Here is a 68,240-nt window from a genome sequence, read left to right on the forward strand (position 1 = left end):
AATGGGCAAAAATCCCAGTGGCTAGATGTGCCAAGCTCATAGTGACATATCAAGAGACTTGTAGCTGTAATTGCTGCAAAAGGTGGCTCTACAAAGTATTGGCTTTGGGGGGGGGGGGGGGGTGAATAGTTATGCACGCTCAGGTTTTCAGTTTTTTTGTCTTGTTTCTTATTTGTTTCACAATGAAACATATTTTTAATCTTCACAGTGGTAGGCTTGCTGTGTAAATCAAATGATACAAACAAATGACCCCCCCCAAAATCAATGTTAATTCCAGGTTGTAAGGCAACAACATAGGAAAAATGCCAAGGGAGGTGAATACTTTCGCAAGCCACTGCACCAAACAGAGAATATTGGAAAAAACGTTGTAACGCCAACGCTTATCGCAATGGCCATGGGAAGTTCCCACATGTATTTATTTACAATATATCCTCAATATAGTTGTCATGTACTTGATTTATCAGTATGTTGGTATGTGAAATGCCACTGTAACACCAGTATTATTCATATTAAAGTATTAGTATATTGCTGCACTGTTGGAGCTAGAAACACAAGCATTTTGTTGCACCTGCGATAACATATGCAAATCTGTGTACGCGACCAATAAACGATGACTTGATTGTCCTTTTTATTAGGTCACATGACATGCATCGCCAGGGAGATAAGGAATTTGTGTGAGTTGACATTTCCCTCTTATGATTTGTTCTAGGCTAAGACATTTGTTTAGTACAGTGAGAATGCCTGTTTGATTTTCCAACTGAATGCACACATTCATACATGCCCTCTTCAAATCAAATCAAATGTTATTGGTCACATACACATATTTAGCAGATGTTATTGTCGTTGTAGAGAAATGCTTGTGTTCCTAGCTCGAACAGAGCAGTAATATCTAACAATTCACAACAATACACACAAATATAAAGTCAAATAACAGAGTTAGAAAATATATAAATATTAGGACAAGCAATGTCGAAGTGGCATTGACTATAATATAGTAGAAAATAATACAGTATTTACATATGAAATTACTAAAGCAGTATATAAACATTATTAAAGTGACTAGTATTCCCTTTTTAAAGTGACCAGTGATTCCATGTCTATGTATATAGGGAAGCAGCCTCTAAGGTGCAGGGTTGGGCTAATTGGGCCAAACGAACCTGGGCCAATTGTGCGCCTCCCTATGGGACTCCCAATCACGGCCGGATGTGATACAGTCTGGATGGTAGCGTAGTGAATGTCCGTGATGATCTTTTTGGCCTTCCTGGTGTCCTGGAGGGCAGCAGTGTGCCCCCGGTGACGCATTGGGCAGACCCCACCACCCTCTGGAGAGCCTTGCTGTTGCGGGCAGTGCATTTGCCGTACCAGGCGGTGATACAGCCCAAGAGGATGCTCTCAATTGTGCATCTGTAAAAATTTGTGAGGGTCTTAGGGGCCAAAACAAATTTCTTCCGCCTCCTGAGGTTGAAGTGACAGTGTTGCGCTTTCTTCACAACACTGTCTGTGTGGGTGGAACATTTCAGATCATCTGTGATTTGGTTAGGGGCGTGCTCTCTCTGCTGTTTCCTGAAGTCCACAATCAGCTCCTTAATTTTGTTATTTTCCTGGCACCCCTCCCCCAGGGTCCTCACCTCCTCTCTGTATCTCATCATTGTTGGTAATCAGGCTTACAACTGTTGTGTCGTCTTCAACTTGATGATTGAGTTGGAGGCATGCGTTGCCACGCAGTCCTGTGTGAACAGGGAGTACAGGAGGAGGCTGAGCACGCAACCTTGTGGGGCACCTGTGTAAAGGATCAGCGAAGTGGATGTGTTGTTTCCTACCTTCACCACCTGGGGGCGGCCCATCAGGAAGTACAGGACCCAGTTGCAAAGGGCGGGGTTCAGATCCGAGCTTAATGATGAGCTTGGAGGGTACTATTGTGTTGAAGGCTGAGCTATAGTCAATGAACAGCATTCTTACATAGGTATTCCTGTTGTCCAGATGGGATAGGGCAGCGTGCAGCGCGATGGCAATTGCATCGTCTGTGGATCTATTGGGGAGGTATGCAAATTGAAGTGGGTCTAGGGTGTCAGGTAAGATAGAGGTGATATGATCCTTGACTAGTCTCTCAAAGCACTTCAGGATGACTATGGGCGATAGTCACTCAGTTCAGTTACCTTTGCTTTCTTAGGTACAGGAACAATGGTTGACATCCTGAAGCAAATGGGGACCAAAGACTGGGATAGGGAGAGATTGAATATGTCCTTAACCACTCCAGCAAGCTGGTCTGCGCCGGCAGCCTTGCGAGGCTTAACACGTATAAATGTCTTACTCACGTCAGCCACGGAGAACGAGAGCCCACAGTCCTTGGGAGCGGGCCGCATCGGTGGCATCCTCAAAGAGGGCGAAGAAGGTGTTTAGCTTGTCCGGGTGCAAGTCGTTGGTGTCTGCAATGTGGCTGGTTTTCCCTTTGTAATCATGATTGTCTGTAGACCCTGCCACCCACGTCTCGTGTCTGAGCCATTGAATTGTGATTGAACTGACATTTTTCCTGTTTGATTGCCTTACGGAGGGAATAACTACACTGTTTGTATTCAACCATATTCCCAGTCACCTTGCCATAGTTAAGTCACCTGCCATCTATCCATGGTTTCTAATTTGGCTAGGTTTTAATAGTCACAGTGGGAACAACATCCTGTCACGCCCTGGCCATATTCCAGGGTGTGACTAGGGTAGGCATTCTATGTTCAGTTTCTATGTTTTGGATTTCTTTGTTGTTTGGCCGGGTGTGATTCTCAATCAAAGGCAGCTGTCTATTGTTGTCTCTGATTGAGAACCATACTTAGGTACCCTTTCCCCCCCTGGGTTTTGTGGGAAGTTGTTTTCTGTTTTTGTGTCTGCACCAAACAGAACTGTTTCGATTTCGTTCATTCTCTTTGTTGTTTTGTTATTCAGTGTTCAGTTCAAATAAAAAAGGATGAACACGTACCACGCTGCACCTTGGTCCTCACCTCCTTCCACCAACAGCCGTTACACATCTGCTATACACATCCAGTCACTGTGTCAGTGTATATGTCGATGTTATTCTCAGAAGCTACCCGGAACATATCCTAGTCAGCGTGATAAAAATAATCTTGAAGGTTGGATTCCGATTGGTCAGACCAGCGTTGAATATACCATAGAACGGGTACTTCCTGTTTGAGTTTCTGCCTATAGGAAGGAATGAGCAAAATAGAGTCATGATCTGATTTGCCTATGGAAGGGCAGGGGAAGGCCATCCCGGAAGTTGGAGTAGCAGTGGTTGAGTGTTTTAGTGAGTACAATGAGTTGATATAACTTCAATAGTGTTTTCCTCCAATTTGATTTGTTAAAATCCCCAGCTACAATGCATATGGCAGGATATGTGGTTTCCTCTGGGAAAAGTTCAATTGCCCTGGGGGGTACGAACAAAGGATCCAATTCGGGAAAGTCTTATTCCTGGTCGTAATGCTTATTATTGCTCTGATTCCAACTGTATTCCAACTGATTCCAACTGTATGTAATAAACACAAAAACTTTGTGGGCTAATAATGTTAGAAGTAACATACAAAGAAACAAAATACTGCAAAGTAGTTTAGGAGGTAGAAGCAGAGCTTTCATGTGTATCGGCACCATCTTGAAGTGTGGTAAGAGCACTCCTTTGACCAGACCTAACCATAACCAGAGATTTACAGTACCTCAATACACATCTCCCTCCCTTCCGAACACACCCAGTTACCAGTTCTGACGGTGTGTCTCTCTAAGTTAATTTGCCACCTTGTCCAAAGGCCCTCATGTGTGTCTATCATGTGTGTCTATTTACTGCTCTTCCTCCTGACTGTTCTCAGATGCCTTGAGCTTCTTATCTTGTTATGAAAGCTGCTATGAATGAACATCTCACAGGGGTCAGGTCACGTCACCGTTGATAATGGTTACCCCTGCCGTGACCCCACTCTCCAAGGGTGTCTCAGGGGGAGTTGGTATATGGACAAAAAAAAACATATATATTTCCAATTCACACGTTTGTATAATACACACTTGTACATGTGTGAAATAGGACAAATGCAGTGCTTTTGGAAAATATTCAGACCCCTTGACTTTCTTCACATTTTGTTACATTACAGCCTTATTCTAAAATTAATTTTAAAAAAATGTTCCTCATCAGTCTACGCACAATAACCCATAATGACAAGGCAAAAAACAGGTCTTTAGAAATGTTTGCAAATAGATTTTTTTTTTAAACGGAAATATCAGATTTACATATCAGACCATTTACTCAGTAGTTTGTGGAAGCACCTTTGACAGCGATCACAGCCTTGTGACTTCTTGGGTATGACGCTACAAGCTTGGCACACATGTATTTGGGGAGTTTCTCCCAATCATCTCTGCAGATCCCCTCAAGCTCTGTCAGGTTGATTGGAGAGTGTCGCTGCACAGATATTTTCAGGTCTCTCCTGAGATGTTCGATCAAGTTCAAGTATGGGATCTGGCTGGGCCACTCATGTACATTCAGAGACTTGTCCCAAAGCCAGTCCTGCATTGTCTTGGCTGTGTGCTAAGGGTTTTAGTCCTGTTGGAAGGTGAACCTAAGCCCCAGTCTGAGAGTTCTGGAGCAGAATCTCTCTGTACTTTGCTCCAATCATCTTTCCCTCGATCCTGACTAGTCTCCCAGTTCCTGCCACTGAAAAACATCCCCACAGCATGATGCTGCCACCCGCATCACCGTAGGGATGGTGCCAGGTTTCCTCCAGACGTGATGCTTGGCATTCAGGTCAAAGAGTTCAATCTTGGTTTCATCAGACCAGAGAATCTTGTTTCTCATGGTCTGAGAGTCATTCATATGCCTTATGGCAAACTCCAAATGGGCTGTCATGTGCCTTTTACTGAGGAGTGGCTTCCATCGGCCACTCTGCCATAAGGCCTGATTGGTGGAGTGCTGCAGAGATGGTTGCCCTTCTGGAAGGTTATCCCATTCCCAAAGAGGAACTCTGGAGTAGATTGACCATCGGATTGACCAAGGCCCTTCCACCCCGATTGTTCTGTTTGGCAAGGCGGCCAGCTCTAGGAAGAGTCTTGGTGGTTTATTAATAACTTTTCATGTTCAAAGCTGTGCACTCTCCTCGAACAATAGCATGGTATTCTTTCACTGTAATAGCTACTGTAGATTAAGGCTGTAATGTAACAAAATGTTGAAAATACTATCTCAATACTTTCCCGAATGCACGGTATAACACTCACCAAATTGTTTATTTTTTTCCTTGACATGGTAAAATAACTCAAGCATAGATTGATAACTTTTTTCACATTTAAACAGTTACTAGAGACCATGAGTGACTTAAACAAACAATGCCACTGATTGGCCAATAGGAGGCACTGTTATTAGCATTCTCTGTCACGTTCTGACCTTTATTTCCTTTGTTTTGTCATTATTTAGTATGGTCAGGGCGTGAGTTGGGGTGGGCAGTCTGTGTTTGTTTTTCTATGATTTTGGGATTTCTATGTTTCGGCCTAGTATGGTTCTCAATCAGAGACAGGTGTCATTAGTTGTCTCTGATTGAGAATCATACTTAGGTATCCTGGGTTGCACTGTTTGTTTGTGGGTGATTTTCTATGTTAGTTGCTTGTGTCAGCACAGGTCTCATTTATAGCTTCACGGTCGTTATTGGTTTATTGTTTTTATATTCAGTGTTCAGTACTGTCTTTAATTAAATATTCATCATGAACACAAACCACGCCGCATTTTGGTCCTCCGATCCTTCCTTCGCCTCCCCTCTTCAGATGAAGAGGAGGAAGACCGTGACATTCTCACTTAAAAGCCTCTTTAGGATAGGACCCTTTTTTTCAATTTTCACCTAAAATTATATACCCAAATCTAACTGCCTGTAGCTCAGGCCCTGAAGCAAGGGATATGCATATTCTTGGTATCATTTGAAAGGAAACATTATGAAGTCTGTGGAAATGTGAAATGAATGTAGGAGAATATAACACAATAGATCTGGTAAAAGATGATACAAAGAAAAAAACCAACCGTTCTTTTGCATTTTTGAAATGCAAGAGAAAGGCCATCATGTATTTTTCCAGCCCAGCTGAAATTTTCAAAATGTTGTATCAAGACTGCCCAAATGTGCCTAATTTGTTTATTAATAACTTTTCATGTTCAAAACTGTGCACTCTCCTCAAACAATAGCATGGTATTATTTCACTGTAATAGCTACTGTAAATTGGACAGTGCAGTTAGATTAACAAGAATTTAAGCTTTCTGCCAATATCAAATATGTCTATGTCCTGGGAAATGTTTGTGTAACTTACAACCTCATGCTAATCGCATTAGCCTACATTAGCGAAACGTCCCGCATGGGACCCACCAATCCTAAAGATCCATCACCTCTTTTGACCAAGAGACCTGTCTTTCCTCATGCTGAACACATTTGCCTCAAGGCCACCAGGATAGATCTTGGACATTTTTTAAAACCTTTGAAAAGCTTCTTCTCATGAACCGTAAGTCCAAAAGGGATTGGTTAAGAGATGGCTGAGTTATTGATACATCAGGAAATCAGATTGGAATGTGTCCATTTAAAATCTTTCGTAGATCCACTCCACAACTATTTAGGCTCAAAGAGATTACCATGATGAACCATTTTAAGTTTGGCAAAGATATCTTAAAAAAATAAGGAAACTATATTAAAAATGAACTTTTTGGAGTATGTAACGCTAATGCTTACAATAATCCGAAAATATCTTCTTCTGATGGACTAAAAGTCACACTCTCTAAATGCAGTATTTAGACTCATCACAATAGTCCCTAAAGAGTTCGAGGTAATACATTTGATGCATTCAAAGATGGTCAAACATACCAAAAGATGCATATTAGAATATACACTAATGTGCAAAAATATGCTACAAATACTTCTAAAATCTTCTTCTCATGAACAATAGGAACAAATTACACCAGTTTGGAATGTAAGGCCCATGGTACAGGTCTTAACTTAGTTTGAGAAAAACGAAGGGATTGGTCAAAAGATGGCTGAGTTATTGACAAATCAAATCTGATTTTATGTGTACAATTAAACCATTATAAGTCCACTCCACAGTGGTGTGAAACTTGCCATCGCTATCATAAGTCCCTAACATATACCACACTGAATTTGGTTTTGATATCTCAAAAAACAAGGAAGCTATTAACAACTAATTATTTGCATATGTAACGCTAATGCTCAAAATCATCTGCAATCATCTTTTCCCCCTGAACCATACTTGAAATTCACTCCAGATTTGGTATTTAGACTCATTACATCAGTCTTTAATGGTTTAGAGAATAAATAGTTGTTGCGTTAAAATATGACCACACTGTACCCATAGATGCACTGCACCTATAGATGCACAAATCTTCTACTCATGGACCAAAAGTCAGATTGACTCCAGATTTGGTATATCGACTCAATGAATTAGCCTTTAATGAATTTCAGGATAATGAGTTGCTGTATTCAAAGTCGGCCACGCTATGCCACTAGATGCCACCCTGTGACACCAGGGCTCTAAGACCTGAACCGATGGACAACCTTACGTGTAATACATTAGAAGCGGTGGAAATATAAAGTCACCGCAACCTTAGATGGCTGCACCAGACCAGTTGGTGGCACTTTAGATGTCATTGGCACCATAGGCTACTATGGTGCAATATCTATTGATCCTGTGGACTTTGTTTCATGCAAATTATTAGTATGCAGATGAACAATGTCAAATATCATATATACTGTATGATAGAGTGCTTGCTTTGTTATCCTTCTAATCTTGTCCTTTTTATCATCTTGTGCACCCTGTTCATTGCTGCTCGGTGCTATATTTATTAATATTATTATTACTACTACCTGGCGATACATAAGTACTGGCTATGCTTTCCACACAGGACACAGGGCAGGCCACCTCACATGCCCTGTATGTTCTATCTGACTGGAACAGTTGGAACAGTTTCCTAATGTGGGCTAGTCCTCAAACAGCCAATGGTTTATCCTATGGGAGGCCGTATGTGCACAGCCCAATGTTTGTTTTAAACTTTATAGAAGAAATGCTGCATCGTGATTTTGTTTTTCCAACAAATTCCCAAATAAAACGTTCAACATATGTCTCAAACACTGTCCTCATGTCAATAACATATACTGTGTACAAGTAGACAGGTGGCACACACACACAATGGTTCTGTTTCAAGTTCAAGTCCGTGATTATGTTCAAGAACACGTTAGATTTTATTACAGCATCATCACCATTTCCCCTACAACAATTATGCAATGATGTCAATGGGAAATGTGCAGGAAAGTGTACAGTTCTGCGTGTTTTTCTCATGTGAGCCCTCAGAACTGTTGTGCAAATGCTTTGGAGGAGAGAGGCCACAGACCCTTTTTTCCTCTGTAAAATTTGACCTTATAAGCCAATCTGTTTCAACAGTGATATGTTTTACAGTCAGCTTTTACAATTGTCCCCCAGAGGCGAGGTGGATAAAAGAAACTCCATCGTCGAGGGAGGAACAAAGTTATTCTTCAAAATATTTGACCAACAGAAAATAAGACACTATCATGTCTTCTGAAGTACTAGTAGATCTTTCAATGCTCTCTGAAGATGTGAACACTTTTTTCCCCCCCAGAGCACATCGATGAGTGACAGTGCATCATGTTTGAAGCCATAAACTCTAACCCTATAACATTCAACCCCATAAGACCTTTGAGAAAAAAATGTAAACGCTATGTTCCAATGTTACAATTTGCTCCAAATCCTCTGGTAATATGGACATGAAATTGTGCAAGGTGGAGCAGGGACAGTTGTTTCTCTTCAGTGCCTGTTAGAGTGTTGAGCCCAGGCAGCAGTTTGGAAAGGATACAAAAACACCTAGATGCAGCTACGACCGGAAATTACTTTTTTTAGTAGCAGGTTTGGAGAACTTAAGAGGCATTTTAGGAGAATTAACATAGCAAGTTATGATAATTAGGTTAGGTTAGGAAAAGGGTTAGGGTTAGCAAAAATGCTCTCCTAACCTACTATGGAAAAGTCACTTCCAGTCATAGATGTTTCTAAGTGCTGTGTTTTTAGGACGTCCCATTTGGAAAGACAATTTTTCCTGGTCAGGTCACATGGAAACAGGTTATTTTCCCGCTGGGTTCACCCATACGGAAATGTATGTACGTACTACTGAAAGTCACTTTGGATAAAAGCATGTGCTAAATGGGATAATCATGATTAATTTATCACTTTAACTGTACCATTGAGGAAGTTTGATACAGAGCAGAGATGCTGTGCTGCAGGCATGTGTATGCAGGTTCATATGGGTCCAGAAGGGGGGTTAATACACCCTTGACGTCCTCTCCTCTCCCAAGTGCTGTCCTCGTTTGTCCCCTGCGTTGGAACAGTTGGAACAGCACCACGTGGAGTAGAGAGCAGAGCGGGTAGCGAGCTGTAGTTGTGGGAAAGGAACATGCACACACAAACCCAACCTCAACCCTGACCTTTCACAGAGGGGGGAGTGGGTTACTTACCAGGTTTTTTTTTTCTCCTCTCAGGCAATGCAAGGTGAACAACCTCTGCTACTTAAACACATGCACCACACACACACCAACTCTGCCCCACAGATCTTGTATTTATTTACCTTCTTGTGAATGATTGACAGGTGTCATCCTCACATCATCAAAGCTGCTAGAGGTCAGGGAGTCACTACATGTCATACTACTGTAGAAATGTATAGAGAAGCAATGGTTTACAGGACAACCCCCCCCCCCCCCCACCCCCCCATCCAGCTGTATGGTGAGTCAGTCATCATGTCCTCTTAATGATATAGCTGATTATCCAATATGGCGGTGGCCAAGAAATGTGCAACCCAGCTATGACAGCCTCCTAGAGTCTTCTGTGGGAGACGAAACAGGGACAGAATGTGATGAACAACAGAGATATCTAGAATAACAGAGGAAAGTATTAAACACATAATAAAATATATGTTTAAAGGGTGCAGGGTTAAGCAACTTTTGGCTTGGCTCAATAGGGTGTGTATAAATCTATTTAACATATGGTTTATATATATTACACTTACTCTACCTCTCCCCTCCTGTATGTGTGCAGATCCAGATTCATGCTCTTTGATCTGTGAGTACCTCTCCCCTCCTGTATATACACTGCTCAAAAAATAAAGGGAACACTTAAACAACACAATGTAACTCCAAGTCAATCACACTTCTGTGAAATCAAACTGTCCACTTAGGAAGCAACACTGATTGACAATACATTTCACATGCTGTTGTGCAAATGGAATAGACAACAGGTGGAAATTATAGGCAATTAGCAAGACACCCCCAATAAAGGAGTGGTTCTGCAGGTGGGGACCACAGATCACTTCTCAGTTCCTATGCTTCCTGGCTGATGTTTTGGTCACTTTTGAATGCTGGCGGTGCTTTCACTCTAGTGGTAGCATGAGACGGAGTCTAAAACCCACACAAGTGGCTCAGGTAGTGCAGCTCATCCAGGATGGAACATCAATGCGAGCTGTGGCAAGAAGGTTTGCTGTGTCTGTCAGCGTAGTGTCCAGAGCATGGAGGCGAACCACTCCTTTATTGGGGGTGTCTTGCTAATTGCCTATAATTTCCACCTGTTGTCTATTCCATTTGCACAACAGCATGTGAAATTTGTCAATCAGTGTTGCTTCCTAAGTGGACAGTTTGATTTCACAGAAGTGTGATTGACTTGGAGTTACATTGTGTTGTTTAAGTGTTCCCTTTATTTTTTGAGCAGTGTATATATGTATGTGTGGAGATCCAGATTCATGCTCTCTGATCTGTGAGTAGCTGACCTAAGCTGAACCCTCGACCATAGTGCATCTCTCTCTCTCTCTCTCTCTCTCTCTCTCTCTCTCTCTCTCTCTCTCTCTCTCTCTCGACCATAGTGCATCTCTCACTCACTCACTCTCTCTCTCTCGAGTGGGAAGGACTAACATCATCAAGTCTGCCGAGGCATGAGACCCACTTGGCTCATGATCCACTCGGTCTTTGCTCAGCTCCCTCTCTTTTTGTCCACTATTCTCTTTCTCTGAAACTCTTCAAACAGACACCAGATACATGATATGAAGCCCTACTGATTTACTTGCCTTGATATGGGTTGGATAAGGTTGTCTGTACATCTAGCTCTCTTTTCATTGGCCCCATACGCTCAGCCCAGACTAGCATCTGTTAAACATTTATCATGTCTGTCATGTGGAACCCTGCTAGCTGAGTGAACATACAGCTATATAAACTATGGGAAACTAAAAACAACATCTTGTCCTCTGCAGAGCCATGGTCTCCCAATCAAGCAGACAACTGTTTCTTCTCCTCCCCATCCCTCTCTCCTGACTGTCATTCTCTCAGTGCCATCTGAGGTAACAGGCCGGGGCTGTCGGAGCTGCAGATTTACTCAGCAGCACACGTCACCACCGGGGAAGCGCAGAACGCTCAAAATAGCCCAAATAGCACTGGGTGAATGGGGACCTAAGTGCTGCTTACCAAGGACTGATTCTGACAACAAAACTGAGCTTTTCAAACCGGATGTGAACAAGTGTCTGTCTCTCCACCCAGCCCCCTCAAATGATCTCATATTTTCTATGGTGATGTTAGACAGCCTGCTACTGCACTGCAGAGGGTGGAGATGAGAGCTGGTGTTTGGAAGCAACTCTGAGCATATTTATTTCTCAGTTTACAGAAATGGCACACGTTGATTAAGAATGTTGGCAAAGTCATGCCAGTTGGGGTTGATATAAAGCCTCACTCTGGGGGGGGGGGGGGGGGGGGAGTATACAATATTGGCTTAGTGAAAGAGATCTCAACCTAGGGCCAGTATGCTGACTAGGCCGAGCTGCTTCATGTGATCAGCTTGTCCGTCAAAGATCTCAGTGGCATTTTCTTATCTCTTTCTTCTTTTGGCCTAACGTGATCTGAGAGGAGGCATTCATAATGACCTATCTTACCATCTAAATGACATTCACGGATCTTGGATGAGTTTGTGTATCTGTATATAAGCAAAGTGAGCTGACAGTTTTGAGGCACACAGGCGACCAGTGTTCAAAGCCAGCCTATTCAAGCAGCCACACAACACATAGACAGGCTGTGGCTGGAATGTTGTGGAGGGCATAATATTGAGCATGGTTACATGCACATAATAATGTGATTATTGTGGATAGTCAAGTTAATATTATTGTTTGATATAAATGTTTACATGCTCTGCAAGAAGAGTGATTTCCCTAATAATCCTGTTTACATGGACACATCTGAAATCAAGCTACTGATGGAACTTTTTATAAATGCAGAAAATCACCAATCAAAATAAACCTTCTACAAGTGACTGCTTTTTTTGAGTATTGACATAAAAGTGTGTATTTGAAAATTATTTGCAAGGTGCACACATTCAGTTTTTCTGAACTCACTTCTCTCATGGTTAAGAGGGAATCTTGCGCTACCCGGTGCTGGTACATGTGCAGATCAAATACACCACTGGAACGCTGATTAAGCTGTTTACACGTCATAATATTTAGAAAGATTGCTCAGAAAAGCAGCTGTTTTAATCGGTGTATGCTTACTTCGATTCTGACCTGACGCCGATTAAGATAAACAGAGTCAGGTGTTTCCATGACTAATGCCAATACTCGGCCTACTGCCATTGTCAGTTTAATATTGAATCATTAGTGTGCATGTAAACATACTCACTGACTGTCCACATGCAGACCAGACATGTAATCTCCAGTATTCATTTTTCAACCCTCTTCAATCAGTCCAATCCACAATGAGCAGGTGACGTAGTGGTAAGAAAGGTCTGTATAGCTGCACCAAGCACCACAATGGTCTCTGATTAGGACACTCTTCTATTCTGATGTGGCTTCATGCCTTTGGCCTTAGCAACAGGGAATGCAAGTGGAGACTTCAACATGAACACATTTTCAATAGGTTACAAATGAATAAATCTATCCCTGTCCAAAAGTAGTGTGGTGCGTTGTTAGCCAGCTTGTAACTTAGCTCAGTGAGATCTGTAGAAGCCTGCGTAATTGCACGCCGTTTTCGTTGCATAAGGGGAAAAGACATGCAGGGTTTAATTATGAGCAGAGAACAAAGGAAACATTGAGGGTTTTTCGTGTTTCACAATACACAGTCTGTAATACCTAGAATTTCATCAACTATGTCTTTGTTAGAGAGCCCAGTTTCCAGGAGAAGCCCTTATACCCAAATGTGCACAGATCTTTATGGTGATTGGCGTCTAGTTGGTTGTTAGTACAAATTAGCAACGCCCCCCCTGTGGTTTAATGTATAGCCCATTACACTGGCGGTACAGGCCTCTCTGGGGCTGTCCTCAGATGACCTCCATTCACCCATTCTGTTTGTTTATTCATCCCATCAGCCTTCCATCCCTCTTCTTTCATATTACTGACAGTTCAGGTCAGGACTGGATAGAGGCTTCTCATGCTTTGACCCGAAGCCACATTACTACGATTATTCTAGGACTGTCCTTCAAGTTCAAAGCGCTCAGTGATGTGTGAGTTGTTTGTGTGTTTGCACGCGTGCATACATGTCTTTGTGTGTGCATGTGATCATGTTTACTCAGCATGTTTGTGGGAAATAAACAAGTCGAGAACATTGATTTCAAAGGTTATCCCTCTCCACATCAGTTCTGGATAATGTGATTTTAAATGTGATTATTTTACTAAACAATAGATCTATCATCTCCCTGAAAGTTGCTAGAATTAAATGCTGCAGGATTTGAGGCATTGTTTGTGAATATTAAGCAACAGTGTTGGTGGTTGGTGTTTGGATCAGTTCCATATGTGGCCAGTAGAGAGAGGTAGTGCACCACAGCAGAATATGCCCAGGAATCTGAGGTACTCAGTAGTAATCACCAACTGAGACTTCTATTGTAATCTAACGTTAGCCAACCTAAATATCAGCCTCCTGCCCCGAGCCTCTACACTCTCCTATAGACCTCAGACAAACATGTGTTCAACCCTGGTTCATCTTTGCCACCTGGTTAAATGTCTTGTTGGAGTTTCACAAAGTCAAATGGCCCTTGGAAATATTTGGTTCATGACTGATATGGGACGAATCACTCATGGGGGGGTAGTGTGAGGAGGGTGATGGTGTGTGAGAGAGAGAGTGACGTGTGTGCTATGGTAAAGGACCAGATCAGTCAAATGTAATGGGAAGACGTCTGTTCTGCATCAGCTCAGAACTGCCCCACTGGAGTGATGAACCTCAGAACTGCCCCACTGGAGTGATGAACCTCAGAACTGCCCCACTGGAGTGATGAACCTCAGAACTGCCCCACTACCCACTGGAGTGATGCACCTCAGAACTGCCCCACTACCCACTGGAGTGATGCACCTCAGAACTGCCCCACTACCCCACTGGAGTGATGAACCTCAGAACTGCCCCACTGGAGTGATGAACCTCAGAACTGCCCCACTGGAGTGATGAACCTCAGACCTGCCCCACTGGAGTGATGAACCTCAGAACTGCCCCACTGGAGTGATGAACCTCAGAACTGCCCCACTGGAGTGATGAACCTCAGAACTGCCCCACTGGAGTGATGAACCTCAGAACTGCCCCACTAGAGTGATGAACCTCAGAACTGCCCCACTACCCACTGGAGTGATGCACCTCAGAACTGCCCCACTACCCACTGGAGTGATGCACCTCAGAACTGCCCCACTACCCCACTGGAGTGATGAACCTCAGAACTGCCCCACTGGAGTGATGAACCTCAGAACTGCCCCACTGGAGTGATGAACCTCAGAACTGCCCCACTGGAGTGATGAACCTCAGAACTGCCCCACTGGAGTGATGAACCTCAGAACTGCCCCACTGGAGTGATGAACCTCAGAACTGCCCCACTGGAGTGATGAACCTCAGAACTGCCCCACTACCCACTGGAGTGATGCACCTCAGAACTGCCCCACTACCCACTGGAGTGATGCACCTCAGAACTGCCCCACTACCCCACTGGAGTGATGAACCTCAGAACTGCCCCACTGGAGTGATGAACCTCAGAACTGCCCCACTGGAGTGATGAACCTCAGAACTGCCCCACTGGAGTGATGAACCTCAGAACTGCCCCACTGGAGTGATGAACCTCAGAACTGCCCCACTGGAGTGATGAACCTCAGAACTGCCCCACTGGAGTGATGAACCTCAGAACTGCCCCACTGGAGTGATGAACCTCAGAACTGCCCCACTACCCACTGGAGTGATGCACCTCAGAACTGCCCCACTACCCACTGGAGTGATGCACCTCAGAACTGCCCCACTACCCCACTGGAGTGATGAACCTCAGAACTGCCCCACTGGAGTGATGAACCTCAGAACTGCCCCACTGGAGTGATGAACCTCAGAACTGCCCCACTGGAGTGATGAACCTCAGAACTGCCCCACTACCCACTGGAGTGATGCACCTCAGAACTGCCCCACTACCCACTGGAGTGATGCACCTCAGAACTGCCCCACTACCCCACTGGAGTGATGAACCTCAGAACTGCCCCACTGGAGTGATGAACCTCAGAACTGCCCCACTGGAGTGATGAACCTCAGAACTGCCCCACTGGAGTGATGAACCTCAGAACTGCCCCACTGGAGTGATGAACCTCAGAACTGCCCCACTAGAGTGATGAACCTCAGAACTGCCCCACTACCCACTGGAGTGATGCACCTCAGAACTGCCCCACTACCCACTGGAGTGATGCACCTCAGAACTGCCCCACTACCCCACTGGAGTGATGAACCTCAGAACTGCCCCACTGGAGTGATGAACCTCAGAACTGCCCCACTGGAGTGATGAACCTCAGAACTGCCCCACTGGAGTGATGAACCTCAGAACTGCCCCACTGGAGTGATGAACCTCAGAACTGCCCCACTGGAGTGATGAACCTCAGAACTGCCCCACTGGAGTGATGAACCTCAGAACTGCCCCACTGGAGTGATGAACCTCAGAACTGCCCCACTGGAGTGATGAACCTCAGAACTGCCCCACTGGAGTGATGAACCTCAGAACTGCCCCACTACCCACTGGAGTGATGCACCTCAGAACTGCCCCACTACCCACTGGAGTGATGCACCTCAGAACTGCCCCACTACCCCACTGGAGTGATGAACCTCAGAACTGCCCCACTGGAGTGATGAACCTCAGAACTGCCCCACTGGAGTGATGAACCTCAGAACTGCCCCACTGGAGTGATGAACCTCAGAACTGCCCCACTGGAGTGATGAACCTCAGAACTGCCCCAGTCGAGGGATGAACCTCAGAACTGCCCCACTGGAGTGATGAACCTCAGAACTGCCCCAGTGGAGTGATGAACCTCAGAACTGCCCCACTGGAGTGATGAACCTCAGAACTGCCCCACTGGAGTGATGAACCTCAGAACTGCCCCAGTGGAGTGATGAACCTCAGAACTGCCCCACTGGAGTGATGAACCTCAGAACTGCCCCACTGGAGTGATGAACCTCAGAACTGCCCCACTGGAGTGATGAACCTCAGAACTGCCCCACTGGAGTGATGAACCTCAGAACTGCCCCACTGGAGTGATGAACCTCAGAACTGCCCCACTGGAGTGATGAACCTCAGAACTGCCCCAGTGGAGTGATGAACCTCAGAACTGCCCCACTGGAGTGATGAACCTCAGAACTGCCCCAGTGGAGTGATGAACCTCAGAACTGCCCCACTGGAGTGATGAACCTCAGAACTGCCCCAGTCGAGGGATGAACCTCAGAACTGCCCCACTGGAGTGATGAACCTCAGAACTGCCCCACTGGAGTGATGAACCTCAGAACTGCCCCACTGGAGTGATGAACCTCAGAACTGCCCCACTGGAGGGATGAACCTCAGAACTGCCCCACTGGAGTGATGAACCTCAGAACTGCCCCACTGGAGTGATGAACCTCAGAACTGCCCCAGTCGACTGATGAACCTCAGAACTGCCCCAGTCGACAGTTAGCCTCGAGGTTAGAGCGTTGGGCTAGTAACTGAGAATCCTGGAGCAGATAAAGATAATGTCGCTGTGCAAGTAGACCTGGCCATGTCCTCACTTCCCTGCGGGGGAGTTGGGATATGTAAAAAAGCATAGCTGGCTGACAACTTCATGAAAACAATGTGAGATTCTGGATGGCCAGATTGCTAGCAAGAATAACAAGAAACACAGGGTTTTTGTTGCTAAACAACCAACCTGTCTATAAGCAACCCCCAAAATTATTTATTATTAACTTTTGATGTCTCTTCTTTCCACCAGATGTCCATAGAGTTCTGAAACCATGGCTGGGTTAAACTGCAGTTGAAACCTTCAGGATACATAACACTGTTATAACAGTTATGACAGCTGATATCCCGCATGTCATCAATGCGCTGCAAAGCACACAATGCTTTGCAGACGTTTGATTAAATGCTAAAAATAAAACAAATACAATTGATTCAAAAGGGACACCTGTTCAGCTTGCTAGTATGCTGTGCTGTGTTCAATTCTGCAATTGATAGAGTAAGTGAGCACATCCACTCTTCAGTGGCTACATTCACCAGCCCATTTATTTGGTGCATTTCATACACATTCTGCCCAAAGTCAAAATTACAACTTTAAGTTTCAGAATAAATTACTCAAATAAATAACACACACGTGACCAACACCCCCTTGAATGGCTTTAGAAGATAGAAGCCATTGCAATGCCTCAAAGTCAACCATATTTTTAGATTAGCAGCCATCACTCACCTCATAGCAGTATCCCACTAAAGAGGCATCATTGTAACAATATTCCATGAAGAGGAAGTACATTATTTATGTCACACACACAGAAAGACAGAGAGAGATCTATGGTTACAGCATGGTCCATGAACAGAAACTATTCATCACAGGATACCTAACTAATACACAGAATACAACCCTCAAAATCAACACAGAGATGAGTCATACTACTGACAGTACTATCATATTGCTCCTAGGAAGTGGCATGAGTTCTTTGTTTATGACCTACTGTGTTTGTTATAAAGTTGTAGGTGAGGCTTACTGTCAGCATGCAAAGTAGACTGAACCTCGGCAGCAAGAGACAAATGACACAGAGGCCAAGATGTTGCCACTGTTAGGTCATGAGCTGTAAGTAGTATGAACGTTCACATTTTGGAGGGCACAAAATACTATAACTGCCCTTCTATTTTTTCAAAAACAATGACTCTGAGTTTCTACTTTTCACACACTCTCTGTCCAGTCCCTGTAGTCATATCACTCTCTCACTAGTCCCTGTAGTCATACCACTCTCTCTTACTAGTCCCTATTGTCATACCACTCTCTCTCTCCAGTCCCTATTGTCATACCACTCTCTCTCTCCAGTCCCTGTAGTCATACCACTCTCTCTCTCCAGTCCCTATTGTCATACCACTCTCTCTCCAGTCCCTGTAGTCATACCACTCTCTCTTACTAGTCCCTGTAGTCATACCACTCTCTCTCTCCAGTCCCTATTGTCATACCACTCTCTCTCTCCAGTCCCTGTAGTCATACCACTCTCTCTCTCCAGTCCCTGTAGTCATACCACTCTCTCTCCAGTCCCTGTAGTCATACCACTCTCTCATTAGTCCCTGTAGTCATACCACTCTCTCTTACTAGTCCCTATTGTCATACCACTCTCTCACTAGTCCCTGTAGTGATACCACTCTCTCATTAGTCCCTGTAGTCATACCATTCTCTCTAAAGTCCCTATTGTCATACCACTATCTCACTAGTCCCTGTAGTCATACCACTCTTTCTCACTAGTCCCTATTGTCATACCACTCTCTCTCCAGTCCCTGTAGTCATACCACTCTCTCACTAGTCCCTGTAGTCATACCACTCTCTCACCAGTCCCTGTAGTCATACCACTCTCTCTCTCCAGTCCCTATAGTCATACCACTCTCTCTCCAGTCCCTATTGTCATACCACTCTCTCACCTAGTCCCTGTAGTCATACCACTCTCTCTCCAGTCCCTATTGTCATACCACTCTCTCACCAGTCCCTGTAGTCATACCACTCTCTCTCCAGTCCCTGTAGTCATACCACTCTCTCTCCAGTCCCTGTAGTCATACCACTCTCTCTATTCAGTCCCTGTAGTCATACCACTCTCTCTCCAGTCCCTGTAGTCATACCATCATTACTGCTCCTGCAGTCATTTTAGCCTCAATCAACAATCCCTTTTAAAATTGTGCACTTTGCAGCGCATTGATAAAATGCTCAATTATCGCAAATAACATTGATTCAAGTAGAGAAGTGACTACAAAACAGACACATACAGTTCAGCTTGCTAGATGCCATCTTGCCTAATCTTATCTTTCTCTGCTTTGATGAAAAACATTTACATTTACGTCATTTTGCAGACGCTCTTATCCAGAGTGACATACATTTTCCATACTGGTCCCCCTTGGGAATCGAACCCACAACCCTGGCGTTGCAAGATCCATTCTCTACCAACTAAGCTACAAGGGAGGAGAGGCAGGAGTTGTGAAGACCAGTGGTGGAAAAACTGCTGTCCTTCAGGGTCACAGCCAAGCTATTTGTCATCTCTTCCTGGTACTCTCCCTGATATTGATCATTTCTCAGTACTTATTAACCATTATAAACTGGGTGGTTCGAGCCCTGAATGCTGATTGGCTGACAGCCGTGGTATATCAGACTGTATTCCACAGGTAAGACAAAACATTTATTTGAACTGCTCTAATTATCTTGGTAACCAGTTTATAATAGCAATAAGGCACCTTGGTGTCTTGTGATTTATGACCAATATACCACGGCTAAGGGCTGTGTCCAGACACTCTGCGTTGTGTCATGCTTAAGAGCAACCCTTAGCTGTAGTATATTGGCCATATACCACACCTCCTCAGGCCTTATTGCTTAAGTGTCCAACACACCTGGCTTCCCAGATTAAGGGGCAAGAATGAAAGTCAGTAGACACTGAGGCCTGAGGGGTACAGTCTTTGAGTCCTTAGCCCAGAAAAGCAAGCCCAGAAAAGCATGTGCATATCATCTAACCAAGTGTTCACTAACCTTTTCTGGGTCAAGATCACTTCCGGAGTCGATCCGATTTTTTTTTTACATGACTGAAAAAAAACGTAATCCTATGCAACATTAAGATATTGAAAACAGACACTGTAGCAATGAGGTTTGTGCAGTTGGCTATAGGTCCAACACATTATCACTGCATATTGGCTTTACTTGAATTGCCCTGCCAAAGCATTTTTGTTTGGACCATTAAAATATATTTCAAGTTTCAAAATTTGAGGTAGGCTATGTGAACACACCGGTTATAGATCAATTGTTGTATTACTTGTGAGCATACATTTACAGCTGAGTGAGCATACATTAAAATCATTTTTTAATTTAATTTAGTTTACTGGGCTGATGGTGCATGCATCTGATGGTCAGTCTCAGTGGAGGTAGAGAGAGAGCAGCAGACTGACGATCTGCCTTTCAACGTCACTCCGCTCTCCTTTTCCTCTGCTGACACTGACCAAAAAGGGTCTTCCAGCTGATGGCAAAACTCGAGTCACACTGCATTATTTAAGTAAACTCCCAATTGTAACGGCTTTCTTTATGTGAAGGAGAGTCGGACCAAAATGTGGCGTGGCTATTGAGATTCATGTTTAATGAAACAAAGGAAACACGAATCAATACAAAAACAATAAACGTAACGTGAAAACCAAAACAGCCTAAACTGGTGCAAACTAACACAGGAACAGGAACAATCACCCACAAAACCCAACACCAAACAGGCTACCTAAATATGGTTCCCAATCAGAGACAATGACTCACACCTGCCTCTGACTGAGAACCATATCAGGCCAAACATAGAACTAGACAAACTAGACATGAAACATAGAATGCCCACTCATATCACGCCCTGACCAAATAAAACATAGAACATACAAAGCAAACTATGGTCAGGGTGTGACACGAATGCAGTCCATTCTCCTTGCTAATGTGCAATCATTAGAAAATAAAATTGATGCCCTACTATTAAGATTATCCTACCAACGGGACATTAAAAACTGTAACATTTTATGTTACACAGAGACGTGGCTGAACAAAGAAACGGACAATATAGAGCTGGCTGGATTTTCCATGCAGAACAGAGACGCTACCTCTGGTGAGACGAGGGGTGGGTCTGTGTGTCTTTTTTGTCAATAACAGCTGGTGCGCGATGCCTAATATTAAAGAAGTCTCGAGGTATTGCTCACCTGAGGTAGAGTACCTTATGATAAGCTGTAGACCACACTATCTGCCAAGAGAGTTCTCATCTATATTATTCGCAGCCGTCTATTTACCACCACAAAGTGAAGCTGCCACTAAGAAAGCTCTCAACCAACTCTATAAGGCCATAAAAAAAGAAGAAAATGCTCACCCAGAAGCAGTGCTCCTAGTGGCCAGGGACTTTAATGCAGGTAAATTTAAATCAGTTTTACCCTTTTTTTTTACCAGCATGTCACATGTGCATCCAGAGGAACAGAAATCCTAGACCACCTTAGCTCCACACACAGAGATGCATACAAAGCTCTCCCCCGCCCTCCACTTGGCGAATCTGACCACAATTCTATCCTCCTGATTCCTGCTTACAAGCAAAAACTAAAGCAGGAAGCACCAGTGACTCACTCAATACGGAAGTGGTCAGATAACGCAGATGCTATACTACAGGACGGTTTTGCTAGCATAGACTGGAAAATGTTCCAGGATTCATCCAATGGCATTGAGGAATACATCACCTCAATCACCGGCTTCATCAATAAGTGCATCGATGACGTCATGCCCACAGTGACCTTACATACATATCCCAACCAGAAGCCATGGATTACAGGCAACATCCACATCGAGATAAAGGCAAGAGCTGTCACTTTCAAGGAGCGGGACACTAATCCGGATGCTTATAAGAAATCCCGCTCTGCCCTCAGACAAACCATCAAACAAGCAAAGCGTCAATACAGTGTAAAAAAATGAAATCACACTCGTCAGATGTGGCAGGGCTTGAAAACTATTACGGACTACAAAGGGAAACCCAGATGTGAGCTGCCCAGTGAAGCGAGCCTACCAGATGAGCTAAATGCCTTTTATGCTAGCTTCAAGGCAAGCAACACTGAAGCATGCATGAGAGCACCAGCTCTCTCAGTAGCCGATGTGAACAAAACCTTTAAACCGGCGAGACGGATTACCAGGACGTGTACTCAAAGCATGCGCGGACCAACTGTAAAGTGTCTTCACTGACATTTCCAACCTCTCCTGACTGAGTCTGTAATACCTACACATTTCAAGCAGACCACCATAGTCTCTGTACCCAAGGAAGCGAAGGTAACCTGCCTAAATGATTATCGACCCATGGCACTCATTTCGGTAACCATGAAGTGCTTTGAAAGGCTGGTCATGGCTCACATCAACAGCATCCGGACATCCTAGACCCACTCCAATTCGCATACCGCTCCACCAGTTCCACAGATGATGCAATCTCAATCGCACTCCACACCGCCCTTCTCACCTGGACAAAAGGAACACCTATGTGAGGATGCTGTAAGACGTGAGTAACTGGTGGCAGGGAAGTCAAACGCAGGAGAGCAGAACGTAGTGAATAGCCGGAGCATTTTCAAATATAAAACTAACGGCAAATAAAACAACAAACACATGGGCACAAAACCTGTAACGCACCAGTAACACATAGCATGAATAACTTACAAATAAACAATTCCCGACAAGGACATGGGGGAAACGGAGGGAACATATACCAGTCTCCTGAACATATCCCCCCCCCCTTAAATGATTTAGATGCACTATTGTAAAGTGGCTGTTCCACTGGATGTCAGAAGGTGAATTCACCAATTTGTAAGTCGCTCTGGATAAGAGCGTCTGCTAAATGACTTAAATGTAAATGTAAATGTTTTATTCCTGCTACGTTACTGCAGACACGGTCATCTGAGCCATCCGATTGGTCAGCGGTAGGCCTATAGTGCACTTGATTTGATCTTGGGGCCCGTGGGGAAGACGGAGTTTGTCCCTTCAGACACATGAAACGGTTCAAAATCTGAACACTTCGGCTTCCCGGCACACAGAGCAGCTGAATCGGGTGCACCTACAGCCAACTGCACAAGAGGAATACAAAAACAAAATAGGAACGCAATGCTTTAGAGTTGGGTTTTTTACAGAAATATTTGGCTAGAGATGCCTTGGGGATCAATCAGTCGGTCACAATTGACTGACCACTGATCTAACCCCTCTACTGACCCGAGAGAGAGAGAGAGAGAGAGAGAGAGAGAGAGAGAGAGAGAGAGAGAGAGAGAGAGAGAGAGAAGACAGAAGACAGAAGACAGAGTAGAGAAGAGAGAGTAGACAGAGTAGAGAAGAGAGAGTAGAGAGAGAGAGAAAAAAAAACACAGACAGACAGGTCAGACAGACGGTCAGAGACGAACCGGGAGTGTGAGAGAGTGCAATCAAGAGAGAGGAGGAGTACAATCAAGAGAGAGGAGGAGTACAATCAAGAGAGAGGAGGAGTACAATCAAGAGAGAGGTACATTTGTCTAACAAGGTCAGTGTCTAGTGCCGAGTGATTTATGCTTTTTGAGGTCGGTTCGGTTTCCGTTAGATTATTACAAAATAATTACAGTTTTCAATTTTGATTATTTTTTTAAACATTAAATGCACTGTGGGTTGAATACTGTAACTGAATAAAACAATTAATAAAAGTCCCATGATGGTAGTGACTTCCCATTACTGCTTATCACTTATTAACCATAATTTATTCACATTACTTTAATAAAATATTTCAGTTGTTGTATATATTACATTTGTTTTATTTGATTAATTTGTTATTTAATTCCAAGTCATCTGCGCAATGGATTTAGGTCATTGTAGTTAATTACAGCGTTTTATGCTCTAACCTATTGGACATTTCAACTCCCTACTACTGTACAATGCACAGTTCAGGCGGGATCGGATTTATCTCTAGAGAAACTGTGCGATGTGCGCATTGAGCTAACAGAAAAAAACGAATGAAATGGAATTAAAATAATTGAACTAATTGGTCAATTAGTTGTTTAAAAAAACAAAAATAACCAACATTTCAGTTAATCACTCAGTGTCTACTCAAACTCTAGTTTGGGGGGTTCTATAGCATCAGGCTGTGTTCTGAGGAAGCCGACCAGGAGTTCATAGGTAGCGAACACCACCATGTTGACAGGGAAGGCACGTAGACAGTTGATACCCAAGCTCCTAAAAAACACCCCTGACCCCTCCATCCTGACTGTCTCTGTGATGCAGTGGACAAAGCCCTTGTATCTCTTGATATCCCTGGCTCCGTCCATCTGGAGGCGAGCCTTAATCACGTCCATGGGCGTACCCACTGTCCAGCCGGTCATACCAGCCACCCCGCCAGCCAGCATCACCCCTGTCCACTCTGAGAATCGCAAGAGATAGGGATTAGGGTTAAATGCTCTATCTATGAACTACAACAATAATTACTTTAACCATTTGTAGAGTAGAACACATTCATAAGAGGCCAACGTTGTCTCCTGTTGAGGACAGAAGCTCACGCTTTGGACCAATAGAAAACCAGCTGGAGGGTCAAAAGGTAAGCTTTGGACCAAATAGAATCTCACCCACCTGGTCCCTTCTTTCCAGGTGGGGTGAACCACTCACAGAGTGTGCTGTAAGTCAGGAAGTAGGTGGCGTAGGACGGTCCGTCTCTCAGCATGAGAGGCAGAGCTCCCCTGTAGAGCCCCAGTACCCCCTCCTCTCTGACGATGGTCAGGAGACAGTGGACGGGGCCGCGGTACTTGGGTTTGGGCAAGTTGGCCCCTTTTCTGGCTCGCATGGACTCTGTCTGACACTGCAGCCTGACTTTCACTATGTCGCCTGGTGACATCACTGTCACCTGAGAGACCAGAATAAGGAAACGGGACAGTCAGTGAATTCACATACAGGTTGGCAGTTACTCACTCATTACACTGTAACAGGACTACCATATTTTAAAACCAAATAATGTCAATAAATCAAATAAACTGTTATTGGCCGAGTACACATATTTTGCAGATATTATCGCAGGTGCAAAAAAATGCTTATGTTTCTAGCTCCAACAGTGCAGTAATACCGAACAGTACAAAACATTACACACAATTCCCTCAAGAAATTGAGAAATAAATTAAGGAATATCAGAACAAGCAATGTCAGAGTCCAGAATATAAATAAATATGTATACTATGGTGTGTACAGACAGTATGGGCAGTATATGAATAGAAAAGGTGTGTACAGCAGTAGCTACATTGGATGAGCTTTGACTAGAATACAGTATATACATTTGAAGTGGATAGAACAGTATGTAAACATTATTAAAGTGACCAGTGTTCAATGACTATGTACATAGGGCAGCAGTCTCTAAAGTGCAGGGTAGAGTACCGGGTGGTAGCCGGCTAGTAAAAGTGACTATGTTCAAGGCAGGGTAATTGGCAGAGGCCGGCTAGAGGTAACAATTTAACAGTCTGTTGGCCTAGAGATAGAAGCTGTTTTTCAGTCTCTCATCCCTGCTTTGATGCACCTGTGCTGTCGCCGCCTTCTAGATGGTAGCAGGGTGAACAATAAGGTCCAAGTCTGGATAACATGACATTGTCCTCCCTTAGAAAGTAAATACATTGGTCATACAATCACAAATCCTGTGAAAGTTAATTCTGGAAAACAACAACAAAAGAATATATATCCTCAGAAATAAAACTCCTCACCGTAGCCACACCCCCGGCCAGGCCGGAGAGGAAGATTTCTGGTTTGGTGTTTGGGGTTCCTGGTCCTCCCCTCAGCTGACTGAGACACTGACGGCAGTTCCTGTACATCCCAAACACCACAGAGGAAGTCATGGAAACCGTGGTAACAGGTAGGGACATCCCCTTGAAGAAGCCATGGACCTGGAGGTACAGGAGAGAGAGGAGGGTGGGTCAGTGTGCTTCTCAGTTTAGACATTAAGATAAGGTGACTGATGAACCAACTGATTAGGACTGCTTGATGGCGGAAAGGTTTGACACTCACCCCTTCTTTAGATAACGTTGTTATGAAGCAATGCCAAATTCCAGTGAACTGCTTCTGAGTTTGTATCCTCACCTGTCAACGTCAGGAAGAGTTCAGCCTAGCAGGAGTTATGTCATCACCAGAATAAGGCTCATGGCAACATCTTTAGGTATGTACAGTATCAGTCAAAAGTTTGGACACACCTACAAATTCAAGGGTTTTTCTTAATTTTTACTATTTTCTACATTTTAGAATAATAGTGAAGACATCAAAACTATTAAATAACACATATGGAATCACGTAGTAACCAAAAAAGTGTTAAACAAATCAAAATATATTTTATATTTGAGATTCTTCAAAGTAGCCGCCCTTTGCCTTGATGACAGCTTTGCAGACTCTTGCCATTCCCTCAATCAGGTTCATGAGGTAGTCACCTGGAATGCATTTCAATTAACAATTAACATTTTTTTTAAAATAGCCCCCAAAAAAATAGCCCCAAAATAGCCCCAATTTGGTAAAAAGATCAAGTACATATTATGGCAAGAACAGCTGAAATAAGCAAAGTGAAACGACAGCCCATCATTACCTTAAGACATGAGGGTCAGTCAATAAATAACATTTCAAGAACTTCTCAAGTTTCTTCAAGTGCAGTCGCAAAAACCATCAAGCGCTTTGATGAAACTGGCTCTCATGAGGACCGTCACAGGAAAGGAAGACCCTGAGTTACTTCTGATGCAGAGGATATGTTCAATAGAGTTAACTGCATCTCTGATTGCAGCCCAAATAAATGCTTCACAGAGTTCAAGTAACAGACACATCTCAACATCAACTGTTCAGAGGAGACTGCGTGAATCAGGCCTTCATGGTCCAATTGCTACATAGAAACCACTACTAAAGGACACCAATAATAAGAAGAGACTTGCTTGGGCCAAGAAACATGAGCAATGGACACAAGACAGGTGGAAATCTGTCCTTTGGTCTGACTGAAGGAAAAGCGGCCAACAAGTGCTCAGCATATGTGGGAACTCTTTCAAGAATGTTGGAAAATCATTCTTCAGAAAGCTGGTTGAGAGAATGCCAAGAGTGTGCAAAGCTGTCATCAAGGCAAAGGGTGGCTACTTTGAAGAATCTAAAATGTATTTAGATTTGTTTAACACTTTTTGGTTACTACATGATTCTCTATGTGTAATTTCATAGTTTTGATGTCTTCACTATTATTCTACAATGTAGAAAATAAGTAGGTGTGTCCAAACTTTTGACTGGTGTGGTTTTTCTCCACTTCAATAAAACACATTAACATCAAAACACTTACCTTTACTGTATCAAGCGGATATCCCACAGCAACACCACATGCCCCTGTGTTTAGACAGAGAAATGGAAATGATAAAGACCACACACGTAGCAGACTCGGTGACATTGTTATTACAATGTTATTATAGCTAGCTTGATTGGTGAATGATGACATCTGTGTTAGCTAACCATCTTAATTAAGCAAAGGTGTTACTGTGGTAACATGACCACATTTCTATCACCAAATGTAAATGAAGGAGTTGCTAAGAAGACTAGATACATGTATGAGAGTACATCAGTCTGCCATGCTGGTCCTTGTTTACAACATCCTAACATTGTGATGGCATAACAATTTTGACTGCCACACAACATTAAGTTGATACTTTGTAATACTGTAAAAAAGGTATTTGACACAAAGTAACATACAGTAGGTGCATGAGGTGGCCTGGTTAATCAAGGAGGATAGACTGCCAAAGATGTTACTATGTTTAGAAAAGGATTAGGATTTGGGTTTTGAGGCCTTCTGGACATTCCTGAATTGAACTGTATTGATTTCAATGTTGGACAAAAAAACTGGGTTTGAATCAGGTAATGTTCCTCTCACGAACTCTACAAGCCAGAATGTTGAATACAATTATATTTTAACCACTTTACTGGTTGTCTATGCAGTTCGTTCTTTTGGCGGTAGGAATGTAAGACAATATATGCACAGGAAAGTATAATTACATCAACCTTTCAAAGCGCTGGTAGTGTGTTCAGATTTCTATCACCATGCACAGAACAATGTAATCACGCGCACGAGCCTGCAAGTATGCATGCATCTCATTGTATACATGTATTTTCATATTGTGCGCATGCTTCAGGTCTATATAAATCTGAAGGCAATACCAGTGCTTTGAAAAGTGTATGTAATTATACTTCTCTGTGTACATATTGTCTTACATCCCTACCGCCAAAAGAACCAACAGCATGAACATGGACAAAGGGTAAAGTACCTTCAAATATAATTGTATTCAACATTCTGGGATATTGAGGTCGTGAAAGGACTCTTTCCTGATTCAAATGCAGATTTCTGCCCGACAGAGATTTCAATGCAATTCTAAATCGGGTTTCCAGGTAATATTCTCATGTACAATTATATAGATTATTATATATATAGACTTTCTATATACACAGAGTCCTAGGCTGTTACGGTATAACCTCAAAAGCCCACAAAAGGAGTGGGGTCACAAACTTCTATAACGAACGAACCTCCAAATATTATTGACGACGCACACATAATTTCTATGAATGATATTTTCCATGAGCTTGTTATTCAGGGCTCGGACAACCGACATTGATATTAGGCGACGTTGTTTTTAAATAACGCTATACAGCCTCGAGATCACAATAGGTTACGTACCTCCTATGGATCCTGCCGCGAAATCGGCAATATGCATTCTTCAATCATACGATAACTTGTGTGAAAACGATATCACTGCATGTTTCTCATGCTTCCTCTGATTGTCGTTGTGTAAACTGTTTTCCCTGTTATAGAAGGACTATTCGAGCCAGTTATGTGAAGCTTCTGCGTCCTTCATACCAAAATACCACGTGTATGTTCGGTTGAGGGTTACGAAACAGAGGAGCCGAGTGTAGCCGAATAATGCCGAAGTTGCCATTGATAGGTTCGTGCGCTTCAAAACAGCCATCGTGTCTAAACAATGACAGTATATGAAGTGTCAAAGACACACTGAAACAGACATTGAATGGCTTTATCAAAGCTTTTGAAAAAATAATTACAAATGTAATAGGACTATAACAACATATTCAACATAAAAATGAACTATCCTTACAAATGCCCTCTAAGCAAATGTTATTCTAGCACAAAACCAGTAATTGTTTAATGCTAAATATCTCAAGATACTCATTGAAGTTATGCCACGTTGAGAAACAATTCAGCTTTTGTCTTAGAAAGAAGCATAAAGGCATATTGTGTCTAAAACTAGTGTCTAATACGGAGAACTGTTCTGAAATACATAATGTCATTGATAAGGTTAAAACGAGAAGTTTGAAAGGTGGTAGCTATTCCATGATATGCTCGTTCATACGTGATCTTGGATGTAGGTAGTTAAGCCATAACATATGGAATAGTTTCTATTTTGTCTAGGTTTGGCATATGTATGATATGGTAATCGCAATTTTCAGCAGCCAAATATTTTTCAGCCCGTTTGCTTATTCGTAGAAACATCTATTTCAACTATGTACAATCGATATTATTTCAAACCTGCCATAATGATTCAAACGAGAGTTGGTTGTGGGTTTTTTTCATCAATGACCAAAAGCGTCACACCGTATTGCTGACGCAACCTTGAAAGTGCGATTATTTTCATACACAACCAATAAACGTTGGGGGTAAGATTGAAAAGAGGGGTGGTGCCTTCGGCACTGTAATGTGATTGGATACGATGTTTACCCGAAGCAGGTAGTAAACACCCCCAATGTCATCTGTCAAAACGTTGGTCAAACAAGACACAGGGTCGAGGTTACTACAGAGAAGGGATCGTAAAATCACTTAGCTCGGATAGTTCATGGAGGTCGTATAGCTTCTCTATTCATACCTCAGTGATTCTAACGGCCGCAACAAGGAAATATTAGCTAGCAAGTTGATAGCACATTAGCCTAGCTACGAGACGAAGACTGTTGCCAACTAGCGCAGCTGTGTTTCATCAAACTGTGTAAGTGGCAAACGAATCGGCATCAAAAAGTATTAATTAACCGATATTTGACACTCTTAATCGCAAATTTGTACTGAAGAGTGGTGATGGACTTTCTCGCTGGCTGCATTGGCGGTAAGTCTGATTTGAAGCACATCAACCCAGGAGGCAGCTTTAGCTAACTACTGGCTGCACTAAGCCAATCAGGGAAGGCAAGCGCACCCATCCATCGTCATATGCTACCTATCGTCAGACCACACACACAGATAATTGTCTTTAAACCAATTTGAGAAATTAATTCTTACATTGTGTCAATTTGTGTGAGCTATGTATGTCATTGAGATTGTTCAACTCTAGCCTTGTTCACATGCTCACCCGGCTAACTACTGTAGGTAGTTAAATCGATAGTGTGTGATGATGCAATCCCATTCCGCGATTTAAACCGCATTTTTGTACTTGGCGTTAGTGAGTCGACAGGGCACGCAAGGTTAATTTTCCAAATGATATCTATATAAATGGGAACACGTGTGACATAATGTAGATGTCTAGAACTTTTCAGACAATGCATTAAAACCAGTAACTGACTCTGTGTGATTGTAACCAAAGCCGCGGGAAGTAGAGTTGCTGAACTCCCTGAAAATAAAAAATAAAATATTAATACATTTTTATTATCATCATTATTATTATTTTATTTTTTATTAAGGTAGTTCACTGTGGTAAAAATCACAGCATCCCCCATACCCAAACATCTTCCTGTGGCTATGATTGTAACATCATATACCAGGAATAACAAACTCAATTTAACACCATAAGTCACTGTAGCCTACAGTCGGAATAATTGTTAGGCATGACATTGTTGCAATGTAGATATATGCCTATTAGGTAAGTCAGGTCACTGCAAGCCATATTGAGTCTGCTATCTGGTGTCAGAAAAAAGTAGGCCCTATGTGTCATAAAAGCTGGATACCAGGGGATATGGGAAACCACCGTCAACATTTCAGGGTTAGACCTTATTTAGGAATCTGATGCCAGTAGCCTCCAATGTTACCTTGGTGCTTTTCTTCTTGATTAGATTTGTTTATAGGTGGTTGGTTCATAAAGTAGATGGATAGCCCTTCTCTCCAGGAAGACTAAGTTTATGTTGTTGAAAGTTAAGTCTACTTCTGGTGAAATTATTTATGATAAGTGATCCATCCTGTGGTTTCAGTTACTGCTCTATCAATCAATGATTTATACGTCAAATGACAGGCATACAAAGTTACTTGTCAATATTCAATGACTTGGCTATCGTTGGAGAAAGATCAAATTACTCCATTTTTAAAATATTTGCAGACTGAAACAGAACCTAAGATGGCTCTACTGTAAAAAGCATATGCATCTACACATACCCCTTCACAGACCAATCACGCTCTCCCTCCTGCTGTCACTGGTCTGCTATGGAAGGGTCTGGTGTATATGTAAACCCATAGGGGAGAGATTCACATGCTCAACGTTAGTGGAATGGCGTGAAAAGCCCGACTCGACTCAGAAGGCAACTTTAGTATTATGTGGGAATGTAAAGCCTATTAGATCCACTATTTGGAGGGGAGCCATAAACATACATGAGTGTAAACTATCCTCCATGTTTGCACCAGGTGTTCCATAACAATACTATTCTAATGGCTATTCCGACTAGAATGTGGTTATGTTGGAACTTTTGCTGCCAACATGGCACGCTGCAAAAGTGGGCGGCAGGTAGTTTAGTGTTTCAGAGCGTTGGGCCAGTAACTGAAAGGTTGCTGGTTCGAATCCCCGAGCTGATTAGGTGAAAAATGTGCCTGTGCCCTTGAGCAAGGCACTTAACCTTAATTGCTCCAGTAAGTCGCTCTGGATAAGAGCGCCTGCTAAATGACTCAAATGTAAATGATGACAAACCAAGCCTTTGAGCATTTGTGAATCAATTCTTCTGAAAACTTGCATTAGGCTTTAAAAGCAATCATTCCAAGCTGACCTTAGGGGAATGAAAAACTTGCGTAGTTACTTTGTACCATAATTTTAATGCAACATGTAAAGTGTTGGTCCCATGTTTCATGAGCTGAAATAAGAGATCCCAGAAATGTTCCATACGCACAAAAACGTATTTCTCTCAAATGTTGTGCACAAATATGTTTACATCCCTATTGGTGAGCATGTTTCTCCTTTGCCAAGATAATCCATCCACCTGACAGATGTGGCATATCAAGAAGCTGATTAAACATCATGATCATTACACAGGTGCACCTTGTGCTTGGGAAAGTAAAAGGCCACTCTAAAATGTGCAATTTTGTCACACAACACAATGCCAAAAGTGTCAAGTTTTGAGGGAGTGTGCAATTGGCATGCTGACTGCAGGAATGTCCACCAGAGCTGTTGTCAGATAATTTACTGTTAATTTCTTTACCATAAGCCGCCTCCAACGTTGTTTTGGAGATTTTGGCAGAACGTCCAACCCGCCTCACAACCGCAGACCTCATGTAACCACGCCAGCCCAGGACCTCCACATCCGGCTTCCTCAACTGCGGGATCATCTGAGACCATCCACCCGAACAGCTGATGAAACTGAGGGGCATTTCTGTCTGTTATAAAGCTCTTTTGTGAGGAAAAACTCTTTCTGATTGGGTGGGTCTGGTTGCCCAGTGGGTGGGCCTGGCTCCACTATGGGTGGGCCTATGCATTTCCAGGCCCACCCATGGCTGCACCCCTGCACAGTCATGTAAAATCCATAGATTATGACCAAATGAATTTATTTAATTTACGATTTCCTTATATAAACTGTAACTCAGTAAAATTGTTGACATTATCGCATTTTTATATATTTTTGTTCGGTATAGATACAAAAAGTGAAAGAACATTTTAAATAACTCAACTTACAAATTGCCCAGGGTACTGTTAGTTTGGTCATAGTTTTTTCTGCTGTAGCTACCTAAGGTATTGTAAAATATGACCAAAAAGGCCCTTTGCCTGCCGGTTGCCATGGGCACAAGTAATTGTGTCAGCTTCTCTTTTAAGGTAAGGATTTATGGCAGGGACATCCCAAGGATCACATGCCTACTGCTGTTCTTTTCCTGGCTTACAAAAGGAGGCCGACTCTGATTGGCTGGCTGTGGCACAGTAGGCACTTAGTAAGGATTATCCTTGATCTTCTAGCCAGTCCCAGAGAGGCACAGACAGACCAAAGACAGAGAGATGGCCTACAGCCACAGAGTTCTGCAAGCTCTGTTTGGGTTGTAGCATTCTGTTGGTGCACTACACATTCCAACCTTCAATAATGTTGTTTGTTTTGGAACGTTTGATGCCAGTTTGGAGTATAGTCCGCCAAACTATGTAGGCCAATATCAAGGCTTATAGCAGGACAGTTGCTGTCAGGGCCCAGGACTAAGGTTTCACTCTGTTTTCAGAGCCGTTGGGAGTGGATGAGAGGGCTTGTACACATGTTATGTACAGTACCTTCCAGAGCAGTCGCTTGGACAAAGCTATTCCTGAAGGAGACTCAGTCTCTCCCCAGTGGCCTTGCCATATATGAGGCAGCGGTCTGTCATACCTAGATTCAAATACTATTTTAAATCATTTTAAATACTTTGCCGGTGCTTGATTGAGCCAGCCTGGCTAATGGACTAATATAATAGTTTCAACTGAACCCTGCCCGTCTGGCACGCAAGGCAGGCTGGAGCAAATGCTTCAACTATTTGAAAGATTCTAAAATGGTATTTGAACCCAGGTCTGCTGTCGGTCTACAGTTAGACTACAGGTTGTTGTTGATGGCTACAGGGTTTCCATTTCCTGATGTGATGTCCTCTGTGGGGTGAGAGCCAACATTAAAAGGCTTATGTTTACAATTTCTGTCGTTGAGATCTGAATAGCAGACATGGCTATTTATTTCGTTTACAGAAACAATGTTTTGGTTGCTATAAATAACTTTTTTTTTTTTCCCTACCAGAATACAACTTCTCAAACTATCTGTGTATCACATAGGCTACGGTCATTTTTACTTGTAATTTTTTTTTAACAAGCTGCTCTCGGGTTAAGTATAGCGTAGTCTATCCTGTATGACTGCTGTCTCGTTCTTCTCTTCAGGTGCTGCCGGAGTCTTAGTAGGGCACCCTTTTGACACCGTTAAGGTGAGTCTGGTTGTTCTCCTTCTGGGCTTTTCTTTCCATTATATGAAAATACAGCTTGCAGTCACTAAGTTCAATAGTTGCTGCTTGTCTCAAACGACCATAAAAAGCAGCAATACAATATAGTAAGGGGAAATTGATGACCGTATTCTCCACACTATAACAGATGCTATTTTGTTTGTATGTATGTATGTATGTATGCTACTGATTTCATACACATCCTGCTTGCGTAGGTCTAATGATTGTGGAAGATTTCCTTGTTAATGTAACAAGGACTTTCTTCGTTTCACAGAAAAGGTCTTACTGTGTTAGTAGATACTTCTACACAACCGTACACTGTAGTAAGTACAGCAAAGGTCCACCCATCCACCCGTCTCTCTCTCTGTCACTTCGACTCTTATTTTTGTTGAACCACAACAAGAATAGGACTCGTCCCCATCCCCTATCAACATTTTGATGTCTGAGTTTACCAAGTTGTGTCAGAAAAATCATGTTTATATACTTAATGGCAGTACATACACTATATATACAAAAGTATGGGGACACCACTTCAAATTAGTGGATTTGGCTATTTCAGCCACACCCATTGCTGACCGGTGTATAAAATTGAGCACACAGCCATGCAATCTCCATAGACAAACATTGGCAGTGGAATGGCCTTACTAAGAACTTAGTGGCTTTCATCTTGGCACTGTCATAGCATGCCACATTTCCAACAAATCAGTTAGTCAAATTTTTGCCCCCCTGCTAGAGCTGCCCCGGGCAACTGTAAGTACTGTTATTGTGAAGTGGAAACGTCTACAACGCCTCAGCCGCGAAGTGGTAGGCCACATAATCTCACAGAACGGGACCGCTGAAGCCCCTAGCATGTACAAATTGTCTGTCCTTAGTTGCAACACTCACTACTGAGTTCCTAAATGTCTCTGGAAGCAACATCAGCACAAGAACTGTTTGTTGGGAACTTCATGAAATGGGTTTCCATGGCCGAGCAGCTGCACACAAGCCTAAGATCACCATGCACAATCCCAAGTTTCGGCTGGAGTGGTGTAAAGCTTGCCACTCTGGAGCAGTGGAAACATGTTCTCTGGAGTGATGAATCACGCTTCACCATCTGGCAGTCCGATGGACGACTCTTAGGTTGGCGGATGGCAGGAGAACGCTACCTGCCCAAATGCATAGTGCCAACTGTAAAGTTTGGTGGATGAGGAATAATGGTCTGGGGCTGTTTTTCATGGTTCAGGCTAGGCCCCTTAGTTCCCGTGAAGGAAATCTTAATGCTACAGCATACAATTACATTGTAGACGATTCTGTGCTTCCAACTGTGACAACAGTTTGGGGAAGACCCTTTCCTGGTTCAGCATGACAATGACCCCTGTGCACAATTCGAGGTCCATACAGAAATGGTTTGTCGAGATCGGTGTGGAAGAACTTGACTGGCCTGCACAGAGCAGTGACTTCAACCCCCTCGAATACCTTTGCGATGAATTGGAACTGCAAGCCAGGCCTAGTCGCCTAACATCAGTGCCCGACCTCACTAATGCTCTTGTGGCTGAATGGAAGCAAGTACCCGCAGCAATTTTCAAACATATAGTGGAAAGCCTTCCCAGAAGAGTGGAGGCTGTTGTAGCAGCAAAGGGGGTACCAACGCAATATTAATGACCGTGATTTTGGAATGAGATGTTCGACGAGCATGTGTCCACATACTTTTGGTCATGTAGTGTATAATTGTGTGTATTGGTAAGCTATTCTGTATTCCCTCATTTTTGTTCCTATGTTGTGATACTGTTGTCAGGAAGTGTTGGTTTGTTCAGTAGGGATGCTGTTTGGCCATCCAGGTTCTCTTTGACCTTGACCTGTGTGTGTGTTGCAGGTGAGACTCCAGGTTCAGAATGTGGACAAGCCTCTCTACCGCGGGACCTACCACTGTTTCCAGTCCATCGTTCGGCAGGAGTCGGTAAGTCCTACCTAAATCTTTATCCTTAAGTGGAAGCCGCGTCTCCAATTTAACTTTAAACAGGCGATGAGCTCATGTTAAGTTGTCATGTTTGGTATATTATAGTCCTATAGGCTTCAGATTTGTTTGAGACTTTGGCCACTCTCTCATCAACACATTGAAGTCTGCTCTGCTTGAGGTCAGTTTGTCCTTAGCGCTGATCCTAGACCTGTCTGTTTCAGACGACCTCACCTGTCTTGTCTTGTGACTGATTGTTATGGGCCTGATAGAATACTCACAGAGCTGATGGGTGTGGGAGAGGCAGTAGCACAGAGCTCTACAGTGCAACCATTTTACTCGCAAATGCGCAAACATATTTAGCTGTGCGACCTGGAATTTTTATTCAAGAGCACTTTTTATTTAAGAGTGCTAGTGTCCCTTGAAAAATGAAGGATTCTACCCTTATTACCCCAAATATTTTTAATTGTGCTGCTAAATTTCTTGGTGTGTGCCTACGTTTTCCACACATGCTCAGAGTTAAAAAAAAAGGTAAGCGTAGCGCCCTGTAGAAAAATATGGGCATTGGGAATGCGTATTTTGGTTTGTGTTTTGATAACTTTTATAAGGGTCTTAACAAGTTCATAAATGAATCTACAATATCCATTGAATTAGAATTATGTCTCACTCTTTTCATGCTCCACATGAGTCCATAGCCTGAAATATAAAATGTTTTTAATTTCTCCCTTTCTCCCTCTCTTTGCCTGACCCATCTCTCCCTCCTTCACCCCCCACCCCAGATGTTTGGGCTGTACAAAGGCATCGGCTCCCCCATGATGGGCCTAACCTTCATCAATGCCATAGTGTTTGGAGTGCAGGGAAACGCTATGCGTTACCTGGGCCACGACACCCCTATGAACCAGTTCCTGGCCGGGGCCGCAGCCGGAACCATCCAGTGTGTCATCTGCTGCCCCATGGAGCTGGCCAAGACACGCATGCAGATGCAAGGTAGGGATTATCAAAAAGATGGGCTCTTAATGTCTCGTTTCAAAACAGCTGGGAACTCAAAAATCTCAGACTTCAGTGCATTCAAGACAACCGGCAACTCAGGAAAAAATAGACCTCTGACTGGGAGAAGTAGTTTTGAACGCTCATCTAAATCGCAATTCCAAGCTGGAAACTCCAGCATCTTTCTCGAGCTCCAACCTGGAAGTCAACATCATAATTTGACCTCCGTTTTTTTTTTCTGCTTTCCCAGTTGTCTTGAAAGCACCATTTTGATATTGAGGAAAATAGGGGAGATAAACCAGGTCATCTGACCACTAGATGTCCTTGTATGCCCATGCATGTAATAGATGCACACGTATTTCAATTGAAGTTGCTATATGTTATGAAGAAAGTCATGAACAAGTATTAGACAATTTTTTTTTGACAACCTTGGGGACCATTGTTGATAATTCGATGTCATATTGATTTGAGTGAAGTATGTTGTGATAACCATACCGTTGTTGCAAGCATGCAACACTTCCTTAGGAGAGTGCAATATCATGATTTGATGAGGTATTTGTTACTTTAAGGTAACAAAAACTGTTGTCAACATGAATACTTTACTGGGCAAAAGTGTTCCATGTTTCATTCATTGGTTTCCCCAGTATTTGGTGGTGGAGCAACTTCGCTAACTAGCCAGCAAGTTAAACAGTTTGTGGATTGTACTCTGCCTTTTCAAGCTAGTGACTTAGCTACCTCCTTAGCGAACAATCATTTCTAAGAAGCACATTCTGTGTAGTTGATGTTTGTGCAGATGTTTTTGTTCTAGTTAGCAAACGTTTCTAGCTAGTTGTCAAATGTTTGTCATTTTAGCTTATCTGAGCTAGCTAGCATAATGTACTCTGTGCACTGCCACTACACTGTTGGAAAGCGTGGGTACCATAGAATGATGGGTTGTTTAGCAACAAAGCCGATGCATACTCAACTTTGGGGCAAAACAAAGTGGGTTGCCTTATTATCAAAGGATTATTGACAACATGTTAACTATATTGTAAACTGTAACACAATACACACATTGCTTCTCTAATACACAGTTACAGTTGTTGGTTAGCTAGCTAGCAATTTTTTTTTGCCATATTAGCATTGATGTGACATAAGTGAAAACACCTAAAAACAAGACATGTTATCAAGAACAACATACAACTAGCTGAAACAAGCCACCTACGATTCTCCACATGGCCGCTTCTTGTCATTGCTGCTAGAGATCTGACCATTCAGAATCATAACACACTGCCTTTTTCCTCTGCAACGCGCATGCATAATTCTGGTGACATTGTCAACCCACCCGTCTATAGTATCAGTTTTTAAGGGGTTCACTAATGGCACTAACTATTAAAATGTATTCAAAACATGTATGGCCACCCATTTCATGTTTCTCCTAGTGTCAACTTTTCCATATTGGTACCCATCACTAGTATTTATAATTATACTGTGTTACTAAGGCACTGGGGAGAAGAAGTCCAAGAGGAAGCTCTACAAGAATTCCCTGGACTGTCTGGCCCGTATCTACAAGCGGGAGGGGCTGTCGGGGGTGAACCGTGGCATGGTTACCACGCTGATCCGAGAAACCCCCGGTTTTGGGGTCTACTTCCTGGCCTATGACGTCCTGACTCGCTCCATTGGCTGTGAACCTGACGACCCCTACATGATTCCCAAACTGCTATTCGCCGGTGGGATGTCCGGGATTGCCTCTTGGCTCTCCACCTATCCAGTGGACGTGATTAAGTCCCGCCTCCAGGCGGATGGGGTGGGTGGGGTCTACCAGTACACCAGCATCGCTGACTGCGTGCGGCAGAGCGTGAGGAGGGAGGGGCTCAGAGTGTTCACGCGAGGTCTTACCTCCACCCTGCTCAGGGCGTTTCCCGTCAATGCTGCCACCTTCGCCACTGTCACGCTGGTGCTGCTGTACGCACGGGGAGTGGAAGAGGGGCCCAAAGACTGTGAGCTGGGGCCCCCCAACACAGCTCACCACACACAGCTACCGCAGCAGACCCAGGCTTCCAGCTTGTGATCTGAGTCTGGAGGTGTTACTCCCAACAAAGCTGCTCTACTGTGGGGTGGGGGAGGGAGGGAAACCCATTGGGACCCAATGCCCTTTTGAATCGCTGAGTATGGAAACCCATAGACTCCTGATATAGCTATATGTACACTACCGTTCAAAAGTTTGGGGTCACTTAAAAATTTCCTTTCCTGGCGCTAACCAGAATTGAAAGAGGAGTGGGAGGCCCCAGTGCACAACTGATCAAGAGGATAAGTACATTAGAGTGTCTAGTTTGAGAAACCGACGCCTCACAAGTCCTCAACTGCCAGCTTCATTAAATAGTACCCACAAAACACCAGTCTCAAAGTCAACAGTGAAGAGGCGACTCCAGGATCCTGGCCTTCTAGGCAGTGTTCCTCTGTCCAGTGTCTGTGTTCTTTTGCCCAACTTAATCTTTTATTTTTATTGGCCATTCTGAGGTATGGCTTTTTCTTTGCAACTCTGCCTAGAAGGCCAGCATCCCAGAGTCGCCTCTTCACTGTTGATGTTGAGACTGGTGTTTTGATGGTACCACGCTGTATTTCTGATCAATTTGATGTTATTTTAATAGACTAAGAAATGTGCTTCTCTTTCAAAAACAAGGACATTTTTAAGTGACCTCAAACTTTTGAACAGTAGTGTAGATCTATAGATTTGCAGGCTAAGACTGCACTTGACTTGTATACATAATTTACTGTGGGAGGGGGTTTTGTATAATGTTTAAAGTAACCGTTATTTCCTGCCTTATTACATTTTAACAGTTTTACTGAAATGGAGAAGTCGAAGCACTGATATCTTTGGAAGATGTGACAAAAAAGACTGAGATTGAACCCAAAGTTTAATATGCCACTTTCTCTCTCAGACCATAGTATTGCTCAAATAAACCAAGAGTTATGGTCGCTGGTACTAACTGGTACAACCACATGTATACTAACAAGCACTGTAATGGTATGGTTATGCAGTTTATCCTTTTATAGCTCTGTCTTTGCACAGTAACTATTCAGTAGTCTACTTTGGTCTCAGGAGATTCACATGTAGGGCACTAGTTGAGTTAAAGCACTTATCATGTCCTAACTGAAAAGCAACCTATAATGCACCTGAGCGATATCTGAAAGCTGAATGAAAGCCCCGAATGTGACGTTTTGTGTTTGAAGCACAAGTGTGAATCCCTATTAGAGTTGTCAATAATGTAATGTGTCTTGTGTTTTTGTTTTGGGACCAGGCTTGTGTTTTACTAAGTAATGGGAAGTTTTGTCTTTGGTGTTTTACTTGTGTATAAATGTGAGATTCATTGTATTTTGTTTTTAAAAGATGCGATTGGCAAAATTTCTAAATATTGCAAATTCTAGAGGATTTTTGTGTGTGTTTATTATTATTTGAGCCGGAATGTTAACTAATCTATCTGTGTCTCTTGTTCCTCATAATGTAGACTTTGGTATATCTGTTACTGTTAACTCCTGTCATTTTAGAAGATTTGTAATGGGGAGTTGATATACAGCATCAGTCAAATTTTGGACACACCTACTCATTCGACATCAAAACTAACACATGGAATCATGTAGTAATCAAACAAGTGTTAAACAAATCAAAATATATTTGAGATTCTTCAAAGTAGCCACCCTTCGCCTTGATGACAGCTTTGCACACTCTTGGCATTCTCTCAACCAGCTTCACCTGGAATGCTTTTCCAACAGTCTTGAAGGAGTTTCCGCATACTGAGCTCTTGTTGGCTGCTTTTCCTTCACTCTGCAGTCCAACTCATCCCAAACCATATCAATTGGGTTGAGGTCAGGTTATTGTGGAGGCCAGGTCATCTAATGCAGCACTCCATCACTCTCCTTCTTAGTCAAATAGCCCTTACACCGCCTGGAGGTGTGTTTTGGGTCATTGTCCAGTTGAAACATCCATATGGGATGGTGTATTGCTGCAGAATGCTGTGGTAGCCATGCTGGTTAAGTGTGCCTTGAATTCTAAATAAATCATTGACAGTTTCACCAGCAAAACACCATCACACCACCTCCTCCATGCTTCATGGTGGGTGCCACACATGCAGAGATCATCCGTTTACCTACTCTGCGTCTCACAAAGACAGAGGTTGGAACCAAACATCTCAAATTTGACTCATCAGACTAGAGGACAGATTTCCACTGGTTTAGTGTCCATTGCTTGTGTTTCATTGCCCAAGCAAGTCTCTTCTTATTGGTATCCTTTAGTAGTGGTTTCTTTGCAGCAATTCGACCATGAAGGCCTGATTCACGCAGTCTCCTCTGAACAGTTGATGTTGTTGTCTGTTACTTGAACTCTGTGAATGAGAACCAGTTTAATCATAGAGCTTGATGGTTTTTGCGACTGCATTTGAAGAAACTTAAAAAGTTGTTGAAATTTTCCAGATTGACTGACCTTCATGTCGTAAAGTAATAATGGACTGTCGTTTCACTTTGCTTATTTGAGCTGTTCTTGCCATAATATGGACTTGGTCTTTTACCAAGTAGAGCTATCTTCTGTATACCGCCCCTACTTTGTCACAACACAGCTGATTCGCTTAAATGCATTAAGATGGAAAGAAATTCCACAAATGAACTTTTAAGCAGACACACCTGTTAATCGAAATGCATTCCAGGTGACTCCCTCATGATGCTGGTTGAGAGAATGCAAAGTTGTCAGGTTGGCTCCAGTTAAGAATCTCTACAATAAGATGCATTTTGATTTGTTTAACACCTTTTTTTTGGTTATTACATGATTCCATATGTTATTTCATAGTTTTGATGTCTTCACTATTATTCTACAATGTAGAAAATAGTAAAAATAAAGAAACTCTGGAATGAGTAGGTGTGTCCAAACTTTTGACTGGTACTGTATGTTTTTACAGGTTTGTGAGATACTTAGTCGTATTAGCAGAGATTGGCAGATCTCTCTGCGATATGTATGATGGGGACATTTTTCATGCTGTTCCTGTATGAGGGTATTAATATAGTAGGCTATACACATCAGTGGACCTACAGTATGGTAGCTTTGACACAGTATTCATGTGTTTATTAATGACTCTGTTCTCTCTTATTCCTTCACTGGGGAGGGAAGAACACACACACACACACACACACTGAATTGTCTCTAGTGTGTTGCTGCAGTAAATAACTATCATTGTCATAACCTTCTGAAACAAAGGATTCAGGAAAATCTATGATGACACCACAGTAATGTTCTTTAAGAGCTATGATATCATAATGGCGTTCTCTGAAACAGTGACGTCTTAATGACAGTCTCTAACATATCCACAAACATATCCACATGTACTGAATTGTTGAATGTAACAAGATGTTACCCCCACAAAATGGTCTCTGACTTTTACCAGGAGGAGAAGAAACATGTACCAGAGACCTGTAACAATCAGCTTCTCTTCTAAATATTTTGGTTGGTATGAGGTAGTTTGCTGCTTGGATAGCACAACCCTTGAAATACTGGTGTCCTGCAGTCTGCTGAATTGGTGAATTGTGGTTGTGGGGTAATTGTTAGAGTTGCGTAAATTCGAATCTGGTATCGGGATAAATATAACAATGAGTCACCGATTGTATACTATGTATTTTTTATTAGCTAAGAAATAAATGGCAAATGCAACTTTCAAATATACGGGCTCACTGTAATACCACGCAGGGCAGAACAGGGAGCGGACAGGATGTATGTAAACAGGGTTCTTATACTGTGATAGGCCAACAGACGGGTTGGAACTATGTCTATCACAGTAGAGGCTGAGCGTGGTTTAGACTTGCTCAGCCTATCGCAGGCGCTCAGGCGGGTCCCCGCTTCTTGGAGTCCTCCCTCCGTCGATGTATAGATTCTTACTGTTCTGGTATCGCAGCCTAGTTATAACAGTTCCTCAGTTCCTGCTATTGTGTTGTTCAGTATTTCTCCATCTCAGTTAAACCTCGTGATGACCACCACTCCCTATACCTAATTGACCACAACTTTGTAAGATACAGCAAGTCACACCATGTGCTCAGTATTGTTACATACAAACACAAGGACAAAGCATCTGCTGGGCTGTTATCTACAGTTTTGCAACATGCAGGTCACATGTTACTCAGTTCTTGTCACACACACAAACAGGCAAGTAGATGTAGCAAGCAGTTGTTTAATCTCATGATGATGCTCAAGTGCACAAATGCAGATACTTCACATAGCCAACATCAGATAATATTTAATCATATATAGTAAAACACAGAATCCCACAAATAATAAAATATGTTGCTGATTGACATTCAGTATGCCAATCAGTTTTTGCCATTTGCTAATTGTTCATTTTAATATTTTTTATATACTGTATCACATTGTGTTTGTCACCATAATATTTTATTGGGCTTTGTTGTGAGCATTTTAATGTTCTCATACTCCTCCAGTCCTGGACATGAGGCTAAAGTAAAAAACTGGCATATGAAAATTATTTGGACTTTCGACTTGATAAGATGCGAACAAAGTATGTGATTTTGTGTGATGATAATCTGTTAGATCATTTGAAAGGGGGAATGAAAATGTAAATATATAAAACCTATATTTTTTGATCTGTTAGTTGTGATGTCCTCAATGTTTGACTTTGACCAGAATAAAAATGTTTGTCTTTCTCTTAACTTGTGGGTTTTGCTGTTACAAAGATGAGCTTGGAAAAGGAAGATTCAAAAGATGGAGACACTGATATATTTTTGTAACAAACTAACAACACTGAGCCCAGTCAGTGTATCTCATGCTTTGGTTCATCAAGGTTGACTTGTAGAACATTTGAAAATCAATAAACGACTGACTCAGATTAAGATCTTTCTCTGTGTCATTATTCCTGTGCCTTGAAAACAATAGTTTTATTGTCATACTACATTTTATAATGTTACATAGTAAAATACACATCCCAACAAAATAGATGTCTGCTGCGTTGATATGAATGTGTTATTCACTCCGTCAGTAGGCGTTAGTGTAATTCTACATTTTCAAAAAGTACCTGCTAAATATTGTTTGTCTGCTTACTTTTCTTTTCTTTTAAATCTTCAATAATGTTCCAACCGGAGAATTCCTTTGTCTTCAGAAATGCAATGGAATGCGGGTCGCTCTCACGTGAACGCGCGAGACTGAGCTCGTGGCTGCTGGCAGACCTCTGACTCAATCCCCTCTCATTCACCCCCACATCACAGTAGAAGCATCAAACAAGGTTCTAAAGACTGTTGACATCTAGTGGAAGCCTTTGGAAGTGCAAGATGACCCCATAGACACTGTATTCGATAGGGTAAGAGTCGAACCTCAGATTTCCCACTTCCTGGTTGGATTTTTTTCTCAGGTTTTTGCCTGCCATATGAGTTATGTTATACTCACAGACATCATTGAAACAGTTTTAGAAACTTCAGTGTTTTCTATCCAAATCTACTATCTAATCTACTATGCATATTATAGCTTTTATGGCAGAGTAGCAGGCAGTTTAATTTGGGCACTCTTTCCATCCAAAATTCCCAATGCCTCCCCCTACCCTAGAGAAGTTAACTGCTAGGCTACCTTCCTAGACTACCTACCTACTGCTAAACTAACTTACAAGTTCAAGTTTTTTACTTTGCTGTGGTGCAGTTCACACTCTCATCATGTGGACATTTCTGCTTGTCTGTGATGCCTAATACCACTACTCCATGTTTAAGATGTTATATAACTCTAAAGTTATTTAGTGGATGGTCTGAACAATCAAAGTAATATATTAGGCATGAATTAAAACACTCAGCTAGATCGTTGGTGTTCAGACACACTCTTCTCCCTGTGCTGGACTAAGACTTTCAATCTGTCTGGGGTTTTATTGATTAAGAGGACATTATACATGTTTTTTTAAAGCTGGATGTTCATCTATGATAGAGTAGAGTGTGTTGGAAGATGTATTTATAGTTGTATCTTTAGTATCTATTTAACATATTTGTTGTTGTTGCATGCAGTAGGGGTGATGACATCACTGAAGCAACACATGGTCAATGTGAATGATAAGTTTGTTTTTTTCCCCTGTCCATTATGAATGAAGTCAGCAAAGAGACATTCAGATTTTGTTTATCCATGTTTTTTCCTAACCTATTTTTTGTTTTTTATGAACACAATGCTTTTCTAACGTTTAAATTAATTTATGAAACAGTTTTTAAATAGACGATTAAAAATGTATTATGTCTAACTCTTTGTCAGTACAGTACAGAGGTGTTTTTTTACTATACACTTCCACAATACAGTAGCCTACACAGTTTTTAGTTTTTTCACCTTTACCTGCTGCTGAATTTCATGTCGGCCTGGTGGAGCGTTTCTGGCCACTAGGGGCCACCTGAAACAAATTTAAAAAGTAAACCCAGTGTCTCAACATACTGTTGAGAGTTAGAATAGTAGAATACACAAGGTGAAAGTTTGAAATTTTAGATGTGCATCAGCAGTTTTCCTCTTGTTATGTTAGTCAATGACAGTCACTAAATTTGCCATGTCAGCTAACAATTTTTTGATTTGTAAATGAGTCAAGCCAGCTTTCTAATCTTGTAGTAATCATGTCCAAATACTGACCGGGCACGCAGGGCACATGCCAGGGGGCCCTGACATCCAGGGGGCTTGTATTGACTTTGTCATTCTTACTCAGATATCATTAACATGTCAAGAGTCATGGCAAAATGTGCAGAATTGTCTTTAAAAATGCAAAAATGAATCTCTTCCCCATGGAAAAATTTGTTGAATTGCATGACATTTTTTATAGAATAGCAACATCTTGTCTCTGCCCCATGACAAAATGTATGCAACGGCCAAAATCTTGTTTAAAAACTGGAACATTTACTCTACACCCATGGCAAAATGTGTAAAATTGCAGGAAATAACTTTAAGTTAATGTTTCTATTCACCTTCAAGAGGGTGGCAATAGGCTAGTCATATATATATATATATATATATATATATATATATATACACACATATATACATACACATATATACATATATATATATATATACACACATATATACATATATATATATATACACACATATATACATATATACATACACACATATATACATATATACATACACACATATATACATACACAGTGGGGCAAAAAAAGTATTTAGTCAGGGTTTACTTTTAAATTTGTTTCGGGTGGCCCCTAGTGGCCAGAAACGCTCCACCAGGTCGACATGAAATTCAGCAGCAGGTAAAGGTGAAAAAACTAAAAACTGTGTAGGCTACTGTATCTTTGGTCTTGGCCATAGTGGAGTTTGGAGTGTGACTGTTTGAGGTTGTGGACAGGTGTCTTTTATACTGATAACAAGTTCAAACAGGTGCCATTAATACAGGTAACGAGTGGAGGACAGAGGAGCATCTTAAAGAAGAAGTTACAGGTCTGTGAGAGCCAGAAATCGTGCTTGTTTGTAGGTGACCAAATACTTATTTTCCACCATAATTTGAAAATAAATTCATTAAAAATCCTACAATGTGATTTTCTGGATTTTTTAAAATAATTTTGACTGTCATAGTTGAAGTGTACCTATGATGAAAATGACAGACCTGTCTCATCTTTTTAAGTGGGAGAACTTGCACAATTGGTGGCTGACTAAATACTTTTTTGCCCCACTGTACACACACACACACACACACACACACACACACACACACAGTGCTCCATCTTAGAATCACGTGCACCTCTGATTCGTACACCTCTGCACATTTTTGGGCGTCAAACTCTTGACACTTGGAAGCTTACACTTCAACTCAGACTGAGATCTATGGACTATTTTCCTATATGGCACCTTGTATATTTGTATATAGCTATGAACTGTAATAGTACTCTGATATAGAATGTTTTGTGTATTGGCTCTACGTTTGAATATTAAGTCATTGTTGTACATTCTGTGCAGTCAACAATTAGGGGCCGGTATGTTAGTGCCAATTTGGACATATTTGTATAAAAGACTCAACATACCGAGCTCCATGTATATTTGTGTAAATATATTAAATATTAATGTACATTATGAAATACTATGTACGTACCTTTATGATTTATATTTACCTGATTGAGATATATTCATTTGTTAGTGTAACTCAGTTTTTGGCCATTCATTGTACTGTGGTAAGTGTGTTAGGATAAAGGCAGGAAGTTGGGCCTTCGGGGGGGGGGTCCTTGCTAGATGCGGGAGCGGTATAGTTTTTTGACCATACAGACATACAACCAGGTATTATGTATTTTCCATATCAAGTTATCTATGCTTTAAGTTGATTAGATAATAATTTTTGTGTTAGATATAAGAAGAATAAACATTTTTGTTGCACCATATCCCTGGATCTCGTTGAATGTTTGGCCGTTTGGAAAACTTGAGTGTGGACTGTATGCGTATCAAACAACCCCGCTTCAGGCTTGGGCAGTGGCTATGGTAAAGAGGACAGGAAGCCACTACATAGCCTACAGTACATATTGTAGTAAACATGGTAAAGTGCCTAATTCCTGACATAAGGGAGAGCGGGCCATGTCCAGACTTTCTTGGTGACCTCAAGTACTCATTAACTCTGTCTTTGTATTTTCGGGTTGCATCAGTCATGGACAGAAACTTCTGAGATGCAGTATTAATGATGAACTGGGGGATTTTCACACCTACAGCAGCCAGGCTATGAAGAGCTGCATGTTTATTCATAAACCATGTGCCATGGAGTCTCTTCCCAACTATTTTGCAATCTTCATGGCCCTCCGACATTTTGCGGTTGCATGAGGTCTTGAGTTAGAAATGTAACACTTTAGAGTACTCAAGCATCGAATTGCAAATTGGAGGATTTTCAAACCTACAGTAGCCGGGCTATGAAGAGTCTATTGTCCTGCTAGGAAACAGGAAATATTGTTGGCATGATGGGCTACACCTGTCATCAAAATCTCTTCCCAACTATTTTGCAATCTATATGGCTCTCTGCCAAGAATAACATTTAGAGATATTCATTTAGAATCCTCCAATACTAAGGGGCATTTCTCATGCAAATATGATCTGTGAGAATATCCTGGGGCTTTTCTATAATTATAATGTATGGTTAATAATAATTAATAATCGCTTTTTTAAATAAATAACAATATTTTTGAGATTCCATTTTTAAATAACCGAGAGTGAGCCATTCTAATCTGAATAAAGGGAAAGGGGCCTTTGTTGAACATGGTATGAGACATTCTTAACAATATGTAAATAAAACCAGTTTGTTATTTAGAATTTATTTCTGTTTTTAGAGGGAGAGAAACCAAAAGCCCACCGTGCCTATTTTTTGGACAAGGACATCATGGCCGACCAAACCCCCCTCTATTCCACTGTCAACTAACCTCAGGGAGATAAGACATAAGGAGAGACAGAGAACCCTACTGACCCCAGCTCCATCTACTACACTGTCAACTAACCTCAGGTAGCCAAGACATAAGTAGAGACAGAGAACCCTGCTGACCCCAGCTCCATCTACTACACGGTCAACTAACCTCAGGTAGCCAAGACATAAGTAGAGACAGAGAACCCTGCTGACCCCAGCTCCATCTACTACACTGTCAACTAACCTCAGGGAGACAAGACATAAGGAGAGACAGAGAACCCTGCTGACCCCAGCTCCATCTACTACACTGTCAACTAACCTCAGGGAGACAAGACATAAGTAGAGACAGAGAACCCTGTTGACCCCAGCTCCCACTACTACACGGTCAACTAACCTCAGGGAGCCAAGACATAAGTAGAGACAGAGAACCCTGCTGACCCCAGCTCCCAATACTACACGGTCAACTAACCTCAGGGAGCCAAGACATAAGGAGAGACAGAGAACCCTGCTGACCCCAGCTCCATCTACTACACTGTCAACTAACCTCAGGGAGCCAAAACATAAGGAGAGACAGAGAACCCTGCTGACCCCAGCTCCATCTACTACACTGTCACCTACACTGTCACTGTTATAAACTGAAAATGCCGTCAGCGTTTACTAAATGTTCTATCTCTTCATGACACTGCTAGAGAGGCCCTATAGTTCTCAAGCCTTCCCTCCTCGCCTGTAGCCAAGGTCAGTCAGTGTAGATAGCATTCTAGACAGTCTAGAGATAGTCCGTCCCTGCCATCTGGAGATAGTTCATTCATTTGTACCAAGGCACTGTTCTAAACTCCTGACTATATTATATACAATTGGGAATGGGAGCAAGAGAGAAAATTCATATATGTACAGTACATAATAGCATTTGGACTAGTCTGTCCTGATTGAAATGTATACATAATTAGTCATCATTGATAAAAATTCCCTTAACAGAAAGTTATTTGTTTCTGACCATTTTGAGCCTGTAATCGAACCCACATTTGCTGATGCTCGAGATACTCAACTAGCCTAAAGAAGGCCAGATATATTGCTTCTTTAATCAGCAAAACGGCTTTCACCTGTGCTAACATAATTGCAAAAGGGTTTTCTAATGATCAATTAGCCTTTAAAAATTATAAACTTGGATTAGCTAACACAAAATGCCATTGGAACACAGGAGTGATGGTTGCTGATAATGGGCCTCTGTACACCTATGTAGATATTCCATTTAAATATCTGCCTTTTCTTGCTACAATAGTCATTTACAACATTAACAATGTCTACACTGTATTTCTGATCAATTTGATGTCATTTTAATGGACCAAAAATTTGCTTTTCTTTCAAAAACAAGAACATTCCTAAGTGACCCCAAACTTTTGAATGGTAGTGCATATATACCCTAGATTGCTAATGTGTTCGCCAATGAGATGCTTTGAAGCCACCGGTCGGTCATATTGGCACTCCCTAATAGGAGCAGTCCTCCATGGAAATGAATGGAATTCTACAGTATTTTCAATTAAAAGTTTCAAGGACTAAATTACATGTATTTAAGTATTTTTGTTGTTGTAGTGAGGACAGTAACATTAGTACAAAAAATAAATACTTTAAAGGAAAATATTTTAGCTCACATAATATACATTAAAAGTATGCATGAAGGTGTCTGTAATAGAATAAATGGGTAAAAAAAACAAATTAAGACATTAATAAATGCATTTCTATAGCTTCCAAAATAATTTACAATTGAGGAGGAGTGCCAAGATTGCTGCCTGTGGCTTCAATACATCACCCCTGTCCGTCATCCAGGGTTTGCACTCATCATGGTCTTAACAAACACCCACCATGAAGCCCATTAGATTTTCCTGACATCAGACAAACAAAGGGAAGAGAAAACACCCACCAACTTAGGTTAGGGAGTAAAAGTAACGTGCAACAAACCAAAAAATGGAGACACAAGAAAAAAGGCTTTAAAACAACATAGAAAGTAAGAGCTAAACAGCTGTGTAGCCGTGCTGAAGCTCTTACTTCCCCTTCCACTTACTTCCCCTTCGTATATTCTTAACGTCTATGTGTCTGTTTGTTTTTCTTTATAGATACGTGATGATAGACCACCACCACAATCTTTAAATCTATGTTAAGGCCAGCTTGTAAAGCAACATCATACCAAGTGGTTAATGGACCACACGCGCAATTCTGTATTCTCAGTAACTCAAAGAACCAACTTGTGCAATCCACGTTCTGTTTCTAGTCGACAGGATCATGCTGAATCATCCTGGATGATTTATTAAATCACATTGGTTGTGATCATTCATCCACAATTAAAGTGCTGATGTAGCCAGCCTTTTGATGTAGCCAGCCTTTTGATGTAGCCAGCCTTTTGATGTAGCCATCCTTTTGATGTAGCCAGCCTTTTGATGTAGCCAGCCTTTTGATGTAGCCAGCCTTTTGATGTAGCCATCCTTTTGATGTAGCCATCCTTTTGATGTAGCCAGCCTTTTGATGTAGCCAGCCTTTTGATGTAGCCAGCCTAGCCTTTTGATGTAGCCAGCCTTTTGATGTAGCCAGCCTTTTGATGTAGCCAGCCTTTTGATGTAGCCAGCCTTTTGATGTAGCCAGCCTTTTTTATTATAATTTTTTATTTTACCTTTATTTTACTAGGCAAGTCAGTTAAGAACAAATTCTTATTTTCAATGATGGCCTAGGAACAGTGGGTTAACTGCCTGTTCAGGGGCAGAACGACAGATTTGTACCTTGTCAGCACAGAGATTTGAACTTGCAACCTTCCGGTTACTAGTCCAACGCTCTAACCACTAGGCTACCCTGTCGTCCCGTAGCCATCCTTTTGATGTAGCCATCCTTTTGAGGTAGCCATCCTTCTATTTGAGGTTGGTGATGTGGGAATGTCCAGCACAGTCGGATGCTGATGGGACAATGGCCTATAATAATGGCTGGAATGGAGTAAATGGAATGGCATCAAACACAAGGAAACCATGTATTTGATGCCATTCCACTGATTCCGCTCCAGTCATTACCACAAACTCGATGCCTCAATTAAGGCGGCACCAATTTCCTGTGATGTACAGTTATAGCCAAACGGCCTGTTGTGATAGAATTGATGTCATCATCCTTGCGCATCAACTTCAAATCGAAGAAGAGGGTATTACCCAATCTAAGAAGTGAAGTCTGGTTCGTAAAAACAAGACAAATCCAACACCACACAGAACAGAGAAAGAAACGGTTACGGAAGGCAGAGCAAGAGCAACATGGCTGGGGCCCATCACACTCTCATTCCACTGCTGATCCTACAGCTTATCAATGCAGGTAAGAGGACACCTACTGTAGGATAAACGATCAGCCATGCTCATTAACCATTCATGCTGTGTGTAGGTTTGCTAACAGGTGGCTAGAGACTAATCTACATAGTATTTACCACTTATAATGGATCCTTGATGAAGTTATTTGAGTAAGGATTTGACTGTGTTACGTGGATACATTTTGTTTTTCTCTTTAGGTGTGCATGGAAAACCATTATCTCAACACGTTAATGAGGGGGCTGATGTCAGTCTGCTGTGTGACAATGTGGTTCATTCAGACTGCTCCTTAATTATGTGGCTTCACAGCAGAGAAAGTTTTCAAAATGCTATTCAAGAGGTTTTTAACGGGAAGGTGAACGTTAACTCAAAGAGAGCTAAAAAACTGAGTGTGGACGCTGACTGTTCTCTACATATTCACAATGTCACAGCTGAGGATGCTGGACGCTACACATGTCGAATTTTAAAACACCCAAATCCCTTTTCAGACACTGATACCTATCTGTCTGTTCTGACCAGTGAGTATTTCTGTTTACAGTAAAGTCAAGGATGAAAATCTGTCTTCGTAAAACATATGCAATACAGTATTATAGTATTACAGTATTATAGTATTAGTATTATAGTATTACAGTATTTTAGTGTTATAGTATTGCAGTATTATAGTATTAGTATTATAGTGTTACAGTATTTTAGTATTAGTGTTATAGTATTGCAGTATTATTGTATTACAGTATTATAGTATTAGTATTATAGTATTACAGTATTTTAGTATTAGTGTTATAGTATTGCAGTATTATATTATTGGTATTATAGTTTTACAGGATTACAGTATTATAGTATTTGTATTATAGCATTGCAGTATTATAGTATTGACATTATAGTATTACTCTATACATGAGTGACCTACAACAATACTTTATTCCTTGAAGAGAAACCATGGTAAAATGGAATGTTTTCTTATGTCTCTTGCAGTCTCCGTGTCCACACTACTGACATATCTAAAGCCCGATAGACCAGTAACAATGAGGTGCTCTCTGCACACCAATGAAGGACGTGGAAAGTGTAGTAAATTTCGCAATAGTCAAGTTCATCTGAGCTGGATGGATGAGACTGGTAGGAAGCTGCAGGAAGACTCCAGATACCAGCTCACAGGGCCTCGCTGTGACATCACTCTGACTGTGACACTCCAGAAGGAGGACAACAACAGGAAGTGGACGTGCACGCTGACTGACAAGGGAAACGTGAAGATCTCCATTGACTTCACCTCCACATTCTCAGGTATGTGTTCTTGTTATGCTCCTATAATATGAATAAGTTCACAAGATTTAATGACATTAAAGTGAATGTCAAACCTGATCCTTTCTCTTGATATCAGTGATGAGTGAACACGCATACTGCTGTACTGTATGAGTCTGATAATGAAGAGTTATTTAAAAGAGCATGTTCTTCTCCTGAACTAGATATTAAAGACACGGATGATGACGGTGGAGAGGAAAACGACGGTAAGAAACCATCTACACCGTAAAAACAGATGTTCAAACAGCCAGAGGAAACGATTACCTCAAAAATATGAACTTAAGAAACTTAAAAATAGCTGAACCGAGCAGTGCTACCTTCATATGTGTAATACAAATGCAGTTTTTTGGACTAAGATATACTTCAATTTAACACCCCCACTAAGCAACAAATCCAATACTTTCCCTGTGAGCCTTGGCTCTTCGATTGACTTGTAGCTTCACCAGCCATTACTTTATTTGTTTGTGAGACATGGTTGTTGAATTCGTTCATTTTCAGTCCTGTGGCCTTCAAGTGAGTTCCTAGGTGAATATTATTATAATAACATTATAATTAAACCATTATCTATATCATAAAGTGTAATACAGTAGCCTGAAACATAGTTTAAGTGGGGTTGCAAAATTTCACAAACGTACAACAAAAAATGTCCAGTAATCTTCGAAGAAGGATGTGCCAGGATTTTGCAGCTTTACTCTAAATCACATCATGCTGGCTTGCAAAGTGATGTGGAACTCATGTTGAAATTGATCATGCATCTATCCAACAGTTGAAATGTGTATTCATCCACAACCTGCATTCATAATGACTGCCAGGGTTAAGAACAGTGGGAGGAGACCACCTAAACTGGAACAACCATTTCAGTAATGGGGCAAATATTCGGTGATCGGATTAGTTTCAAAAAATGTTATTTATCTTTATGTAGCATAACTTTTGAATCAATCAATCAGTCAATGTACATGCAAAAACACAGATATTAAAACTATTTTGAAAACTCTACCCGCAGTACAGCATGCTCGGAAAATAGTTAATTTATTATCATCTTTAAAAAAAATGTTGGTGCGACTTCTCTTTTAGTTCTGAGTCAGTACCACATAAGCATTTGAAGTATTAATAACCTTTCCTTAACTTTGAGTACTAGAAGTATTTCAGTTAAAAATGCCTTGGGGTTTACAGTGTACTAAGTCAAATTCAAACTTTGTTTACCAAGGCAACGCTTTTACTACTCTACCTCATTGTGTTTCATCTATGGACTATTGTGTGCCAGTCCCTCCTTCACTAACCTCCTTGTTGTGAGCCAGGCGGAAGTGACACAGGTGCGCTCTCTGTCTTCCTCCATCAGGTCTTAAACAGTCGCTGCTGATCTGGGTGCCAATAGGGGTGGCTGTGTGTGTGGCTGTGTGTGTGACCGCAGTCACCTTCAGAAGGAGGGCGTGTAAGTCAACTATAACTCTCTTATTTACCCTCCTGAAGACAGGCTCTGTTCTATCTGAAATGAACTCATTTCCTTCATACAGTAGATATTTATAATGTTGTATAGAAAAGAAAACCTTGTTTTTCTTGCTAAATGTGTATTTTATGAATGATTCGTGGTCGTTTGTTCTCAGATCATGTTTCAGGAAATCAGATGCCAGTCAACCCAGGCAATATGGTGCAAGCAAACAACAGGGATGTAAGTAAATGGGTTGTCAACAAAATAATTCCCTTTGATTGTTACTGTGGATATAATGTGACTGTGTGTGTGTGTGTGTGTGTGTGTGTGTGTGTGTGTGTGTAGGACCAGAGAGCAGACATGACCTATGCTGAGGTCAACCTTCCCACTAGTAGGAGGATGGTGGAGAAAGACCAACAGACAGAGTATGCAACCATCAGAACATGACCCTGAATCATAAACTGTTCCGTATTGAGGCTGTAAAGAAGTGGTATTCAAATCCTACCCTGCAGGTCTGGAGTACTGTTGCTTTTCTGGAATACCTGATGACTAATTGCACCCACCTGGTGTCCTGGGTCTAAATTAAACAAATAAGATTGGAACTGGCTTCAAGGTCCAGATTTTAATTTGAGGATGCTATGAAGTGGAGATGTAAGAACTTGAAGGTTCCCTTGAAATAAACTTTCTGACTTAAGCTATACCAAAAAGTGTGGTTCTTACAACATTTACATTACCTTTACATTACCTTTACATTACCTTTACAGACTTACAGTAAGTGGGTTCATCCAGAGGTGGCAGAACGGAGCAAGTTTCTAGTTTAAATGTCACATGCACAAGTACAGCGAAATGCATTTCTTGCCCGATCTAACCCCAACAATGCAGTAATAAATAACAATGTAATACTAAACATAACAAGGTAGAAAAAAAACCGAGATATACCAATAAGAATAACAATAAAATAATAAGAACATGATAAAGTAAGTAAGTATACTATATACAGGGTCAGTTCCAGTACCATAATTACAATGTGCAGGGATACTGGAGTGATGGGGGTAGATATGTACAGGGGTAAGGTGACTAGGTATCAGGATATGTGAGAAACAGAGTAGCAGCAGCATATATGATAATTGTATGTGAGTGTGAGCAAATGAGAGTGTTTGTGTGTGTGTTGGGAGTGTCCATGTGCGTAGTGTGTAGGGCCCTGTGAGTGTGCATAGAGAATAAGAATAAAATACAAAGGTCAGTTTAGATAATCCGTGAAGCTATTTAGAAGTCTTATGGCACGGGGATAGAAGCTGTTCAGGAGCCTGTTGGTGACTTGATGCACCGATACCACTTGCCATCCTGAAGCAGGGAAAACACTGACTTGGGTGGTTGGAGTCTTTAATGATTTTCTGGGCCTTCCTTTCACACCGCCTGATAAACAGTAAAGGTCATGGATGGCAGGGAACTTGGACACACCCATGTGTTGAGGTTCTTCATGGCAGAGGTGATGTTGCCTCACCATCTGGGGTCGGCCTGTCAGGAAGTCCAGGATCCAGTCGCAGAGGGAGGTGTTCAGGCTGAGGTTCCTAAGCTTGGTGACGAGCTTGGAGGGGACAATGGTGTTGAACGCTGAGCTGTAGTCAATGAACAGCATTCTCACATAGGTATTACACCTAGGTGGGTGAGGGCAGTGTGGAGTGCAATTGACATTGCGTTGTCTATGGATCTGTCGGGGCGGTATGCAAATTGGAGTGTGTCTAGGGTGTCTGGGATGATGGAGTTGATGTGAGCCATAACCAGCCTCTCAAAGCTTCATGATTGCAGATGTGAGTTCTACATGGCGGTAGTCATTGTGGCATGAAGCCTTAGAGTTCTTGGGAACAAGAATGATGGTGATCATGTTAAAATGTGTGGAGTACAGACTGGGAAAGGAGAGGTTGAAATGACAGTGAATATACCTGCCAGCTGTTCTGCAAATGCTCTGAGAATGTGTCCTGCGGCCTTGCGGTTATTGACCTGATTAAAGACTTTACTCACTCCGGCCACATGCGGCGCATGCCAGAGCCTGGGTAATAGGATTCCACCTTATTCCTATATTGTCCATTTGCTAATTTGATGACTCTGCGAAGGTCAAAGCGGGACTTCTTGTACTTGTTCCTGTCCACAGCCGTAGTCTCAAGGTTGTCTGCGATGGCCCTGTGTGCGGTAGCCCTATCCTGGCCGAGTGTCGTCCAGGAACTGTAAATAATGTGTTTAGCGCCAACCTCAGTGTTAATCCAGGGATTTTGATTGGGGAAGCAGCGAACCTTAACTGTGGGGACAACATCGCCGATGCATTTCCTAATGAAGCCGATGACAGAGGTGGTTAGCTCATCGATTTTATTGGTGGAGTCCCGAAACGTATTCCAATCAGCGCAAGCAAAGCAGTCCTGTCCTGATTTGATTTGCCGATTGGTGGACAAGGGAGGGCCTTGTATGCTTGCTTGTGGGTAGAATAACAGTGGTCTAGGACTTTATCACCCCTAGTGGTGCGGGAGACATGTTGATGAAAGTTGGGCTTTACGTGTCTTAATGACGTGGAATTAAAATCGGCAGCAACCAGAAAAGCGGCCTTGTACAGTTTGTTAAGTGCCCGGTTGTTATTTTTCTTGTCCTGAGGTGGAATGTGTACAACAGTCACAATATTAGCTGAAAACTCCCTCTGGAAGTAAATAGGGTCTGCATTTGACCATCAGGTATTCAAAGACGGGTGAACAATGGGTCGACACTTCCATCGCACTCGGGTCAGCACACCTGTTGTTATTGATGAAGAGGCAAACCCTCCCCCCCTCAATTTTCCTGAATCCGCTGTCCTGTCGGCATGGTGATTAGAGAATCCATAGAGTTGGATAGCCATGAGGGGTATCCTTTCCAAGAGCAATATTTCAGAAAAGCAGAGAATATTGCAGTTTCGAGAGTCTCGTTGGTAGCAAATCCACAATCGAAGGTCATCCAACTTATTATCAAGTGATAACGGAGGGAAGAGTTGGCCAGTTTTCCCTTCGCCTTAATTTCGCCAGGATCCTCCCTCTCTTGCCTCTGTAACTTCAGCATTTCCTCTTGGGTAGCCCAAGAATTGGCTTTGGAAGCCCAGGACAGATAAGTCAAAGTTGAAGCCAGAATTGAGGTTGGGGTGTACTGTAACAGAGCCTTAAGGTAGGGAGGGGCAGTTCCCCTTGCTGCTCCGTAGGCAAGTACCACGGTCATGTTCTGGATGCAAGTTTAGACTGGAAGCCAGTGGAGTGTTCAGAGGAGTGTGGTGGCATGGGAGAATTTGGAAGGTTGAACACCAGGTGGACTGCAGCAATCTGGATAAATTGCATGAGTTTGATGGCACAAGCAAGGAGCCCAGCCAACAGCGAGTTCAGAAGTCCAGACGGAGCAGGCAGGCCTTGGAGCGGGCAGGCTTTCCCCGGGAGGAAGAGCAGCCGTCTTGTCAAAGTTGAACTTGAGGTTGTGGGCCAACATCCAAGCTGAGATATCTGCCAGGCACGCAGATATGCGTGTCACCACCTTGGTGTCATACGGGGGGATGAAGAAAAGTAGTTGAGTGTCATCCGCATAGCAATAATAGGAAAGACCTTGTGAGGATATGACGGACTTGATGCATAGGGAGAAGAGGACAGGGCCTAGGATGGAGCCCTGGGGGACACCAGTAGTGAGAGTACGTGGTGCAGACACAGATCCTCTCCACGTCACCTGGTAGGAGCGGCCTACTAGGTAGGATGCAATCCAAGAGTGTGCAGAGCCTGAGGCGCCCTGCCCTGATAGGCTGTAGAGGATGACCTGATGGTTCACGGTGACGAAGGCAGGTGATAGGTCTAGGAGGATGAGAACAGAGGAGAGAGAGTTAGCTTTGGCAGTGTGGAGAGCCTCCTTGACACAGAGAACAGCAGTCTCAGTTGAGTGACCTGTCTTGAAGCCTGACTGGTTAGGGTCAAGAAGATCTTTCTAAGAGACAAAGTGAGAGAGTTGCTGAAAGACACAGTAGACTGATGGCCTTGCATCAGTCTACTGTGTGACAATATCCCTTGTATTCTCCACTTCCCTTTCTCATTCTGTTCCAATGAATGATGACACAACCGATGCAGATAAAAAATAAATATTACTATTAATCTCAATCTTGAAATAACTCAGAGGTCACATAGGAATCTGTATACAGAGTCTGACAATGATTAATCTGGACTATAATTATATTATTTACAATGCTACTACGTCTTTATATGGGACACACTTCCTTCCACCCACTTTTGTGTCACTAACATAGACCATATAAACTGATATTTGCAGCGTCAGTGAAGTGAAACCTTAATTCTTCCCACTTAAGAACATAGCCATTGAGTAAGATTGAATTTGCTTTGCCTGCCTGCACTAAAGATGCTTGAAGTTATTCCTCGAGGTTGAGGCCCATACTCCCAGTAGGTATTAGATAGAAAGTCTCGGCAACCTGTGGTTACCTACAGTAGGTTACCCCATTGGCTCATAGCAAAATCTTGACCTTTTTCAAACACAATTATATAAAATATTGTGGCAAACTGTGGTTACCTAGGTTACCCCATTGGCTCACAGCAAAAACTTGACCTTTTTCAAACACAATTTTCTTGTTTTCTGCTTGTTTTAGTCAATTACAAAACTACATTTAAGAAAAAGACAACATGTCTAAATATTTTTTTAAACCTTTATTTTACCAAGTAAGTTGACTGGGAATTAATTTTCATTTACAGCATTGACCTGGGGAATACTTAGTGAGGAGGCATGAATGAGCCAATTAGAAGCTAGGGATGATTAGGTGGCGATGATGGTATGAGGGCCAGATTGGGAATTTGGCCAGGACACCAGAGTTAACACTTTTACAATAAGGGTGTTATAACCCTTAACTACAAACAGTCAGAACACCCATTTAACATCCCATCTGAAAGACAGCGCCCTACACAGGGCATGTCCACAATCACTGCAGACCAGAGGAAAGAGTGCCTCCTACTGGACCTCCAACACCACTTCCAGCAGCATCTGGTCTCCCATCCAGGGACCAACCTGAACGAACCCTGTTTAGCTTCAGCGTCAAGCTAGCAGTGGGATGCAGGGTGGGATGCTGCTGGCATACCATTTATTTAGAACATTGCCTGCTCCCAAGCGTTCTCACTACTTAGAAAAACATATTATTATAGAGCTTCCCTGAGGCCCTTTTAATGACGATGCCAGCAGCCACCTGAGTGAGTGAGTGAGTGCTAGCTAGCTAGCTACCGACCGGAACATTAAGCTAGCCAAGACCAACAATTTAAGAAATTGACTGTACAGCTACAAGTAGTGAATGGAGTTACAAACGGACTATACTAAACAAGTTAAATGTCTTACGTGTGAGGACTTTTTTTCCACACACATAGCTAGCTACATGTGTAGCCTACTTGGACACCGGCTCGCCACAATTTCCCACTCTCTCACTGCTGAGGAATAGTCTGAAGCCACAGGGCTCTTCTCGCGGTGTCTATTTCCCTATGAGGGAGCATTGCGAACCGTTCCATCTACATTGAACAAAACAGCAGCTTTTCGGCTTGTTTAGTTATTTCTGTATTTTAAAAAATCAACGAGAAAGTTGGCTCTTTTACACTGGGGGTCAATATGAAATAATGTTTGTTTTCCCCAATTTCTGGGTGTGGTTGAAAGGGATTACGTGAATATTGACTAGGACTATCCTCTAGTGAGTTTACCCTTGCATTCCGTTGCTATGGGACATTTTTCAGAGGTTGTGCTTTGAACAAAGTAGTGTCCTAACTATTCCCTGCGTTACAGATTATTTTCACTCCTAATGATGACTAAATTTGTCAACAAATAGTGCTGAGCCATTGACCGAAATTTCGGTTAATTTTTGGTTGAATTATCTGATATTAATTTCATTTTCTTCTTCTGTAAGATAAATGCTCTCTTTGCACAGTTTCTCTAGAGATTAATCCGATCCAGCCTGAACTGTGCAATGTATTAGGGAGGCCAGAATGTTGCTACAAGGACATAATCCATTGCGCATCTACTTGTCAGGGAGAGCAGCTGTTGCTTCGGGAGGTATCTCTACCTGAAAATATATTATCATAAAAGTATGTTTACTTTACATTGAAGAACTACTAAATAGTCATTTTGTCAGACAGCACAGGCAGCAGTTCTATAGAGATAAGATGATGACTTGGAATGAAATAATAAATGCATCAAGTAAAATGAATGTTATATACACAACTGAAATATTTTATTAAAGTAAAGTAATGTGAATAAATGATGGTTAAGTGATAAGCATTAATGGGCAGTCACAACCATCATGGGACTTTTTAAATTGTATTATGTTTGTTACAACATTCACCCCACATAATATGACTTGGTGAGGTTGGACCCAGGTGCAGAGAAGAGACCAGATGAGGAATCAGTGGTTCAGGATGAACATAGTACTTCACTGAGAAACGGTAACAGAAGGATCACAGTATACTGGGAAAACAACACACACTAACAACACTAAGGCTCAAAAACTCACTCAAGAAACGAAAACTGACACACACACACACACACACACACACACACACACACACACACACAGAGTAAACAATTCAAGCTTCTGCAAAGGACCACAGAAACAGGGACACTATCATGAAATAATAAGACACACCGCAGTCCAATAAACGTCTCTAGGGCGGTCTCTGCTGCCCTCTGTTGCCAGGAGGAACCATGACACATAATGCATCGTGCATTTTATGTTTTTAAAAAATGATTATTTTTTTAATAACCTAAACTAAACTTGTGTTTGATTTGATATAAGATATATAAAAATAACATAATCAGCTTACAATAGTGCAGAATAATGGCCACAAGGTAGGCTGCAAGAGTTGAGTGAATTGATAGTATAATGTATTTTCATCTCAAGAAGACACACCTGGGACAGATACATTTACTTGAAGGTAGTCTATTATTTGAAGTGTGTGTGCTTTAGCTTGAAATTTGTCAGTATTCCATTGTTCCATTGTAAAAATGCTTGAAAGTATTTAAAAGTTTTGCCAGTATTTTACTCAGGTTTAGAAGGAGAGCTCCCTACTGGCCTGGCCCACTGACTGATAATAAAGACTTCAATACCCTAGAGGCTCCTCCAGAATGTCAGTGAGGGAGACCAGCACCAGATAGAGAAGATGGTGGACATGGGCGTAAAGGACCTCATCAACCTGACAGAGCCATGCGAGGGCACTGGCATCCTCCACCTGGCCGCTGTGGCCAACAACACAAACATGGTAAGCTTCCTGCACCCCAGTCATGTTAGCTGCTGAGTTGGGGCACGACGGCATGGTTGCCTTGCTGGCTAAGAATAATGCTGACATGAACCTGATGGATGCTGTGGGGAAAAGGGAGAGGATACAGTCAGGCCACAGAGTAGGTGATGCTGCTGTGTGTGCTAGAGATATAATTCGGGCCACCGAATAAAATACAACTGAATGGCATAGAATTGAGTAGAATAGAATAGAACTGAATGGCATAGAATTGAATAGAATAGAGTAGAATATTGAGCCACTGAATAGGACTTTATTTTCCACCTGCAGATAGAAATGGGCCTTTAAACCACAAATGTATCAACCACAGGGTTTGTTTACTTACTATATTACTGTATGTAGCTCTTATACCAAGAGCTGTTGAATGCCGTGCCTGTTTGACTCATAAAAATGCACGCTCTCTCTGTTTACATGATGATGAGATCAGTGTTTCAGGCGACTCAAATCGACTCACCCACTCCAAAGGAACCAACGCAACGACACTCATACAAACTCCTTAAAACCCAATTATGATAATAGCCTCAATTGCAGTGCGGTCCAGTCTTCAGTTACAGTCAATGACGCTGGGCTCTTTTGAGGGGATGATTGTGGACATCTAATTACAGATCAGAAGGGATCCTCTCCCTGGTCTGTAAAGCCTGCTGGCCCGCTGGGTAATCCCATTTGATCGGCTCACCGACTCGGTGTCTCTTGGCTCTTTTCCCAGGTGTGCTCCTCTGCTGCGTCTTCCCCCCATGCGCTGCCTGCAGGTGGCCTACACAGCATGGCCGATGTCAACAACGTCTCGCTTGCCGGGACACCCGTGTTCCTGCTGGCTGGCCTGTGCCTCTGCATCCTGGTGCAGGGCGCCGACCCTGACGCAGCTGACCATGACATGAGGGGTTCTGGGAGATCAAAGGCCAAATCTGAAAGGACACCCTATTCCCTATGTAGTGCACTACTTTAGTGTTATGAGGTAGAGTTTGGTGGAGTGGTACAAGTATGCCATTTTGGATTCAACTAGGGTTATAGTCCTAAAATTTAACTGTTGAAATTTGGGAATGTAAATGACCTGATGTCTGAATTATTGACTCTCTGAGTCTCTAGCCACTTGTGTTGAATAGAATAAGACTTAGACTTTGCTGTGTGAATTCTATCTTCTTAATGTCATTCATCACATGACAGGTCGCACTGACAGGCTGCATTGACAGGCTGCACTGACAGGCCGTACTGACAGGCCGCACTGACAGGCCGCACTGACAGGCCGCACTGACAGGCCGCACTGACAGGCCGTACTGACAGGCCGCACTGACAGGCCGCACTGACAGGCCGCACTGACAGGCCGCACTGACAGGCCGCATTGACAGGCCGCACTGACAGGCCGTACTGACAGGCCGCACTGACAGGCCGTACTGACAGGCCGCACTGACAGGCCGTACTGACAGGCAGTACTGACAGGCAGTACTGACAGGCTGCACTGACAGGCCGCACTGACAGGCCGCACTGACAGGCCGCACTGACAGGCCGCACTGACAGGCCGCACTGACAGGCCGCACTGACAGGCCGTACTGACAGGCAGTACTGACAGGCCGCACTGACAGGCCGTACTGACAGGCCGTACTGACAGGCCGCACTGACAGGCCGTACTGCCAGCTGCACTGACAGGTCACACTGCGTTGATGGAAGCAGCCAGGGCTGGGGCTGTGCAGCTGATCAGAGCCATCCTACTGAGGGGGGCGAACACACTTCACTGCCATGGGGGGATTCTTTGAGGTGGGTTATACAGTATTATAAACCTGAATGCTGATTGGCTGAAAGCTGTGGTATACCACGGCTATGACAAAACATTACTTCTTACTGGTCTAATTATGTTGGTAAACAGTTGAAATAGTGTTAAGGGATTTTTTTTATCAATAATGACTAATTATGTATACATTTCAATCAGGACTGACTAATCAGAATACTATTATGTTGCTGTATAGATGTATGAATTTTCTTTTAATGCTAGTACTGAATATAATGTGTGTAAATATAATCAAGAATTAGAACAACGACTGTCTGTTCCTTGGTAGAAATGAATGAACTTATCGCCAGACTGGCTAGAATGCTTATCTACACAGGCAGACCATGGCTCGGGTCATAAATCATCTAAATTAGGAGAGACGATATGGGAAGGCTTGAGATACTGCCTTTGTACCAGGGTGGAGAAGAGACGGGACAGGTCGAAAACTAATGACGTCATTTTCAGTTTATAACCTGTGGTAAACTGTATCATGTTCAGTACTCTCGAGAATAAACGCTGCTGATAGATTTTGAGACTGGTCTAATTGTAATTGGGTATTAAAACATATAGGAATTTAATTCCTGTAACAAATAGTAATAAGGCACCTTGAGGGCTTGTGGTATATGGCCAATTTACCACAGATAAGGGCTTTGTCCAGGCACTCCTCGTAGCATCGTGCTAAGAACAGCCCTTAGCCGTGGTATATTGGACATATACCACACCTCCTCAGGCCTTATTGCTTAAATAATGCATTTGAACGTCAGATGTCTGTCAGTAAAGGCTAACCATGTCTCGTTGTGGGTCTGATTCCCACATGGCCACATATACTGTATGTCTATACTCCATGGGCCGGTTTCCTGGACCCAGATTAGTCCTGGACTGAAAAGCCCTTTAAATAGAGACTTTCCATTGAGCAGGACAAGGCTTTTTTCTGGTCTGGGAAACCATCCCGATATGTCAACTGTTGTTTTGAATACAACCGTCATCAGTTACTATAATTGTCCTGAAGGTGATCCAGGTGCTGTCTGCGAACTCAGATGACATGGGAGTGATGACATTAGAGGGGGACACACCTCTTCACTACGCTGCCTGACTGCTGCGGATTTTTAGCACAGAGAGGTATAGACCTTCTGTGACGGGATTCGTCCTCCTCTGACGAGGAGTATGAGAGATCGGACCAATATGCAGCGTGGTATACGTCCATATTTATTAAATGAAAACGGAAATAACAAAACTAACAAAGAGAACAACCGAAAACAGTTCTGGATGGTGCAGCCACACAACAGAAAAACAGAAAATAATCACCCACGAAACACAATAGAAAACAGGCTCCCTAAATATGGTTCTCAATCAGGGACAACGATTGACAGCAGCCTCTGACTGAGAACCATACCAGGCCAAACACAGAAATAGCAAATCATAGAAAAACTAACATAGACAACCCACCCAACTCATGCCCTGACCATACTAAAACAAAGACATAACAAAAGAACTAAGGTCAGGACGTGACAGTACCCCCCCCCAAAGGTGCGGACTCCGGCCGCAAGTCCTGAACCTATAGGGGAAAAAAGAAAGCAGAGAGGATACACAGGAAATACTCCAAATCCGGTGTGTCCAATCCCAACACTCCCTGAGCTCTGACTCTCCACTATTGGTCCCATGAGTATGAGACTGCCCTTCGGAACGCCTTTTTTGATGAATCAGGAACCGAATGCACGGAGACGGTCTCCAAGAAGATGTTTATGTCCGTGCTGCAGAAGCTCCAGGCCTACTACTAGAGGAGAGGAGGACTAGTCAACGTCAATGACTTCTTCAATGGCCTGAAATACCTCCATAAACCATTTACCATCGCCACCTATGCCCCCAAGAAGAAGAAAGGTAAAAAGTCTAAATTCACCCACCCTTATCTGCACCGTCCCACCTGAGCTTATTTACCAGGGAGACAACGACGGGTCGCCCTACTTCATGATCCAGACGTACCAGCACTGCATTGACGTCACGCGGTTCGACCGCGACCACCCGCCAAGCCACCCCATCGAGGAGAACTCGGCCTGGTATATAGGCAAGCCAGAGAGGGTCTAAATCAACATCAACTACTGTGTGAAGACGGGGGACCTGGAGTCTCTGAGCCTGGCCTTTAGTCAGGGGGTCCAGGTGGACATGGAGGACCGCTTATACAACGCATTCCAAAAGTTTTCAGGCCCCTTGACTTTTTCCACATTTTGTTACTTTAAAGCCTTATTCTGAAATTGATTATTGTTTTGTTTTTCTCATAAATATATACACAATATCTACACACACCCCATGCAAATGTATTAAAAATTAAAAGTATTCAGACCCTTTACTCAGTACTTTGTTGAAGCACCTTTGGCAGCGATTACAGCCTCGAGTCTTCTTGGGTATGACACTACAAACTTGGCACACCTGCATTTGGGGAGTTTCTCCCATTCTTCTCTGCAGATCCTTTCAAGATCTGTCAGGTTGGATGGGGATCGTCGCTACACAGCTATTTTCAGGTCTCTCCAGAGATGTTCGATAAAGTTCAAGTCCGGGTTCTGCCTGGGCCACTGGATCTTGCCTGTGTGCTTAAGGTTGTTGTCCTGTTGGAAGGTGAACCTTCGCCCCAGTCCGAGGTCCTGAGTGCTCTGGAGCAGGTTTTCATCAAGGATCTCTCTGTACTTTGCTCTGTTCATCTTTCCCTCAATTCTGACTAGCCTCCCAGTCCCTCATACTGGAAAACATCCCCACAGCAGGATGCTGCTACCACCATGCTTCACTGTAGGGATGGTATTGGCCAGGTGATGAGCGGTGCCTAGTTTCCTCCTCTTCCATACAGCTTCCTCTCCTCCAGACAGCTTCCACTCTTCCAGACAGCTTCCTATCCTCCAGATAGCTTCCACTCTTGCAGACAGCTTCCTCTCCTCCAGACAGCTTCCACTCTTCCAGACAGCTTCCACTCAGCTTCCTCTCCTCCAGACAGCTTCTACTCTTCCAGACAGAGTCCTCTCCTTCAGACAGCTTCCACTCTGCCAGACAGCTTCCTCTCTTCCAGACAGCTTCCTCTCCTCCAGACAACTTCCACTCTTCCAGTAGGCTTACACTCTTCCAGACATGTAGCTATCGTTCTTCCAGACATGTAGCTTCCACTCTTCCTGACAGCTTTCATTCTTCCAGACAGCTTCCTCTCTTCCAGACAGCCTCCACTCCTCCAGACAGCTTCCACTTTTCCAGACAACTTCCACTCTTCCAGACAGCTTCCTCTCTTCCCGACAGCTTCCTCTCCTCCAGACAGCTTCCAGTTTTCGAGACAACTTCCACTCTTCCAGACAGCTTCCTCTCCTCCAGACAGCTTCCCCTTTCCAGACAGCTGCCACTCCTTCAGACAGCTTCCACTTTTCCAGACAGCTTCCACTCTTCCAGACAGCTGCCACTCCTCCAGACAGCTTCCACTCTTCCAGACAGCTTCCACTCAGCTTCCTCTTCATCAGACAGCTTCTACTCTTCCAGACAGCTTCCTATCCTCCAGATAGCTTCCACTCTTCCAGTAGGCTTACACTCTTCCAGACAGCTTTCATTCTTCCAGACAGCTTCCTCTCTTCCAGACAGCCTCCACTCCTCCAGACAGCTTCCACTTTTCCAGACAACTTCCACTCTTCCAGACAGCTTCCTCTCTCCCGACAGCTTCCTCTCCTCCAGACAGCTTCCAGTTTTTGAGACAACTTCCACTCTTCCAGACAGCTTCCTCTCCTCCAGACAGCTTCCCCTTTCCAGACAGCTGCCACTCCTTCAGACAGCTTCCACTTTTCCAGACAGCTTCCACTCTTCCAGACAGCTGCCACTCGTCCAGACAGCTTCCACTCTTCCAGACAGCTTCCACTCAGCTTCCTCTTCATCAGACAGCTTCTACTCTTCCAGACAGCTTCCTATCCTCCAGATAGCTTCCACTCTTGCAGACAGCTTCCACTCTTCCAGACAGCTTCCTCTCCTCCAGACAGCTTCCACTCAGCTTCCTCTCCTCCAGACAGCTTCTACTCTTCCAGACAGCTTCCTCTCCTTCAGACAGCTTCCACTCTGCCAGAAGGCTTCCTCTCCTCCAGACAGCTTCCACGCTTCCAGACAAGTAGCTTCCACTCTCCCAGACATGTAGCTATCATTCTTCCAGACATGTAGCTTCCACTCTTCCAGACAGCTTTCATTGTTCCAGACAGCTTCCTCTCTTCCTGACAGCTTCCTCTCTTCCAGACAGTTTCTACTCTTCCAGACAGCTTCCTCTCTTCCAGACAGCTTCCACTCTTCCAGACAGCTTCCACTCAGCTTCCTCTCCTCCAGACAGCTTCTACTCTTCCAGACAGAGTCCTCTCCTTCAGACAGCTTCCACTCTGCCAGACAGCTTCCTCTCTTCCAGACAGCTTCCTCTCCTCCAGACAACTTCCACTCTTCCAGTAGGCTTACACTCTTCCAGACAGCTTTCATTCTTCCAGACAGCTTCCTCTCTTCCAGACAGCCCCCACTCCTCCAGACAGCATCCACTTTTCCAGACAACTTCCACTCTTCCAGACAGCTTCCTCTCTTCCCGACAGCTTCCTCTCCTCCAGACAGCTTCCACTTTTCGAGACAACGTACACTCTTCCAGACAGCTTCCTCTCCTCCAGACAGCTTCCACTC

At 42.8% G+C, this 68,240-nt stretch overlaps 3 protein-coding genes and 1 pseudogene across 9 annotated transcripts; 3 read left to right on the forward strand and 1 right to left on the reverse strand.

The window, feature by feature from the left end:
- Positions 1-20,604: 20,604 nt before the first annotated feature.
- Positions 20,605-28,902, reverse strand: slc25a47a (solute carrier family 25 member 47a). Its single transcript, XM_064991482.1, has 6 exons — positions 28,707-28,902; positions 27,327-27,370; positions 26,036-26,107; positions 25,735-25,914; positions 24,623-24,893; positions 20,605-24,416 (listed from the first exon to the last, which is right to left on the reverse strand). Exons 1-6 carry the CDS (start codon positions 28,741-28,743, stop codon positions 24,103-24,105), a joined length of 918 nt encoding a protein of 305 aa, XP_064847554.1. The 5' UTR covers positions 28,744-28,902; the 3' UTR covers positions 20,605-24,102.
- An 861-nt stretch (positions 28,903-29,763) lies between these two features.
- Positions 29,764-43,932, forward strand: LOC135557836 (mitochondrial basic amino acids transporter-like). 7 transcript variants are annotated; one of them, XM_064991487.1, is made up of 6 exons: positions 29,766-32,637; positions 34,093-34,136; positions 34,426-34,474; positions 36,004-36,087; positions 36,864-37,071; positions 38,553-43,932. In XM_064991487.1, exons 5-6 carry the CDS (start codon positions 36,864-36,866, stop codon positions 39,119-39,121), a joined length of 777 nt encoding a protein of 258 aa, XP_064847559.1. In that variant the 5' UTR covers positions 29,766-32,637; positions 34,093-34,136; positions 34,426-34,474; positions 36,004-36,087; the 3' UTR covers positions 39,122-43,932. The 7 variants fall into 7 exon arrangements, with proteins under 7 accessions (XP_064847558.1, XP_064847556.1, XP_064847557.1 ...); XM_064991489.1 differs by having other exon boundaries at positions 29,766-30,021; XM_064991486.1 differs by lacking the exon at positions 34,426-34,474 and having other exon boundaries at positions 29,764-30,135.
- A 7,690-nt stretch (positions 43,933-51,622) lies between these two features.
- LOC135557233 (uncharacterized) lies at positions 51,623-55,192 on the forward strand. Its single transcript, XM_064990437.1, has 7 exons — positions 51,623-51,779; positions 51,970-52,287; positions 52,742-53,047; positions 53,230-53,271; positions 54,405-54,497; positions 54,670-54,734; positions 54,840-55,192. Exons 1-7 carry the CDS (start codon positions 51,722-51,724, stop codon positions 54,939-54,941), a joined length of 984 nt encoding a protein of 327 aa, XP_064846509.1. The 5' UTR covers positions 51,623-51,721; the 3' UTR covers positions 54,942-55,192.
- A 9,227-nt stretch (positions 55,193-64,419) lies between these two features.
- Positions 64,420-65,822, forward strand: LOC135557307 (ankyrin repeat and EF-hand domain-containing protein 1-like; annotated as a pseudogene).
- Positions 65,823-68,240: the final 2,418 nt, after the last annotated feature.

The sequence above is a fragment of the Oncorhynchus masou genome, chromosome 16, assembly GCF_036934945.1.
Source record: "Oncorhynchus masou masou isolate Uvic2021 chromosome 16, UVic_Omas_1.1, whole genome shotgun sequence".
NCBI classification, from domain to species: domain Eukaryota; kingdom Metazoa; phylum Chordata; class Actinopteri; order Salmoniformes; family Salmonidae; genus Oncorhynchus; species Oncorhynchus masou.

Excerpts from the sequence above, each read along its gene's own strand:
- slc25a47a (XM_064991482.1), bottom strand. The coding sequence starts at position 28,743 with ATGCATATTGCCGATTTCGCGGCAGGATCCATAGGAG. Across the intron at positions 27,371-28,706 it reads CGCGGCAGGATCCATAGGAG|GGGCATGTGGTGTTGCTGTG; the intron begins GTACGTAACCTA and ends GTCTAAACACAG. Across the intron at positions 25,915-26,035 it reads CAACGTTATCTAAAGAAGGG|GTCCATGGCTTCTTCAAGGG; the intron begins GTGAGTGTCAAA and ends CTGTACCTCCAG.
- LOC135557836 (XM_064991486.1), top strand. The coding sequence starts at position 30,108 with ATGGACTTTCTCGCTGGCTGCATTGGCG. Across the intron at positions 34,137-36,003 it reads ACCCTTTTGACACCGTTAAG|GTGAGACTCCAGGTTCAGAA; the intron begins GTGAGTCTGGTT and ends TGTGTGTTGCAG. Across the intron at positions 36,088-36,863 it reads CCATCGTTCGGCAGGAGTCG|ATGTTTGGGCTGTACAAAGG; the intron begins GTAAGTCCTACC and ends CCCCCACCCCAG.
- LOC135557233 (XM_064990437.1), top strand. The coding sequence starts at position 51,722 with ATGGCTGGGGCCCATCACACTCTCATTCCACTGCTGATCCTACAGCTT. Across the intron at positions 52,288-52,741 it reads CTATCTGTCTGTTCTGACCA|TCTCCGTGTCCACACTACTG; the intron begins GTGAGTATTTCT and ends TGTCTCTTGCAG. Across the intron at positions 54,735-54,839 it reads TGCAAGCAAACAACAGGGAT|GACCAGAGAGCAGACATGAC; the intron begins GTAAGTAAATGG and ends GTGTGTGTGTAG.